Genomic DNA, 72,089 nt, shown 5'->3' on the forward strand with positions numbered 1-72,089 from the left:
TAATTTTGAATGCTTTAATGGCAATTACAACATATTATGGCATTCAAAATAAGATATTATCTATTGTTTTTGATAATGCATCTAATAATACTACTGCTATTTCTTTACTGAAACAATCATTAAATCCAATTTTAGATTGTGGGTGTTTACATATTAGATGTGCATGCCATATATTTAACTTGTGTGTGCAAGATGGATTAGGTATTTTAAATCGCTTGATTACTCGAATTAGGAATGCCATCCGATTTATCAAGCATTCTTCTTCAAAAAAATAAGATTTCAAACAACTGTGTAACTCCCACGGTAAGACATATAAAAAATTTAAACTTGATGTTATGTATAGGTGTAATTCCACATATCTTATGTTAAGTAGTGCATTTGAATATTCTGAGTTGATAAATGCTTTTGTAAATTCTTGATTATCTTTTGAGAAACCTTTAACTTTTGAGGCTTGGCGTGTTATCAAAATTTTACAAGATTTTTTAAAAATATTTTTTAATGCAACAAATTTTTTATATATTATTCCACTTTCTATGAATTTTTGATATATATTATTCAAATTGTTGAAAATTTTTCTTTATATAGAAATGGTGAAACTTTGACCCCTCGAGTTCATGCAATGGAAGCCAAGTGGAGAGAATATTAGCCTAGGTTAAGTATTATACACTCTATTGCTACTATTTTTTATCTTAGAATTAAATTAAATGGTGTTCTTTATTTACTTGATGAATATCATGAGTATACGCTGACCGATTCAACTGGTGCTAAAGAAACAGTCAAACATTATTTGTATGCCATGTATAGTTTGTATGATGCCAGGTTTGGAGGCAGTAGAGTTGGTATAATCACATCTAGATAAGTAAGTATAAATAGCAGCAGGAAGCACAACATATTACAGCGGATAGTCCAACAGCAATGGCAATCAGATGGTAGTTCATCTTCATTGTCCCTATCATCGGAATTAAACTTCTACCTCATCAATGACATCACCGCTGCCCTCAATCCCAATCAGCTGGATAATTTTGATGTGCTGCAATGGTGAAAATCGCAGCAAAATACTTTTCTAGTGCTTGCTGCTATGGCATAAGACATCTTGACCTACCAATATCTACTATCATTTTAAAGTCTGCATTTAGCGTCAGTGGATGAGTCTTGGATAAGAAGAGAAGCAAAATGAACAAAAAATCTATAGAGATGTATGTCTGCTTTAAGGATTGGCTAGATGCGGAGAGCCGACTCCAAGATATTAGCAGATATCTAATAAGTTCCAAAGATGATGTGAATACAACCACCACCAATGAATCCACAATCTCTGTTGTCGAGACAGGATGTCAACAATTGTAATTTGTAAGCATATCAAATTTTATTTTTTAATATAAATAAAAATTATGATTTATTTTTTTAATTATTCTTTTTTGAATCTTTGCATTCTCTGTAATTTGAACAACAAGCAATTCAATTATCAATAAAAATTTTGAAGTATTTTTTCATAATCTTTTCTATATGTATATTTCAATAATATTTTTTTTTTCAATTTTTTTTAAAATCAAAGGCTAAAAAATTAAACATTAACCTTAAAAGTTAAAAATCTTATCTTTTAAAAATTTAATATTAAATAAAAAATAAAAACGGGCCTGACGAGCTTAGCATGGGCCTAGACGGACCCAGGCCGAGCTAGGTCCGGCCTTTATAAATTTGGACCTTGAGTTGGGCCTGGAAGGATATTTTACTAAACGGGCCGGTCAGGCCCGGCCCGTTTATTTCTGGCCCTCCTCATGCCTAAGCCGGGCCAGGCCGGTGGCCATGTCTATCTCTCCCTGTCAAATTACTGCTAAATAAATTGCTTTAAATGGTGGTGGGCACTCTATGATCTTCTAGAAACAATTCTGATGCTATGCCAGTCATCTACAGATGAGTGTGATGCAATCAATCCAAATACAGAAATTTGGTGCCTACGTGAACGAATGCTTCTTAAAGTTCCCACATTTCTCCCCCCTTCTAATTTTCGAGGAACAGAAAACCGGCCACATAGGGTGGTTAAAGCAGTATCTTGTTTTCCTGTCTCATTGTTTGGTTATTAGGTTTAAATTATTATGCAGCTTCTGTGTGCAACAAGAGGGAATCGATCAATGCTAATTTCTCATGATGGTTCTTGAATAACCATCAACAAAAAGTTATTCTCAGGAAAAGACTCTTTAGATGGTTGTGGAGAGTGGAAAAGGCAACTGGTGTTGCCGGTGCCTTCTTGTCCAGGTGTTGGCAGGCATCCACTAGCCCAAGCCACAAAGTATGCCTGATTGCTCCATTTATATCATCTTCTTGCACTCTCCCAACATTGCCCGGATCAAACACAAAGCAAAATCATTGCATCAACTGCAACACAAAGGTGTCTAAAATGCACTTTATAGGGAATCAAACATATGACTCTCCATAAGTGGTTCATACAAAACATTCTTGTATAACTTAATTTTATTCTAATATAAGTAAAAAGGTGACAACCCCACCTAGTTTCATTCAGAAGAAAATGGTTGTGCTATAATTTGCTGCAGCATGAATCTATCATTTACTACAATAACTGAAGAAAATCAACATTAACAAGAACAACAAAACCATGAAACCAGTTAGTCATAGCAAATATTAGAGACAAAACCAGCAATTACGGCAGGTCTAACCTTTAATTGCCAACTCTTTAGTTTGTGCTTTGAAAGAGGAAGGGGTAATGAAAAGGACGGGCAAATGAAATTGGACCAATAGGTATGGGACCACGTAAAGTCCCTTCAGTCCATTTGTGTAGCGAGATTCCTTGGCAAGATGGAGCAAAGTTTAAAGCCACGAGGGCCCTCCTTGTTTCTAAGTTGTGGGACAGCCCATGACCTCTAAAGCGAAGCCCTCTCCTTCTTGTCTCTCTAAACGGCCAATCCCCACTCGATTATTGACCCTGGACCAACAAGCCTTCTCGCTTTTGCTTTTTGAGCGTACCAAGGCAAACGAGGGAGGGCCATCCACCACTGGTCCACGAGAGCTGCCCTGCTCCAGAGTCTTAATTAAATGCTGTCGAAATATAATAACATTTGTAAAACGTTTCACTGCCTCTAATCTATACAATCTTTGTATCCCTACATGTACAAGTCAATATCACAGCATCCACATCACTGGACCAAGTTGTGCGCCCACATGGAATCCTTAGTGCAGACATAAAGCTCCTTGTTTGGTTCTAGCTTTGTGTTGAGGCTTGACATCATCTGTGATTGACTCGTCTTGGTCAAGAATTAGCTATTGAATTTTGAAGGAGTGAGAACCAGAGAACATTTCACAAAAAATTTCAGCTTTCTAGCTTATGTCAATCTTAAAAAAAAATAAATAAAAAAAAAAAATAAAGCTTTTGGAAACGGGCTTAGTAACCAAGTCATCAACTGTATTTTTCAATTTCATCCCTAAGCAACTTTAAACTCTTGTTCTACCACCTTATGGAAATGGCAAAGAACATAGCTGCTACTCTGGGTTGTATGATTAGTCTGCAAAAATTTCTAATATCTTGAGTTTGTCACATTCTAATTTTACTTATATTTCATTTATTATTTGAGTTTTGTTGCAATAATTCTTCATTTTTTTTGTTTTGGTACAAGTGGACGGTCACACCATTCTGGTGCGAAAGCAGCCCAAATAATCAAGATACAAAATATCCCATATGACTGACGGGCAGACATCCTTTGACCTCCAAACCCAATCCTCCGAATGCTCCACTACAAAGACAGCAATCAGATCTGCTATACTATTCACGTCTCGATAGATATACCGAATAGACGACATAGCAGATTGACGAAGAGAAGTCCAAATGTCACGGATCAGCGGATGGGCCTCTTGCTGCTTCGAGCCACCCTAGATTCAGGCAATCACGGTAGTAGAGTTACCCTCGATGAAGATCTTCTCCGAACAAAGCTCCCGCACAGTAGAGGTGATGCCAGCCCAAGTAGTGTGAAGCTCCACTCTTGAGACTGAGGGCTCATAAAGATAGAAATCTCTAGCTGCTAGCAGCCGAGCGTCAAGCCGCGGATGACGAAACCAGCTCCGTCTCTGCTCCCCCGATATTACCATCAAAGTTCACCTTGATACATTCCGAGGGAGAGAGCTCTCAGAAGATAAATAAGGTCCGTCGGGATGCTGCAGGAGCAGTATGGGAGTCCCAGTGGTCAGAGGTATCAAGGGGACCAATGGTAGCATTGAACAGAATGTATTTCCACAACGAGGCAATCCGCTCTCTCCAGCACCCTATGCGTAAAAACCACTTCACCATCAAAGACAAGGCAATTTCTAGAAAATCAGGTCTGATAAGCTATATAAGTTATCTGATCATCATAGAAGTGCTTCCCCTCAGCTACACTATAATGCATCATGCGCAACAATTCTTCGCTAGTGGAATGATGATGACAAGAGATGAATGAACTAAATTTACAATTTGATCTACGATAAAGGTGGAGACATTGAGAGATCTTGAGAAAAAATATTGCACGAAGATACCATACCTAATACTTGCAAATTTTTAAATTCGATCGATCTGTACCTAATCTATTATATTATATATATATATATATATATATTATATATATATATATATATATATATATATATATATATATATATATATATAGAGAGAGAGAGAGAGAGAGAGAGAGAGAGAGAGCATGTGCGCTAATAATAAGATCATCATATTAAAACATAATTCTTTCTTCCATGAATACTTGGGGACAAAAAAATTCCGCAATAAGAAATTGGTCCAGCACACGCCTTTTCGTAATGTTTGTAAATGAAAATATGTAGGACCCATTTGGCTCATTGAAAGAGGAGGAAGAAAAGTACGGCCAATAAAAAAAAAAGAAATATCTTATGTTTAATTAGAGTTTTCAAAAGAAAAAAAAAAGCTTTTTCATGAGAACAAGGATCCCACATTTCATTGAAAGGAAAAGCCCAAATGAGTTATTGGAAAATGATTTTTCCGCAAGCTAAAAAATTATTATTTTTTTTTTCAAAATGACCTTAGGTTTTTAGATAGAATAAATTAAGACCTTTCTCTTCATTAAAGATATAACAAGTATTTTATTTAATTTTTTTTAAAAAATAAAAATTTAACTAAATATAAGCTAATATGAAATGTGCTCCTTTTCTATCATCAACTAAATATGCAAAAATTACTTTTCTAGACATTATATACCTAAGCATCATCTTCCTAAAAAAAATATTCTCATGAGAAAAAATTTTTCAGTGAACCAAACAAGCCATGGGAAACACCAAATATGTTTTTTTTTTTTGGTAAAACACCAAACACATATTTACCTATAGGCAAACAAGAAGTGCGAGTAATCAAGCTAATAGCTCAAAAAATTGGCTTCCTGAGTACAAACGGAGCATGAGTGCCTTTTGGAATCTATAGCCTTATGATTCGTTTGATTGATGGGAAGTAGAGGTAGAAAGAGGCACTTATTGAAAAGTAAATAGGAGACTTTTTGTTTGGTTGGAGTTTTAAAAAAAGGGAGAGTAAAAAAAGTTCTTTCTATAAAAAATTATTTTTTATATTTCATGAGAAATAAAAATTCATAGAGGAGATAAGTTTTGACACGTCCCATAGAATGGAAAGTCATGCTATTTTTTTGTTTCTCAAAATATCCTTTAGATCTATGACTAAGATTTTATAAAATATCAATAGATGATTAAGATAAAATACTGAATAGCGATATAATATTATATTAATATTATCTTAATATTTATATGAATATAATAATACTATTATAATATTTATTATATTTTAATATTATTTTAATATTTATACTAATATAATATTTTTATTAATATTAATATAATATTATATTAATATATATTAGTATTATATTAACATAATAAATTATTATATTCTAATGTTATATTATAATATATTCATATTATATTTATTATATTAATATTATTTTTATATTTATATGAATATAATATTACTATTATAATATTTATTATATTATAATATTATTTTAATATTTATACTAGTATAATATTTTTATTAACATTAATATTATATTAGATTAATATTATATTATATTTATATCTATATTAATAAATTTATTATATTAAAATATTAATATTATATTATATAATAAATTATTATAGTCTAATGTTATATTATAATATATTAATATTATATTAATATTAATATTAATATAATATTTATATTTATATTTATATAAAATTTAGGAGCAAAAAGATATGTCTTTATATTTACTAAGAATGTAATAGATATTTTATATAATTTTTTTAAAAAAATAAATATTCAACTAAAAATAAGCTGTTCTTCATTTTTTTTTCATGATTAATTAAATATATTATAATTTTATTTTAAAAAAATAATTTTTAAAAATTTATTTTTTTTGAAAAAAAATTATAAATTAAACAAGCTTTTAGACGTAGCGTCCATGTCAAGCCTAAAGCTAGAGATATTTAAGTTCCTCGTTTCACGGGCAAAAATCTGGACATCGGAAGCAAGAAAAAGCCGACATAGGGAGCTGTCTTTCCTAACAGTGGATCCAATTGTCCGATGCCAAAGCCAGAATATAGGCGAGACTCCCGAGAAAAGGCCAGAAAAATGGCATCGACATAATTTATAGCCAACATATATCCCTTGTTTATCAAAAAAAAAAAAAAAAAGGCTTTGTTGATGATATAGTACAGTCTAATCTATCACCCAAACAACCTTTAGAATATCTTAGGAAAAGAACAATTCATAAAAATATGCTTTCTGTGATTTCACTCAAATCAGGAGAACAAAATATATTCTCAGTTGCACTTATTTTGATACTAGACCTAAGACATACAGTACAATAATGATACTGTCAGCCTTTTTTTTTTTTTTTTTTACGAAATAAACAAGATTAGCATCGGAGGACCCATGCATGTTTTCATGGGAAAGATATAAGCATCTACTCTTATTATCCAAGTTTACATGAATATACATTGCCAGTATGACTCACTCTAGAATAAAAGTGGACAAAATAATTGAGGTTACTGTTCAAAAAACTTTTGGGTACATAAATGCTGGGCACTTGGGCTCATGTCATGGTTAATTCACTAATTCCGCAGCTAAATTAAGTGTTAATCCTGTTCAGATTGTCACTTTAGCATAATCTATTAATACCTTTACTATTTTTTATTAAATATTTACTTTTAATCAATGCTTTATATAAGGCATCATCTTATTCTCACTATAAATAATGACAGAACAACACATAATTTCACAGACAATTCTTAGGTCACCTACCCTATCATCCAGCTATTTACTGGTGGAAGTCAGTGATTGGTTAAGAAATACCAAGGGCACATCACCTATCTTTTGTGTACCGCACCAATCTCGGACCAAGGAATGACTAAATATGTAATTGGTGGCAGTACTCACAAAATAAACTTAATTATAAACAATTGCAGCTTGGAGTAAAGGGCGGTGTTTGCATTCTTCGGGTTCTGAAACTTAGACATGAGAATCTCGAGGAGCACAATTGTTTAGACCTCCACAAAAAGCCCAAAAAAAGACACTCATTCAGCGGGAAGTAAAATCAATTTTAAATTGAGCCTCTCCTGCACTGGTCTAAAGCATATGTGCGTTACGATATCTTGGTCAACAGTCAAAGATTATTGTACCAAAAAAAAGAAATAAATAGTCATCATAGATTACCGAGATCTGGGGATATCTCCAGCCTGGGTAACGGCCACAGACCGTGGTTGAACTATTGGAGCGATTACATTTGGCAATACGCCATTAAACCGTCCTTATTAGACAAAAAAAACAAAAAATTCTTCTGTCTGATGAGAGTCAAATAACATACTCATGGCATCAAGCACTAGAATTCTGATCTCTACTGTTCATTCCTTCCTTTTTGCATTAAAAGGGAGCTTTAGAAAACCCTCTCAATTGGTAAAAAGTTTTTGAGAAAGATTTAGTTAATTCTTTAATAGGGAAAAATGAGAGAGAGAGAGAGAGAGAGGAGGGAACGTCATGTCAGTTGCAGCAGGCCCCAATGGTGTACTGCAGCGCTGCCGCTCCACCCATGACCCAACTACTACTAATGGATGAAACGAGACTCCTGTGATGCTGCTGCAAAAAGGACTGAAGGCCTGGGTGCCACTCCTCTTTCTGGCTTCCGGTCTCCTTCAACACATCCCCATTCCTCTCTTCTCCCTCCCCTGTGTGTGCCTGCCTTGCAAAGCTTGCCCAGCCTTTTTTTCTAGTTTTAAAAGGAGCTTAAAGGAAAGGACTAGGATTTCTTTCTAGCGATCCTTCACCCGCCCACCCAGCCCAAGCTGCTGTCATTTTGTGGTTGATGTAAAGCTCTCTCTTATATGCTTTGGATTTGAGGGGGAAAAACTATGGATTCTCAAAGGGAATTTAAATCACCTCTTCCTCGAAGGTGTGGGCTTATTAGATGAGAAATGGGTCTCCACCAGAACATTTTATCTGGGGCCTTCTAAATGTATGGCTTGAAGCAGAAAGTGGAAAGAGGTTGTTTCTCTGAAGAAAGGGGGATATAGGACATCACTATATAGCAGAGAAGAGGAAGAGGAAAGGGGTACTTGCCTCTGCCAATGGCTTGTTTTTGCTGCTGCTGTTTTGGTCTTCTGATGGTTAGTCTTCTAGTTGGAAGCCAGCCAGCCACTGCCCAGCTCCAGGATCAGCCCACTATGGTGGCTCTCCAGAGAGGCTCATGGTGGCGGACTGGGAGCCCAACAGCCCAAGCTACTGCCTCTGGCGCGGCGTCACCTGCGGCGGTCCAAACCAAACGGTGGAGGCGCTCGACCTCCCCCACCGCAACCTCCGAGGTAATATCTCGCTCATCTCCGACCTCATCTCATTAAAGCGGTTGGATCTTTCCGGCAATTCTTTTCATGGATCAATTCCTTCTTCTTTTGGAAATTTACCCATGCTCGAGTTCCTCGATTTGTCGACGAACAAATTTGAGGATAGGATTCCATCATCTTTAGGCAAAATCAGAAACCTCAAATCGTTAAATCTTTCAAACAACTTACTCTCGGGGGAAATACCTGATGAGTTGAAAAAATTAGAGAGGCTGCAGGAGCTTCAGATTTCTGGGAACAATCTTAGTGGCTCCATTCCTGATTGGGTTGGCGACCTCACTGATCTGAGAGTCTTTTCGGCATATGAGAATAGTTTGGTTGGTGTAATTCCTAGAAATCTGGGCTCGGTTTCTCAGATTGAGGTGGTGAACCTCCACTCCAACATGCTCCAAGGAGTGATACCAGAGAGCATTTTCAGGTCGGGGAAGCTGCAAGTTTTGGTGCTGACTCTAAACAGATTGGATGGTAGCCTTCCCGAGTCGCTCGGGAACTGCAAAGGACTGTCGAGTCTTCGAATTGGAAACAATAGGCTCATTGGGAGCATTCCTGTGTCAATTGGCAACGTTAGTAGCCTTACATACTTTGAGGCAGACAACAACAACCTCTCCGGAGAGATCATTCCAGAGTTTGCGCAGTGCTTGAACCTCACACTATTGAACTTAGCCTTTAATGGCTTCACAGGGACCATACCTGAGAGGCTCGGGGAGCTGAAGAACCTCCAAGAGTTCATTGTGTCAGATAATAATCTCACAGGCGAGTTCCCAAAGTCTATCCTCAGATGCAGGAACCTTAGCAAGCTGGACCTGAGCTATAATCAATTCAATGGAAGCCTACCTGAAGACCTCTGCAACATGTCTAGACTGCAATACCTACTTCTGGATCACAACTCTATTAGTGGAGAGATACCTGGGGGAATTGGGAACTGTGGAAGGCTGCTCGAGCTGCAGATGGGCAGTAACTACCTGACTGGTAACATTCCACCTGAGATCGGCAAGATTAAGAATTTGCAGATAGCTCTAAATCTTAGCTTCAATCATCTCAGAGGACAATTGCCTCGGGAACTAGGAAGGCTTGACAAGCTGGTCTCCTTGGATGTCTCCAACAACCAGCTTTCTGGAGACATTCCATCGGAACTCAAAGGCATGCTGAGTTTGATAGAAGTTAATTTCTCAAACAATCAGCTCAGTGGCCAAATACCGATCTTTAGTCCATTTCAGAAGAGCCCTCGTTCAAGTTTTTCAGGAAATAAAAAACTATGTGGGGATCCATTGGAATCTAACTGTGGGGATTATTTTGGATCAGTCAATGGTACAGACCACCACAAGGTGTCCTACAAGATTGTATTAGCTGTTGTTGGTTCTGGTTTGACTGTTTTTGTGATGGTATCGGTTATTGTTGGCCTGTTTATTCTGAGAGAGAGACAAGAGATGGATGCCAAGGCTACCATGGTTGCAGGGGAAGTAGTTGCGACGACGCCTCCTCAAATAGCTGCTGGGAATGTCTTTATTGAGAGCTTGAAGCAAGCCATCGACTTCGACAGTGCTGTCAAAGCAACCTTAAAGGATTCAAATAAACTGAGCAATGGGACTTTTAGCACCATCTATAAGGCATCTATGCCATCTGGACTTGTTCTTTCTGTAAAGAAGCTGAAATCTGTGGATAGGTCAGTTGCTCACCACCAGAATAAAATGATAAGGGAGCTTGAAAGGCTTGGAAATCTTTGCCATGCCAATCTGATGAGGCCTATTGGTTATGTGATCTATGAGGATGTTGCGCTTTTGATTCACCATCACATGCCTAATGGAACACTGGCGCAACTCCTTCACAACACCACTGGCACTGCATTTGAGCCTGATTGGCCAAGAAGGCTGTCCATTGCTATTGGAGCTGCTGAAGGATTAGCTTTCCTGCACCACATTGCCATTATCCATTTGGATATATCATCTGGTAACATTTTTCTTGATGCCAATTTCAATGCTCTGATTGGGGAGATAGAGATATCCAAGCTCTTGGATCCATCAAAAGGAACTGCAAGTATCAGTGCAGTGGCTGGCTCCTTTGGTTATATTCCTCCGGGTAAACTTTTTTTCTCCTTTTTCTTTCCTCTCTTTCCATATAGCGAGCGTAAAAGAAGTGTAGTACTAACATCTTGTTCATTGTCCATCTCTTTCAACAGAATATGCATACACAATGCAAGTAACTGTGCCAGGGAATGTTTATAGCTTTGGAGTGGTGTTACTTGAGATCCTAACAACTCGATTACCGGTTGATGAGGTCTTTGGAGAAGGGATAGATCTGGTGAAATGGGTCCATAGTGCATCAGGAAGGGGTGAGACTCCAGAACAGATAATGGATGCAAGGTTAAGTACTGTTTCATTTGCTTGGAGAAAGCAAATGTTAGCAGTTTTGAAGATTGCGATGCTCTGCACTGATAACACACCAGCAAAGCGCCCTAAGATGAAGAAAGTAGTGGAGATGCTTCTTGAAGTAAGAGAAAATTAATTGTAAGATTCCTAGGAAATTCTCCAACCCTTCATTTGAGATTTATGTGATAGGTAAAAGGCTCAAAACACCTATTGTTTGGAGCTTCTGCTGTGCTTCCACTACTTGTATGTGAGGCCTTAAAATTCGGGAGGGAGAAGGGTGGGAAAAAATGCTACAACTTGTACTGTGTTTCAGTGAAAGCCGAATCAAGATTTCTGTAATTATGGTTTATGTGGGAGATTTGATGGTGGATTTGTTGTAACAAGAACATCTTGCGATGCAGTGATGCCTGTTTTCGAAGTCGTTGGATGTCAAACAAAAAATTTTGTTCCACTTAAGTTGTTTGGTGATCAATCTGAAGAGAGGATCTAGTTCCTCTACTGCATAACCATATCTATAATGAACATGACATGCTTTGAACACTGAAAAAGAAGCTAATAATCCTGTTCTGTTCTGCGTTCTGAGTTATATGGTGATCTCGTTTTCTAATTGGTAGTCACATTGAATATTTGCATCTTACTTGAACTGATTGTTTGCCAAATGTTCAAACAACAAATTTATCTTTTTTCATTGCTGTCAAAGTAACAGTCAATAGGAAGGTCCACACCGACTCGGCCTATCACTCAAACCAAATTGCTTCCTTTCTCTTGTTGGGGTGTCTGACATATATTCCTACTTGGAGAGCTGTGCCCCTAGGTACTGGTACCACAGTCAGTGGTGAGTCCTTCAGTCACCAGTCAAACGCATATTCCTGGCTTCTCCCAAAAAAAAAAAAAAAAACGCGTATTCCTGGTTCAACATGTTCATTGGATCTTCTGATTTTTCTGTTATTTATATGCCATTAAAGTTGTTAAACAAATAAGCAATGAAAAATTATACTCTTTTTATTTGTTTATGGATTTGTGAAAGATGGGCTCGGAAGCGAAGTCTTCGAATGGCTCCAGACCTCAAATACCTACCCAAAGGGTAAAGCGACAGCAAGTTGATTGGGCGCCTAAGTTTGCTGCGGATAACAGTAGCTATCGCCTGTCGTCCTCATCTCCTCAGGTTCCTGCAGCTCCTTGTGATACTTGCTCGCTGATAGCAATAGCTGTCTCCATGGTTGAGTGATATGAGCTAAAGATTTAATTTTTTTATTTTAAGAAAAGCACTTTATTATGTAAGGATTTCACGGCATACCAAAACTGCACATAAGCTACGTGATCAATCAGCTTTGAAAGTTTTAAGAATTGGATGTAAATTGACTTCCTGCTGCATATTACCCATTTTGCTTATTGCCAAGAAATCAGTGCTGACCACAATTAGATTGCATTTGATACATCACCGGATTGTGAAAAGTGGATTACCTAATAATCTAGATTATCTATAATTTGAATAGATTGTCAGTAACGTTGATTACTATATTTATACTGATAGTAATATTATATAAAATTATTAAAAATCTTGATTGATATGTTTGACATGACAATCAGATTATTGGTAATTAACATCAAATTTTTAAAATATTTTTAAATCAAATTTATTAAAAATCTCATCCAATGCATCAAATTTTTAAATTTTTAAAATAAAAAATAAAAATAAAAATATATTATAATATATAATATATTATATTATATATATAATATAATATAATATATTTATATTTTTTTTTTGGCCTTCCTTCTCCTTCCTCCGCACTCCACACCCCCGAACCCCGGCTGATCCACCCTCGGCTCCCCGATAGTCGCATCTCCGACATCGCCTTCGACCCTCCGGCTGTCCGCGCTACCCCCTGCACCATCTCCTGACCCCCCAGCGAATCTGCACCCCATACCCTTCGCAGCTGCCTCCATCATCGCCTTCACCCACCCGCACTGCCACCCGCACTCCACCACCGATCCCCCACCCCCCCCACGGCCATCCAGCACGGTGCCATCAGCGGTGACTACCGTCGCTTGATTCCCATCGAGCTCGATCATTTTCTTCCTCATATCAGATAGAAAAATAAAAAAAAAAAGAAAATGACCGCCGGCCCCTCTACGTCATGTTCTCCTTCTCTGTGCAGTGACTGAAACCATCGTTCAAAAAGATGATGGCGACTCCGACGTCAACATCTGAGCAACCGACGATGCCGGATGCAGCTCGCCGATGGCTCGATTAACCAAACAAACAAAAAAAAAAGATGGAGAGATCGTTAGATCTCGTCTTGACTGATGTTTTCCTCTTACTTCTCGATAGCCACCGACGACTGACGGTTGAAAAACGACGATGGCCAACCAATTCGCCAATTTTAAGATTGCTATCTGTCGGATTTTGTGAAAGAGGATGCTGGTTTTGACCCCCACTCTTCCCACTTCTCATTGTAAAAAAAAATCATCATATTTTTAAAAATATTTTTATTCAAAAAAAATTATAAAATTATCAAATACATGATAATCTAGATAATTATTTTTTTAATAATTTAAATTATTTTATAAAAAATAATTTAATTATTTGATAATTTAAATTATCAATCAAAAAATATATCAAACATGATAATTTGATGGATAACGGAGCACTTTTAAATTACTCTGGATAGATTGTTGGCTACTAAATGCAACTTTATAAAAGCACTCAGATAATAATTTAAAAATCATAAATATTGATATGCGTGATATCGGCTTTTGTGTCCACAAAGAGACTGACAATTCCTGCATTGCCCTTCCATGCTCAATCATCAACGCCAGAGAATGCTAGCATGCTCTATAGCATAATACATATGGTAGATCAAAGCCTCCACTGCGTGAACCAAGATGGCACCAATCAGCTAAAACCCATTAAAAAGAGCCATGATACACAGCCACATGGTTTATAAGGTATAGCATATAATTTCTCGAATATAAAGTTAGAACTTCAAAGGATTTACCACTCGCTGCAACAATTAACTTTATCACTTCTTCAAGTGCTTCAAATATAACTATAGAAGTTCTTAGGTTCCCAATAAAGGCAGCCCGACCAACACTCCGATCACACATAAAAGCCAACTAGTAGTTTACCCTTGCTGCAAATTGCACACGCCGGCGTTACCTAGCAACCACTCTAATAACCTAATGATGCACACCAGCGAGAGGATAGACCCTAACTTGATCCAAGACCGGCCCACAAAGAGACCCAGGTTCATCACGTCTAGTGTGGTAGTGGAAGCTATAGAATGTGATCCTGGTCCTGCTTGAAATCGCCATAAACTTCAAGCTTGCAGCTTTAAATCCACCCTTTCCATGGGATAGGAATGCTATTGATACTGTGCTATTGCCGGCGAACGCTTCAACCTGCATCGCACCATGGCAGCCATTCTTTGCATCACCAACCACAAAAGTGAGATTGTAGTACTTGTATTGGATGGTTCGAATGACTTGAGCTATTGCACTCTCTCTCCCAGCCACAAGCTCCACAGCAAATTGGCCGACGGGGACAGAAAAATGAGCCGAGTCTACAAATCTGACTGCCTTCAGGGATTCAATGATCCAACCAGGAAGCGGAGACGTAACATCCTCCTGCTTGGGAGGGAGGAGGACGCCAGCTGTGGAGTTCTTGAAGACATGCGGACCTTCTTCAAAGCCTCCATTCTTTACAAGGTTATCTGCAGTTCAGAGAAAACACAGCAAGTGATGACTCAAGGAGCTTAATGACGACTATATTAAATTTCTTACATGTTATTTATTGAGAGCAACCCAAGTTCTCCAGTGGAGAGAAGTAAGCGATTTCATAAAAATCCTCTTATAAACCAAAAGGAGATGGATGCCTCATTTATTGTGGATCAGGTTCTCACCAAAGAAACTGATGTCCAAACAACTCAAGCCACCAGAAGAGAGGTAGCATAATGTAGATAAAGTATGAATATGTAGATATAATATGAACATTTAGTCCAGTCTTAGCATACTCCTAACAAATTAATTCCTTGACGTGGCAGACTGCTGACTTCTTGGCCAATGCTTAGATGGCAATAGAACAACATAAACCTAAAAGAAGCCTAAGAATGAATTGTCTATAATCACGATCTACTGGCAGAATGACATACCAAGTTACATTGGAGTGTCACTGAACCAGCGGTAGCAGCAAACAGCCATGTAAAGAATTCAAAGAAAAATAATAAAAACCAAGTGGTGGTCAACAATTTTTAATATCCTGCACATATAACAATTGTTACCACCTCCTCCATTACAGAATTCAACCTTCCTTCCCTGCGCAAGTCTTAAACATCAACTGACAACAAAAACCACAAATCTATCCACTAGTTATTGAAGAAAGCTGAGCAATGGCGCCCTTGCAGAAATTCATGCAAGTATACATGAGAAAAGTCATGCATGTATATGGATTAAATTCACAAGCTAAATAATTGAGATTACAAAGTGTTACTTCATGATATTACCTCTTGTAGGCATTGGAGGTAGGAGCTCCTTAATGGCCACAGCATCCAGGAGAGGTCCGCATGCTGGGTCCTCCTGGACCCCAATGTTGTGGAAGATCACCTGCACTGTTGAATTGGTAGGCCTGAAAGCCCAAGCATAGGTATCACCGCCGGTGGAGCTGTATAGTGTCTGAATTGGGAGATCACCATAGAAAGGAGGCACTGAGACCCTCAGCACCTCATCTTGGGCACAAGTCCTCGTGGCACTGAATGTAAGGGCATAGAGGGAACTGGGCTTGACGGTAATGTTCTGAGAGATGGAGGCCTCGTTGCCAAGGCGTATGGCATGGACACCATGGGCTACGGCAAAGAACATGCCGCCAGGCTGTGGCCCACCAGACACATACTCGACGAGGCCATGGATGGTCCAGTTGGGAAGGGAATGCTTGCCAACGATGACAGTTTTGTTCAGTTTGTGCGGCTTGGGGCTCACCTCAAAGTTACCATTGGGAAGGAGCCCTAACACCAAACAGAAAGAGACAGATGTAGAGAAGAATGTGTAGACTTGATGAAGCTGAAGAGAAAAAGAAATCCAAGTATACGTAGAGAAAAGAGAGAGAAAATTGATTTAACAATCTTCCTGCTTGATGTTCCTTTATACATAAATAAATCCATATTACATGAATTTATTGCAAAACTTTTCTAAGATAGCATAGTCATGCTAAGAATCATTCATAAATAAGGAAAAAAGATCTAGAAACCACAATAATGAAGAAATTTGGGGAAAGATCAAAATGAAAATAGACCCCAGCGTGGACCCTATTATGGACATATATTTAGTCCTACATCTGTTATGCATTGAATAGATCTTGGGTAGTTATACAGGACCAAGGAAATCAAATAATTCCATCCACCTAGCCTTTTTGGATGATGGTATTACAAATGGTATCAAATTGGATCAAGCTTATAGCCGATGCAAACAAGGGCACACCGCAGCACAAGCCTATTGGGGCTGACCATGAGCTAATCATGGTGCTTGTGATTAGATTTGAATGGATTGGACCCTTAGCCTCGCAAGGATGCAAGACTAATCGGATAGAGTATGTGAGGACCAAGAAACTCAAATAATACGTTCCATCTAGCCTTTTTAGTGAGGTCCTAGGTTGTTACAATAATAATGTGATCTAGTTTCTACTGGACCCTTTGATGAGACCATGCCAAGTATCTTCAGCAAATAGATAGAAAAGCATTTTTCTACTGTTATGCAAGGAAGACTCAAGAAGAGGGACTACCAACCTAATTAAAGGGAGAACACATGTTTAATGAGTCAGAGATGAAACGTTCCCAGTGACACAGCTATATTAGACCTGGGTAACCCAGAAGCCTAGACCTTATGTCCTTTGGAAGATACCTCATTACTTCTTTTTATTTTTTTTTTGGATACTCCACCCATTTTGATGGCTAAACCACCCATTTTTCCTTTGGAACAATCGATCAAAAAATTTTCAGGGAGCAAACAAAAAAATGAAAAAGGCCGCATACATCAAAATGCATGTAGAAGCAAATCTGAGAAATACAAGTAAACCTCCCTGGAACAGATCAATGAACCCAAGCTAATGGTGCAAATGTGGGACTTGCAAAGCATTTTTGAAAAAAATAAATTACAGCTTTTCTACCTAAACACTTGTACCCTCTATGGAAACAGGGGAAACTAATGACAAGAAATAGAAGCTTCTCCCAAAAAATTAGACACAAAAGCTACATAACAATAAACAAACAAGTATCACCTAAAAGAGTAAAACATAAAACCAAATGCAAAAGAATACAATACAAAGACCTCTTTCTCTTTCAAGTTTATTCTTTGGAGTCATGTAGAACTTATAAAAGCACGGAATGAAGGAAGCCCACATAGTGGACTCCGCGCATTACTCGCAGAAAAACAAAAAAAAGGGAACCTATTTAGTTCAATACCATCAAGATCTTGTTGAGCTCCAAGGCCATGGACGCAGAAGGGGAGGCAGAGTAGCAGCAGAGGTATCACACCCATTTTCTACTGCGAGAGCAAAGGAAGCCGATGCTGAGATCCTGAGTCAAAAAAGAGCAGGGAGCTACATTTATTTCAAAGCTGAAGTTAAGATGTTCCTCCAGAACCTACAGCTCCAGGATATGGTTTTCTTTGTTCCTTCCGGAATTTGGAAATTGGACTCCAGTTTCGACACTTAGATGGTTGATCCTGAGGTACATGTGAACCGGACTCTTGCTCCACTCCGTGGGAAAAATAAAAAAGGTTGCAGCAATCACGTTCGTTCCGGCGGTGGGGCTGTCGGGATGCTGCAGACTGCAGTGCTCATCGAGAACCGTTTCCACGCTTTGCACCCAAAAAAAAAAAAAGATGCCATAAATGATGGCAGCGTATTCACGGGTCCCATGGATGACCACAAAATGTGACCATCCAAGTCGTGGCATCTCACCCCCTCCAAAGGTCCAAGGTTATTGGTGAGGCTCGCAGCACAAGACTGGGGCCCGGGATTCGGAGTGACCATAAGATGGCTTCTTGGCTGTTCCAGAATGAGTTTTAGAAAAATAATCTGAAGGGGAAAAAATATTCCGGAAGACAAGATCACCGTCCATGATAGATTGAGAACTGAGATTGTGCATCCGCTGATTCCGCTTCCTTTCCTTCCATGCCGGAGTTGATAGTGTGTGGCCTGGGCTGGTAGTTCGAGCTCGGTCGTTCTGGTCTTCAATTAAGCTTTGCTTGCATGTGGGGCCAGATCTGAGCCTTGACGATAATCTGTGATTAATGCAGACGTTCTTATGCGTGCAACTTCCCGCTGCTATTTGCCAACAAAAATGGGGTATCATCACGTTTTCTACGATTCATTTTAGCTATGTGATTCATGCGTGGTGATATGATAAAACCCATGTCAATAAATTCTCAAACTCATTCTCACGTCCTCACCAGAACCTGGGAGGTTAGGGATCTTGGTTCAGGGCTGTCTACGGGCCTTTTTGATCATTTTTTTTTTCTTAAAAATGACGCCGTCGGTCATATATAATTCAAGATAGTGTCAATACGATTTCAAGATGGCTAAATTAAACCATTTGATGTGATCTTACCCAAAAAAAATTGATGCGATGCCTTTTTTTTTTTGGATGTGGTGCGCTTAATGGCTCCAATAGGTGGCAGATATTCTGCTGCTCCAAATAATCTTATGGAAAAATCATGTTAACATATCACGTGCTTTACGATGAGAGTCCTCGTGAGGTAAGCTAGTGTTTTGATGCACGAAATGTGCAATGCGAGGAAGTTTAGGCGATTAGATTTTTCCAGCAGGTTAGGTAAGATTACGGTATATTTGGTGCCGTCCACACAAAAGAATTCTGGATCGGAATCTCTCTTACAAAGGGATGCTGGGTAGATGAAGCATGTGAGTTAGTGCCGTACTGATGCTTTTCCCGATATCTTCCACGGACTGATGCTATACATAAAAGACTCCAAGAGAGTTGGGTGAGACCCTGCACTGGAAATGGTATCTCTGCGCTGCATGAGCAGGGTTCTCGTACAATATGCCTGCAGTGCTTGTTTGGCCATTACCCATTTGTCTGATTTTAAGAGAATTTGATTTTGAATTTGGTGTACATTGGACTCGCTCTAACACACACATTCTCTCTCTCGTGCAGCAACAAAAAGGTTTCATTACCACAACAGTTCACATAAAAAGTTGCACTACATTGCAAGAGGTATTAAAATCTGACCTTGGTTAGCATGTTGATTAATGAAGCCTAGCATTATGATAATTAGAGATTTGTGATCCAGTTGAGTTGAGGACCTTGAGGTCTTATGCCGTGTACTGCACATCCAATCATCAACTTCTACCTAGGACTGGTGGAATAGTCTAAAAGCAGGGAATAAAATGGAGTTGTAAGTTGTAAAACTTTTTCCCACACTCTAATTGGCCTGGTTGAAGGTTGGCCTTGTTGGATCTATATATAGTCAATCAAAATACCTAAGATGAAACTGGTAGGCGTAAAAGTCATCCACCGACGAAATCTTAATTGGCTCCACCTCCATTCCCAATTCAAGAGACACCAACAAGTCCACATGGTTGTGGGTCACGTTATCAACAACAGCCATGAACCGGATGGTAGAGATATATTTCTAAAGTTATGGCTATGTTAAATGGGTGGCCAATGAACGCTATGTAGGCGGTACGTAAACCCATGTATCCACGCTGAAAGAGGAAAAGCATCGTAAGCCAAGAGCAGCGGGAGTAAGGGTCTTTGGGCAGCGGATAAGGCACCGCTCATCTCTCCCAAATGGAACCGGTGCACGTAAAAATGGGCCACCATCTTGACCACCGAAATGATCGAAAAATTATTGGTTGGATTAGATCCACCACTGTGTGGATGAATCAATCCAGAAGCAACACACTTGAACATGTATGGTGTTGCAGGAGCTGCTCCATCTTTTTCCTTTTAATTGCCTCCCGAAGAAATTATATTCTGCTATATCAACTCAGTGCTATATCGAATCAATAATATACCATCATGTGAATATATTGGCAATCTCAGTATTGGAAAAAAGGGAAATAGACGAGCTCATTTCCTTGAGTCGAAATCTTGCATCATCCTCATCAAGCTCTACTAGAGTTACAATCTACAGCATTACATCCTCGATTGTCATTCCCCAGCCTTTGTTAACGTTGTTGATCTCTCATTCACCATCGAGACAAATCCATTCTTCTTTTTTTTTTTTGAAGGAAAAGCTAGCGGCAATCATATCCACTCATTGCCGAGATGGATTCCTGATCATCATGTTCGAGAGGGGAGGTCGAGGGTAATTTGCTCCATTACTTCTTCTTTTCGATCCTAAATATGTGGGGAACCAGCAGCTCATCCACCGCACGAACGTGAACTGTGAGAGGGAGAGCATCAATGGACACCGGAGAACAATGGCTGAGGGTGCGGTGCCTAGATCATCAATAGTTTTTCTTCTTGTCCTACTCTACTGGGAGAGAAACATATGGCAGGAAAGAATGAGCCTAGTATGAAGGATATAATTTCTCCCCCATGGGTAAGAGAAGTTCCTAGATGGATAAGATCTGTTGACCGGACCAATAGTCACTCACCACCCCATCCCCGCTAGTATTTAATGAGAATTCATTTTCCTATCCACCGTGCACGTACGTGTCCCGGGCACTGTTCCGCCTTAGTCTTTAAACTTTTCAAGGGTAGATTTCCCTACAAAAAAAAAAAAAAAAAAAAAAAAAACAAGGGTAGAATTTATCCTCTTATCCTCCGTACACGCGTGGCGGGATTTGGCGCGATCTATGGGTCCGGGTCCATCTAATAATTTCCCCCATGAGTAATGTCCCACCGGGCCCAGAACTGAGATCAAAATAAAAGCACTGCACGCTGGCACGCCAGTTGGGACACGGCTTTTCAACATCTGGTTGGCGACTGGGCTCCCAAGCATTTTAATCTTCTTTTTATTTAAAAAAAAGGAAATAACTGGGGAAAAAAGATAGCCGCTTAATTTTCCAGCTTAGGCAGCAACTTATTTTATACTCTGTCCTTTTTTTCTTAAAGAAAAGACTATTTTTTGAGATGACCCAAGCTATAATTCAGACAACTTTAAAAAAAATGGCCCGGATGGTTGATTCTTATAACGGCTCTGATGTCATCGTTGAGTTAGATAATATAGTGTGTGTCTACACATATATACATATATATATATATATATATATATATAGACACACACGTACATATGTGTCTATATATATATATATATATATATATATATATATATATATATATATATATATATATATATATATATATGTATGTATGTATATATATGTATACATTGTTGGGAAGGTAAGATAGATAATTTTTTTTGATGTAAATAAGGAAGGCAATTTGAAAGGTTTCCTGGAATCTTTCCGGTTCAGTTGTGAGCGGAAGAGGTTCCAAATCATGCTCTTGTCAACTAGCAAAATGTTACAAAACATGCGCAATGAATACGATTGATCTAGGGGATCTAATTAGCTATTAGAGATTCTAAAATGGCACAAAATTGTTAGAGTGCTCTATCCGGCATCTATCTTATCACGTAAGAATAATTTCTAGATTACAGCTAGGGTAACAAATTTTTTTATGGTATCAAAAAATAATTCCATGACATGTAGCATAGGAAGATTAACATGATTCATGGGATAAGTGGTGCTTGGGAATTTAGGATGATGCACCTCTCCGCTTGTTGAACATGACGGTATTTTATCTCCTTTAGTAGTATATACTATAGAAAAAATGGTCATTAACGACGCTATTAATGGTCATTAACGATGCTTTAAAGCGTCGCTATTTCGCTTTACGACGCTTCGAAAAGCGTCGGCAAAGCGTCGCCTATGTAAGAGTGGAGACGAATAGTACCGACGCTTTTTAAAAGCGTCGTTATTTTTTAACGACGCTTTAAAGCGTCGTAAAGATTAACATTAACGACGCTTTAAAGCGTCGTTAAACTTGTCTTAACGACGTTTATAAGCGTCGTTAAATATATTTTTAACAACGCTTTAAAGCGTCGCAAAAGGTAATTTTAACGGCGCTTTTTAGCGTCGTTAATGACTCCACGTCATAAACTCTCCCAAGACGCTTTTGGAAGCGTCGGCTTTTTGTCTTTAACGATGCTTATAAGCGTCGTTAAAATAATTTTAACGACGCTTATAAGCGTCGTTAAAGGTTTTAAGAGAAAAAAAAAATACAGGTATTATCTACAAAAAAAAAAAAGAATATATATATTCCTGTACGAAATTATATCAATTATTCGAACATAATTAACCTGTACAATCACCACATTCATATTCACACCTGTACAATCATCACCACCATTCACATCAAAAGCAAACTTAAATAGAAAATTTAACCAAACCAAAAGATAATATTTTATATAAATAAAAATAAAGTACTAATCGTCCATTACAATCAAGAGTAATATAAATAAATATAAAAATATAATAAAAATAAAATAATATCAATCTGCAGGCGGATGGTCGTCGTTGTCTCCACGTGACATGCCGCTATCTCGACGGGTGCCTGATGTGCCAGGAGCCTACAAGAAATATCAAAAGCATGATTTGCATATCTATAAATAAAAATATATAAATCATTAAATTAATACAAAAATATATATTTAATATTATGTGTTTACCTGAGATGAACCATACATCTCTAATAAAGATGTAAGGCGATCAATCTGTCCCCTCATGGCCTGCATCTCGGCACGGCTCTGTCGCATCTCCTCCATCTCAGCGGCACGACTCTGTCTAATCTCTTGTATTTCCGCCTCGAGTCTGCGAACGCGTGAATCCTGAGCATCTGCTGCAGCATGCTGCGTATATCTACTAACCTCAGATAACTGAGTGGGGGTGACTCCTACTCCATAACCCCTCACTCGGCCGTAGCGCTCTGGTCCCATCAACTCTGTGAACACCTCGGCCTCGATACGGCTCTGCTGCGTAGATGCTGCAGACTCGTCGTCACGCTCCGCAATGAGAGATGTAGCCCTCTCCTGTATTTTTTTTGAAAACAAGAGTTATACATTAATAGCTAACAAAATTAAATTTAAATCATTGCAAAAAATATAATATTAATAATGCCGTACATATAAATCTCTCGACTCATCTCGAACAAAAGTACCATCCTGATGAGTATGAGTCATCCGGTAAAACTCCACTTGTCCGGGTTCCCTCCCATGCTCATCCTCCTACACAAATAATTTCAATTTTAAGCAAACAATTATAATAATTTAAAAAAATATATGAGTATCATGATACAGACATGGTCCACGATACATAATGATATTAGTTATATAAATATTTTAACATAAAAATTAAAAGTTAATTATGAAAGTTTAAGGAACATACAAACTCCTGTCGGAGTCGTGCATAACTCTTCGACCCCGATGTATGAGGAACAGACTGAGCTGCTCGTGCAGCTCTACCAATAGCAGAATAAGTCTGTAAAATAAAGTAAAGAACTTGTTATATATATAATATATAATAAAAATCAATATTTTTATAAAATATTTAAGAAAAAAAGATAATAAACAGATAATATACCTGTGCCCTCTCGGAGAACCAATAATGAACCAACTCCATCCACTGATGAGGGGGTACATCAGGAGGACAATTCCTAGCAACCTCCTCCTCTGTCATACCCTGTCTCATATAGTCCTTCTTCAATTGTGATCTATATTCTTTCCATTTGCGGTTGAGAGACTTCATTACAAAATCATGAGTGGATGGAGGGAGAACAAACTTGCTCTATAAAAAAAAAAGTTAAATGAAATAAATTATATAAATGATTAACAATTAATATACAGTATGAACATCAATTCATTACCTCTATAACTCGGAGGAGCTCAACTTTGTATGTTGGAAGCATGTCATTCCATTTTGCATAGCCCAACGGACATAGCTGAGGCCTCCGAGCAACAGTCCCCAAAAATGAAGTCAATAAGCAGGCAGCTTTCTTAATTGGCTGACCTAGCTGATTGCACTCCATAACAATCCTCTCGCCCTCACGCATCTGCCACACATCTCGTACTACTGTGGGTCCGCGTTTGGGGCGTACTCTCCCGGATCCGTCTGCAAAAAATACATAAAAGTAACTATATCATAAATATACATAAAATGAAATAAAAAAAAATTACATGAAAGACAATATATACCCTGCACGTGTATCTCATCATCTGGCTGATGAACAGGAGGATCGTGTTGTGCTGATGATGAAGGACAGGGCTCAGAATGCTGTGCAGCTGAACTGGCCTCAGGCTGCTATACTGAAGAAGACGTACCGGTCTCTGTCTGTGAAAACTGGAACTGCACACCAGCATATCGTCCCCTGCGACGCATGATGTCACCTAGCATTTATATAAATAAAAGGTAGAATCAATTAATATATGGAGTAAAATAACACAATAATTAATGCAAAATATATACATCATAAATAATTATTACCAGTAACAATCAAGCAGTAGTGTTTTCTTCGAATTCTGTTCTAACCAACGTCGTCGTAGCATTTAAATCATCAGCTGGCACAAAATTGTAGGGCATACATTGTGTATAAGTGTCATCGTCATCATCCTCCACTTGGTTTCCCATATCATATAAGTCTCTAGGTTTTGTTTTGATGACAGTAAACCAATCTTTATCTTTTGCGTCTTGTACATAAAATACTTGACGAGCTTGAGATGAAAAAATGAATGGATCATCCTTCAATAACACACCAGTGTGTATCAACCTTAAAAAATTTACAAGTGTAAATCCATTTGCATCTTGTTTCAAACCCCTTGGTGAGTTTATGTCTATCCAATCACATCTAAACAGTACTACTTTAAATTTTCCATAATAATCCAACTCATAGATATCTTTAAGTGCACCATAATAGGATTTTCCATCCGCTTCCACCATAACACCGCTATTCTGTGTTTTTCTAAATTTCTCCCGTTCTCTAGTATGAAATTTAAAGCCATTAATTATGAAACCTTTATATCTATTCACAATCTTGTTAGGTCCTCGAGCAAGAGCTATTAGTTCATCTGAATTATTTGTCTCCATCATCTTTGATACCTTACAAAAAATGATATGACGAAGTGCAGTTGAGTTATCTGATATTAAATATGTATCAAAAATTAATATATCCCATAATTAAATATAAATCACACCTGATTCGAAAGCCACATAGGGAATAACTCGACCAACCATCGCTGTTCAATCCTTGCATTAGGACGAATGTTATGATTGGCTCGTCTCTGATAAATTAAAAATTCACTGCATAAAATATAAATATATCATTTAGAACATTATATCTAATATAAAATTTAAATTTTGATGTCATTCCTTAAATATACTAACCTGCGATGGTCAGATATTATGTCACTATGAAGTAACACATAACGATGTGCTTGTGCTAAGAATTTTTGATCAAGTACAATACTTTCACCTCTTCCCAAGAATTTTCCAGCAGTTAAGAACTTATACAGTTCTGCATTCTCCACAAAGTCATTATGCCGTTGAGGTCGACTAAAAATAGTCTCTACACCTTGAAGATATCTTGAACAAAATGTCAAACATTCATCCGCAATATATGCTTCAGCAATTGAGCCTTCGGGATAGGCTCTATTTCGCACATAATCTTTAAGACGCACAAGATACCTTTCAGAATTAAATATTTATTAAAATATCAGTATGTTGTTGTTTCTAATAAAATTATCAAAAGATTTAAGGTTTGTAATAATACCTCTCAATAGGATACATCCATCTATAATGTACCGGTCCACCAACTTTAACTTCTGAAGCTAGGTGAATGAGCAGATGTACCATAATAGTAAAAAATTCAGGAGGAAAAATCTTTTCCATCTGGCAAAGTGTAATTGCAATATCGGATTCTAACTGATCAAGTTCCCGAGGATCAATAACTTTGGAACATAACGCCTTAAAGAATGACGATAATCGAAGTACAATTGTAACAACTTGTTTCGACAATGACGATCTTAAAGCTATTGGAAAAATATCTTGCATCAATATGTGACCATCATGACTTTTAAGATTTGAAAGTTTTCGATCCTTTAGATGCACACATCGTGAAATATTTGATGCATATCCATCGGATACTTTGATACTTTTCAAAACTCCCAAAAAATTATCTTTTTCTCGAGCAGACATTGTGTAACATGCAGGAGGCACATAAATTCTATCATTAGCAAGCATTTTAGGATGAAGTTCCTGTCGGATACCCATTTCTTTTAAATCAAGACGTGCCTTCATGTTATCTTTGCTCTTTCCATCAAGGTTTAAAAATGTTCCAAGTAAATTATCGCAAACATTCTTCTCTATATGCATGACATCAAGATTGTGCCGAATAAGATTATGTTTTCAATAAGGTAAGTCAAAAAAGATACTTCATTTTTTCCATAAATGTTTACTTGGCTGTTGTGTAGATGCTATCTGTGTGTCTTCCTCATTTTCATCCTCGAAATAATTGTCTGGATCTTGAAACACCTCTGCATCTATAGTACTGATACTGACTTCCTCTGGTAACCCTTCGTGCACTGAGCTTTCAACATCATCCCTTCCTCTTTTTTTAGAGGACTTTGAGTGCTTACCATAGCTGTAATTCATGCCATCCATTTGTCTATGAACATCAGTTCCAGAAGGTGGAATAGGGGCACATCCCAATTCTATAGTACCATCAAACAAATCTTTCTGAAATCGAAATGGATGATTTGCTTCCAACCATCGACGATGTCCCATGTAACAAAATTTACCTCCATGTTTTAACCAAATTGAATGTGTTGAATCTCCACAACAAGGACATGCGACCCGTCCCTTTGTACTCCAGCCAGATAAATTGGCATATGCTGGAAAATCATTAATAGTCCATAACAAAGCTGCCCATAGTTTAAATGTTTGGCCGTTGGAAGCATCAAATGCATCAACACCCTCCCACAACTGTTTCAATTCCTCTATCAAAGGCTGTAGAAAAATATCAATATCATTGCCTGGACCCTTATCTCTTGGAATAACCATTGACAAGATAAGTGATGATTGTTTCATGCACATCCATGGTGGCAAATTGTAAGATATCAAAATGACTGACCAAGTGCTGTAGGTAGAACTCAGGGTCCGAAATGGATTGAAGCCATCAGAAGCTAAGCCAAACCTAACACTGCGAACATCAGAGGCAAAATCAGGATGCCTATCATCAAATGCTTTCCATTGAAGACTATCTGCTGGATGTCTCAACATTCCATCCTTTGTACGTCCTTCATGATGCCATCTCATTGATGAAGCTGTTTTTGATGATGCATAAATCCTTTTCAATCTAGGTATAAGAGGAAAGTAACGCAATACCTTGACCGGTTTCTTTTTACTCCACGTTGCATCCAATTCATTCAGTACATCATCTCGATCTTCTTTTTGTGTTATCCATCTTGAAGATCCACATACATTGCATGACTCTTGATTAGCGTTTTCACCCCGATATAACATACAATCTTTCGGACAACTATGAATCTTTTCGTATCCAAGATCCAATTCTTTTACTACTTTCTTGGCTTCATAATACGATGGTGGTAAACGAGTGCTTTCTGGAAATGCATCCTTTAATAACTTGAGCAGCATGGTAAAACTCTTTCCAGACCATCCATTCAAATATTTTATATGAAATAAATGTACAAGAAAGAAATCTTAGAAAATTTTGTACAACCCGGATATAATTCTTCGTCTGCATCTTTCATTAAGGTGTGATAACGAGCTGTCTCATCATTAGATGTATGTATGGGCTCCTCAACATGCATACGTTCCGTATACGTACATCCATCAAACATCCCAACTGTTTCTTGTATACTACTGGATTCTCCTAAATTTTGAACATCAAATCCAAAAGCATCTGTGATCAAACCCCTTATATCATCATCTCTTGCAGAATTATCTTCTAGGCTAGTGGATCCAAAATGAGTGAGGGTTGGTTACATGATGATGGCAACATAGATTCTCCATGAAAAATTCAGTCGGTATAACCTCTTAAAAAACCATTCCATACCAAATGTTCTTCAACATTTTGTGGATCTAAAGAAGAACTATTTACACATTTCCGACATGGACATAAAATCTTTCCATTCAAACTACTTTTCTCCATACCAAATTTAATGAAGTCATGAACTCCATCTAAATATTCTTTACTATTCCTTGGTTTATTTATCCAACTTTTGTCCATTGTAGGATAAAACTGACCGAACTTGCAATTTATCTAAAAATAAAAAAAAATTATACAATCTATATTAATGCAATGAGTAAAAAATATCAGTCATTTCATAAAATCCAAAAAAATAACAGCTAGATAAAGTTTACATAGTAAATGCTTGCTATCTTCAACTAATAGATAAAGAAGGTCCTATCCCATTCAGAAAATGCATTAATTCTATAGGTCAATTACAAAAATCAAATGATATGCAACAAGAGCCGAAAAAAATTTCGACAGCATTTCCTCTTAGTTCTTCCGTATAGAAAGAACAAAAGGAAAATACCATCCGAAATTTATTCCGAACTCTCAGCATACCATACTGGACAATCAATTGATCAATGTACATAATTCTTTTATCCGTACAAAAATAAATAAATATACGGATACAATAGAATATGTACATTAATCAAAAGACGGGTCTACATTTCTATGGAATGCAATTTTTTTTAAAATTAATTCATAATTAACATTGCCTGGCATTAAATTCACAACCATCACAAAAACACCCATGAAAATCTACTTAGCATGCATTTAAAAATTATTGCTAGCCATTTCTGTGATAAAAAGTTGCAACTAATACTACAATTTAATGAGAGATTATCAACCAACTTGAATATTTCACAATGATATAGAAAACTATGCACCATGTGCTCATAATCTCCATATAACAGAAAAGATATTTAACTTTTCAATCACAACAAAATGAAGTCTAATCTGATAAATGGAAAGCTTGATATCTCGCTAGCATTAGGCTAAGAGCCACAAGGAAAAAAAAACAAGTGTCATTTGATTGGACTGATCAGTAGTATGTGAACATTAGACCATACAAATCAAACAAAGCCACTTTCAACCATAAATACATGTCAAATAAGGACATACAAACTAGATTTGGGTAGTCACATCCTTTGTAGTTTACCTTAGATATTATTAGTATTTTTTGGTACAAACCTTGAATACCGTTTGATCACTCATATTTTATTGTATTATGATATTCCTTGCATAACCTAATAGAAACTACTATTTATACTTTTCACAAAAGGGAACCTAGTGTTGGAAGTGAAAAGGAAAGTAGTTTAAATTACTTTATTGTGCTAGGTAGTTATCTGTAATTTTTAGTTTCATCATGAGTGCATGACATGTATAAGGCTTGTGGTTTTGTTTTCTTCTCCTGTTACTCTATTCTTTTTAATTTGTTAAAATTGTCACCCTTAATGACTAGACTTACCATTTTCTATTAGATATGCTTACTGTTTTTATGTGTTGTTACAATCAATGTCTGGTGATCGAACCAAATGATACTTGAGCTTGCACAGGTCTGTCTTGATTTGTGTATTGCAGTTTTAGTAATCAAGCTTATGTTGTGTCTGTCATTTTCTTGTGTCTCCATATTTGGCTATTCCACTGAGACTTTGCCATGGTCAATTTGCTTCTCCTTATCTTCATCAATATGTCTGCCATGATAATTTTGAATCTTTTATATTTTTTAGGTGAAGATCGGTCTTCGTGTTCTTACAAGACCCCTAGCGGACCAGCTACCAACAATCTATCGAACTCTGGGAGAGAACTATAATGAGAGGGTTCTGCCTTCAATTATTCATGAAACTTTGAAGGCTGTGGTAGCACAGTACAATGCCAGCCAGCTGATAACACAAAGAGAGGTGTTCTCCAGCAAAAATCTTTGAGATATTATTGCCCATATTCTTATGTCTTGCATTGTACTTCAGAAAATAAGCATGAAACTCATGGATAGAAATTGATGTATGTGATTGTGTTGCAGAGTGTAAGTAGGGAGATACGGAAGATATTGACAGAGAGGCCCGAAACTTCAATATTGCGCTGGATGATGTGTCCATTACGAGCCTGAGTTTCGGGAAGGAATTTACTCATGTAATTGAAGCTAAACATGTGGCTGCACAAGAAGCTGAGCGTGCCAAGTTCGTTGTTGAAAAAGCAGAGCAAGACAAAAGAAGTGCTATTATCAGAGCACAGGTCAGTAAAATTACACATTTATTCAAATGGTTCCTTAAGAGTTCTTATAAGAATGAACCATGGTCATGCTGGCATGTTTACCTCGCGTGCACATGATTGCATCAAGATGGTCATCCATGCAATACAAAGCTCTCTGCCCTGCCCCACAACCCATCAATAGGTCACTTATGGTTTGGTCAAAAGGTCCTATTTATCGTGTCCCATGATGGGCGTGCATGGTCATTTTAGACAATTTGCCCTATTTATCGTGTCCCTATTTACTAGTTTGCCCTTCTCTAACTGTTGTGGCAAATTTGGATGGCTTGCTGTTTTGCAGGCAACCATTGCAGCCCGTTAGAGACCTTTCTCAATGCATGTAAATGGGCAAACTTTGAGCCTCCAATTCTTCTAAACTTGACACTTCTGTTTTCTGTTGTTTTTTCAGTACTGTCATTATCTTTTTCTCTTTTTGGTTCTCTTCAGGTTTATGCTTCTAACCATTCCTATTCATCCTCTCTTATACTCTGTTCTCCTTGACCGTGCAGGACTAGTAATATGTTACATTATTTCCTTGCAAGACTAGATTTTTCGTGCATTTTTATGTTATTTTAGTTTTAGTTTTTAAATTCAGAGTCCCGGTTAAGAATATTTTGTGCTTTTTCTTTTTATTTTTTTGCTCCCTTGGCCCCCGTTGTGCATAGCTTGAGGTGCATCCAAGAAACAGTCCCTGAACATGCATGGTTCATCCAGGATCTTCCTTGTCTCTATCAATGTGGTTGTGGAGTAGGGTTTTTGAAAATGGCTGCGGCTTCTCCGAGCCACCGCCCACCTACCCTCCGACAACCCACCTCCTCCTATGGCCCGCGATTTCTCCACGGCACCAACCCCCCACCTACTCGCCCCCCCCTCACATTACCAAGAACTCAAAAGCTTAAATGACGAAGAGAAAAAGGGAGGAGAAGGACCAACCTCGGAGGACGGCGGCGGAGAGGTACTCGAGGACGGCGGCGAGGAAGACCGGAGTGCCGGCGCTCACGCGGTCCGCGCACTTGCCCTTCTTGAGGAAGCGGGAGATCCTCCCGACGGAGAAAATAAGCCCCGCCTTGCTGCTCCTCGACTTCTCCTTCTTTGAAGGCAACGAGAACGGCGGACGGCGGCTGCGCTACCGGTGGCAGAGATGGGGTCGGCCGTCGGCGGAGGAAAGGATCGATGGAAAGCAGAGGCGGCGGGAGATAGATTAGGGCACGGGAGATCGGGGGTATTAAACGAACCTAACGACGCTTTTTAGCGTCGTTAAATTACTGTACAAAAGCGTCGGCATTTTCTTTATTTAACGACGCTTTTGCTAAAAGCGTCGGCGTTGACCTTGAATAGTTTTACGACGCTTTTAAGCGTCGTTAAACGACGACGCTTTTTAAAAGCGTCGGCAGGTCAGCGCAACTTGCCGACGCTTTCCAAAAGCGTCGGCAAAAAAATGTCGCTATTTCCCCTTTTTGTTGTAGCGATAGTTGCACTTAAAAGGGCTACAAGAATGATACGCATGCATAACGTAAAGAAAGATATTAAAAATATAAATATAATTTTGTACAATAAAATAATAAATAATTATTTTTATATAGAATAAAAAATAAACTATATCTGACATGTCTTTAATAACCAATAATCATTGCATGATATTAATTGATGTTTTAATCCTTCCAATTATTTCAATCACCATAGTACCAATCGAAAAAAAAAAATCACATGTCAAATTTAAATAGAGATCGGCAAAAAATAATTAAAAAAAGTTCCTATCTTATAAAATAATTAATATGAATTTTTATGTTCTCTAAAATGATTAAAAATTTTTTGTCTGACTAATATATATTTTTTGAGCATTCTCTCGCATGTTAATTGGACTTGATAAAAAATAATGAAGAAGAGTTTTTGTGTTTCATAAAATAATTTATAAGAGATTTGGCATTTTTTAAAATAATTAAAAAAATTATATTGGGAAAAATATTTTTTAAAATAATTAAGAAGTAGGCTTTCTAAAATAATTCATTTACTCTAAGAAATTTCTGGATAAAGGCTTCAAATATTATTTCACATAATTTTTTCTTAAGATAATAAGAAGATTGTGGTGCATGGTCACATTTCAAATGGCTTGAGAATCTGTGCAGAGACTTTAAATGAATATCTCCAAATATTTCTTAATATATCAATGCTTTCATGCCCAAATTAATTTTTTTCTAAAATAATTTCTACATGAGGATTATAAATGGATGCCTTGCTATTAATGAATTTTTCTAAAATAATGTTAGATATCTCTAAATATATTCTAATATGTTTAGATAACTTTAATATGCAGTGCATAGTGATATTCTAATGGTTTCTAATACGTAGGGTTCCAAATAGATGGATTCAAATATTATCTAAAGTTTCTATATCTTTAAAATAATTTATTTGTTACCTAAATAGGGATCAACAAAAATTAAAGGATAAATTACAAAAATCCTCCTAAAAATAGGTTAAAATTGCAGGAACATCTAGTATTTTTCAAAACTTATGATTACACCCTTAAAATTTTAGTCAATCCTACGGTCTAACCCATACCATTAGACAATCCGTTAATATTAATTTGGATCCATTTACTAAGTCATTATAATTTTTTGAAATGACCAAAATAGCTTCAAATAAAAGATTAAAAAATAATAGGCTGGAGGTGTGATGGAGTCGCTGGCCTTTTTACCGATCCGAGAGGCGGGAAGGAGGTGGGCATCGATGACGAGCTCTTCGTTATTAACATCAGTGTTGGCGAGGACCATTTCGACTCCACTGGCATCACACACCAAAACCTTCTTTCCGCCTTCTTTATCATATTGAACACTCTAACCATTGAGAACAAAGACCCTTGCCGCCTTTGCCACCCCCTCATCGCCTTCACTGACCGTTGTGAGGCCCCGCTCAGTACCACTGTCTTCAACGTCCTTGTCGCTGCCTTCTTTCACCCACACCGCCACAACTTGTACAAAATTGATTGAAGAAAAAAAATCTAATCGGAACCTAAGAAACCCCTCTGATGTCTCTCAAGTGCTCTTCTTCAATGGAAAGAAGAAGCGAAAAGGAAGAAAAAAATAAATTGAAAAAAAAAAAAAGAATCTATGTGGAACAAGATCTTACCTTTTATTTTTTTTGATATTTCTTCTGTTTTGATTGATTTTTTTGATTCTTTCTCTGGCTTTTCTTCAGTTTTTTCTCAAGATTTTATTTTTTTTCCACAGCATCCCCACCTCCCAGATCGAAGACCCCTGCCATGAGCCTCCCGACCTACCCCACCGTCGGCATTGTTGTTGCCCCTACTGTTGCTCCAGCTCCTTCCTCTCCGCCTCTTCCCTCTCCATCTCCTCCTCCACAATTGGACAGTCATGGAAGAGGAGCGAAGCGGAGAGGAAGCGGGAGAGGGCGGTGGCAGAGGCAGAAATGGAGGGCAGCGACAGAGAGGATGATGTTTTTTTTAAGATTTAAGAGAAAAGCATGCAGGACCGCTGCCTCTATTGCTATCCGGCTCTCTATTACAAAATGATTGTATCCAGACCACTGTCTACGGCAACTTGCTCGGCCTCTTTGCCGCACACTTCATGGCCCTACTCATCTCCCTCTACCACCTCGACGTCGTCAAGCCCCTCTTCCCCATCGCTCCTCCCATGCAGCCGCCTCCACCGCATCTTTGATAGCCCTGTTCGCCTTGACTCCATAGCCATCTTCCAACAATCCATCGGCTACGAAGTCGGCTACTTTTGGACCATGTCCATCTCTCAGGGCTTTGCGGTCCAGCTAGTGGGGGTTCGAGGGGAGCATGGCAAATGAGCCACCATAAAGATAGTTATGGAGCCCATCGTCGAGGAGGAGGATGTATCGGAGTCACGGTCGTAGAGGATGGAGCGGGCATTTAGCGAGGATCTCCACTAACGAACAAACCCTATTCTTGGATTTGGTAAGGACAAATCCTGAGAGAATCAAATAGAAACATAAGTGGGAAAAGAGAGAAGAAGATGGTGAAGAGGTATTCAGATTTATTTTTTTTTAATTTATTAGGGATAACAATTTGATCATTTCATATTTCTAAGATAGTTTGATAACACCATTATATTTCAGGGGGATAAGTATGGGTTTTGAAAATTAATGGATGTAATTGTAATAAACCTAAAATTTAGGAGGATTTTTGTTATTTACTCAAAATAAAATAAGAAGAATTTATATATTTGCTAAAATAATCAATAAGAGATTTTTATATTTTCTAAAATAATTAAAAATTTTTTGTATGGGAGAAAATATTTACTAAAATAATTAAGAAGCAGGCTTTCTAAAATAATTCTTTTTTTCTAAATAGATGGCTTCAAATAATATTTTCTCATATTTTTTAAATAATTAAACAGATTTTAGTATTCAGTGATATTTCTAATAGCTTCAGATATTCAAAGACTTTGCATCGGGAATCTAAATGGACGGCTCCAAATATTCACTTAAATTTCATATTTATCTAAAATAATTTTATGCAAAGGGATAAATAATGTTTCTTAAATAATTTCTAAGTGAAGATTATAAATGGACTTCTTTTTATCATTGCGCCTTCCTAAAATAATTTTTAATTAGCAAACTTAGTTAATTTTAATGGGCGGCCATGGTATATAATAACATGTTAATTATAACTCCTGATAAGCTCCGAGTAGTTTGCCAAAAACAGGAAACCAAATATCACAAAATCCGAAAATGGTGCACTCCATCTACAAAGGCCCGCTTATCACAGGGCTCCTACTGGGGACTGACTCAGGCACTAAACCTTGAGGCTTTGGTTTGTGGGCACCATGGATGCTAAGAAGAAACAAGCTTTTTCTCTGGTAATGCTGCTGCTGCTGCTAATCATGATCTCTGGTATGACACTCAGAAGTTCTTCTAAAGTTTGTAAATAATCCTCTCTCTTTTTTTGTGATTTTTTTTTCTTTCTTTTAGAACATTGTGGTTGTTATAGAGCAATACCCGGAATTGAACTAGAAAGTAAAGTTTTCGGTCGCCAACTAGATTAGCTAACAACTATTGGCAACGTATATGCAAAATAGATCACTAACTACAAGTACACAAGGGACCCAATAATGTTTGCGAAAACCTTACAAGCTACATAATTTCATATTTTACAAGGAATTCATTTTCATTTTGTTTTGATGTGCCGTTATATTTGTGTAAAAAATTCATCTATTCTTTACATATTTTGTAGGCTTCCAAGTGGGATGTGAAGATGATGTGATGATAACGGCCAATATAAACGAGTAGAATAGGAAAGAGTGATGTAAAGTACAAGAGTGACCGGACATCCAACAATAAAGACCCCAAGTATTAGTTTGTAATGGCTTCTGATGCAAGGATCTATTTGATTGGAGATAATTTAATATAAAAAAAATAAATTTAATATTTATAATATTTAATATTAAAAAATAAATAAAAAATGATAAAATAAATAATAACTCTTATGTTTATTTTTTTCTAAAAAAATAAAATAAATACTACTAGAAAGATGATATTTATTTTTTATGCTATATTATGAGTGAAGATAATATAAAAATATAATTTTTTGATGCAAATATCCTCACATATATTATACTAATTTTATGATATAATTAATATTAATTATATTAATATACATTATATTGATGTTTTATATATATATATATATATATATATATATTAATTACATTAATACATTGATCAATAATAATATTATTAATAATATATTTATTAATAAATACTAATGATCAACAAAAAAATTAATAAATATTTATTGATCAGTGTGGACAGGATCCAGATTTTGAGGCACAACCAAAAGGTAAAGGAATGTATTACCACCTTTATTTTTCAAATTATCAAGATATTTTTTTTGTAAAGAAAAGGTTCCTATAATCAAGAGTTCTTACGGTCCACCACAGAGAGCCAAAAGGCAAAAATAGACAAAACATGGAACATGGACAAATATAAATATAGCTTTGAGGACCAGATGCATGGCATTTGAAAAGAAAAGTTTGCTGAACGGTCTTATTCAAAGTGAAAAAAGCAAGCCGTTATCATTTTGGAGCACCTCTTTAGTCAGAAACGTTATGTTTGAAAATCCTAAATACAAAGATTTTCGTTGTTGGGGCTAAACTTTGAGCATTGGCCAACTTAGATTGTCATTTTTGCTTGTAGATTTTTTTTCTAATTGACAAGAAGTTTGGTCTGCTGTTGAAGAATTCTTTCTATTCATAAAAAATGTAGAGGCTTTCTACGTCTCTGTGGCCAAAATGCGGTTCATGTGCCAAGGAAAGAAAGAGGCGACATGGCAAAGCAAATCACATGGACTCTACGGTAATTTTTTATTCCTGAGAGACTTTGTATCAATAATATAAGGCATACAGACCTGTGTATCACTGACTATTTTATCAATGCAATCTTGTCTCATACGTACAAAACCGCTTATTTATAAGCATATATTAAGATGTAGAAATATTTAAGGATTTGTTTGGATGAATGGGCTAAAAATTTCATTTGATTTATGGATTGAGCTGGTACAACTAATTAGATAATAGAATAACATATTGGATTAGTTTTATATAAGCATATAGGAATGGTTTTTTGGATGGCTGATTTGTATCATGGCTCTAACGTCAACATTAAGTTAGATAGCAAGGAAGATAATATGAATGACAAATTCTACTTCCAATTTATTTTGTTTTATCCGGTTCCCATTCCTATGAAAACCGAAGAATTCTTTTTTTTAGTTTTTTTTTTTTTGATAATCATTTTCAGGGATTGTATAATGTCAGGGCTGAGCAACTACCCCTCTTTTATTTTACCTTAGGTTCCATGTACTAAAATGCAATGTGGAGCATATAATTGGGAAAGTAACATCTGAACCCTACACACCATAGTATGGTAAAAGCAACATCTGGCCAGATATATTAGACCTGAAAAGCACCCTACACACCATGGTATGGTAAAAGTAAAGCGAGTGGCTAGTAAACAAAATAATATCAGTCAAGTTAAAGTTAAAACTGCTACATGATTTGTAAGGCATCTAAAAATATTAAATCTATAAATCGAAAAAGATATACATGCCCATGCACAGGAAGCAACATATGTACTACACTCCACGCATGACTAAGACAAAAGTAAAGAGCCAAAGCTTTATTGAAGTCAATGCCATCAGGACACTGAGCTACAAGACAATTAGCTCAAGAAGAAAGCAGAGAAGCAGCGAAGATACTGTAGCCAAAGTAGAAGAATCCTATGCTGAAAGCCTGGGCCCGGGGAGGATACGAAGCTCCATTTATCCTAAGCGAAATTCTTTATGTACCGCTGACGGTTTAGAAAATTTAATATGAAACGCATCATCTTATCTTACATAATTATTAATTTTTAATATATATTTAATATTTATAAATATATATATTTTTTAAAAATTTTATATAATAAAAATATTTTTATTTTTTAAAAAAATTATAATATTTTATATCTATATTATGATATCCTGTATCTAAAAAATTATAATTTTTATTCACTGAATATCATAATTTTTTTCGAAAAATATGAACATTTTCAACGTTCAAAATTTTCAAATGAAAAAATAAAATTGCAGGTATTAAATGCGCATTGAAAAGTAGTTAGACAAAAATATTTTTTTTATATTATGCTATCTTAGACCATATTATGGTATCCTGACCATATTATGTCATAGGATATTATAATTTTTTTTAAAAAAATAAAAATATTTTCATCATATAAAATTTTTAAACGAAAAAATCAATCTGCAGATATTAAATATGCGTTGAAAAATGATGACTACGTAGGTTAATCAGACAAGATGGTGTGCTCTATATAAAAATTTTTACACCACCTGCGATGCACAAAAAATTTCTCTTTATCTTAGTTACGATGTTCCTTTTTTTTTTTTTTTTCTCGTTATAAAAATACTGGTAACCTTGAAGCCCGGTAAGAAAGAGGAGGATATCTCTCCACTCTGATGGATATATAAAATAATAAAATAAAAAGAAAAGGTGACAGCAATAACCGACTAGTTAATAATTTTTAGTATTTTGAAAAAAAAATTAATTTTCTTGAAGGATGTGCTGCACATTATTAGATGGTTCAAGGTACCCGTGATAAAATCATTTTAATCAATAATTTTTTTAAATTAAGCCATAGTTTCAGAAAAAAATTTTAAAATAATAAATGAAGGTTTGAAGTAATAAAGATATAATCTGGAGAATAAGATGACCGACTAATGCAATTTAAGAGGATCCACTAATTTTGTTTTAGTCCCTAACCTGAGATCAACATGCTATGATGGATTATTACTCATTATATTAGGCTTGGCTTGAAGTGAGGATAAATACACACTAGCATTTTAATTAGTTGGGCTTTGTAGCATAATTTGATCACAAGTTTCCAGGCTATGCCATTATGATAATATGTAATTACCCAAACTATGTTTTATGAAATGGAATGAACATCACATGGCTGGTTATTTATTCTATCATTTGCATTGAATATTATCATGCAGTCAGTGATCACATATTTGCGATCATTATTTGAGGTATGCAACAAAACAGGGTTTTGTAAATTCTTGTTGTCACTGCACTCACATCTCAACAAATTTTATATGACAAAAGACCTACCTCTTAATGTGGTTTACCTAGGCCTAATATGGTCTTATGAAAGAAATTTATCGAATTATCTTTTTTTTGGTTAAAATTGGATTTTATTTATGCGACTCTAGAGAAAATACATCCGTGCGAATCTCAAAATAAAATATGAGAAGGAATGTCCACTAATGTAGTCCATAAGACAGTCCGATGAGTTAATTCTGATACCATCAAAACCATCACGGCTTAAACGTTTGGCTTCTTAACTAACCCTTGACGGGTGCTTCAAATATTCTTTAGGAATGCTATTTATAAGATTCATAGGGAGTTATTTTAAGACATCACGTGATTCGATGACAAGAATCCTGAAACAGAGGGAGGGCGGGCAAAAGCAGACATTGATGGCGCCCACATTGATAAGTTGGCCCGCTAGACCTTGTTACGAAAAACCACGGATCTGGATGCAGATGATTCGTACAAGAGCTGTCCAACTCTTGCACCTCACAAATACAAAGAAAGTCTTGGGCCATGCTTTAATTAATAAACAATTGCTTGATCCCAACTCAAGTTCAGGCTATAGTTTATTATCTGAACTAAAATGAAATACATATTGAAAATTGGTGGAGCAAATAGCTATGTGCAAAGCAATTAATGAAAGCGTTGTGTTAAGAACAATAATAATCTCCCGTACTAGAGAAATTGTGAGCCATTGGAAGTCCTTTCCTCAAGATTCAATGTCCCAAATGACAGGTCTACGTGGACTTTCCACTAGATATTTGGTTTATAAAACCGGTCATGCTCGCAGACAAGGATACGACTCCAAGATACCTGGACAAGTGGTGGTCAACGAGTATTTGCTCGGTAAAAAGTCTTCATCAACCTCCCGATGGTCAACAAGTATTTGCTCAGGATCCTTTCCTCAGTATTTGCTATTGCAAATCCTTTTCTCAAAATACAATATCCGAAATGGTAAGTCTGCTTGGACAAGTGAAGGATTCCGATTGTATTTTGGAACGGTCAATAAGTACTTGTGCAGGAGATTTGAAAAAAAATTTCATCAATTTTCTCTACGATCGTACTTACAAGCACAGAATTTCGATTATATAATATTTTCAAATATTTTTTGTATGAGAGATGGAAATACATCTCAAGACACTGCCGCATATGCTTCTGAATTTTCAATTTTGATTTACTATCTTCTACAAGTCAAATTTCTTCACGACGGTCCACAATTAATCCTTCTACACGAGTAATGAAGTCCAATCTTCACCAGACTATCGTGGAAATTTATGCTTAAAATCATGGGACTATTGCTCTTGGTTCAATTATTGGAAGCCTCATCCTTGTTTTATTATTTGGAGCAAAATTTGTGCTGCTGCTCCTCTTATTTAGCATCAATTTCAGTGGCAAATTGGATCTGGCCAATCCATTAATATTCTATCGGATCCTTAGCTATCTAATATTGCTATCAATGCTTGGCCAACTTTCATAAACATTGATAAGCTGGGCTCTTTTTAGAGGATTTCAGATTTTCTTGCACGGGTTGTACTTGGAACAAAGCTCTTTTAGCAGAATTGTTTCCTGCTGAAATGATGAACCAGATTACATGCATTTCTAGTGTATGGCCTTTGGTCTGATCAACTTACTTGGTTCCATAGCAACTCTGCATCTCCCTCTTTGCAGGATTTTTTATCCCCTGATTCATCCCCCACATTCTGACAATTCCACTTTTGATTGTACCTGGGTCTAGAGGCTTTAAGTACCTGCAAGGGTGAGAACATTCTGGCGAAAACTTGTCTAGGAGAGATTACCTTGCAGAAGAGAATTGGTAAGCAGAGGGGTTCAATCTACTACTGAATTGCATTGTGATTTACGTCAAATAGAGGAGGATTGTGCTCATGCTATTCTTAACTACCCCATTGCTAAGGCTTGTTGGAGATTGATGAGTAGTAGATGTGGTCTTGGTTTTTACCCTGATACTTTACATGGATTATTTGATTTTATGGTAAAAGCTAAAGCTGATGAGGGTCTGAAAACCTTGATAGCTTATGTTCCTTGGCTTCTTTGGAATGCGCACAATCAAAGAGTTTTTCAAAGCAATACGAGTTCATCTTTCCAAATTATCATAATTGCATGTGCCATGTTCTCTTTTGTAGCTGAAACCATGCAGCAACCCTCCTTTGATGCTCAGTTAAGGCACTGGAGCAGCTCTTCATACCCTCTTTATAATTACCCTAAGAGTGTCTTGGTGGCTTGGCTGTCCCCACCCTTGGGAGCTTTGAAGGTTAACTTTGATGCCTCTGTTACTTCAGAAAAGTGTGCTGCTGGTTTTATAATAAGAGATCATTATGGTAGACTGATTAATGTAGGTGGAAAAAGTTTCTAGCTCTCTTCAGTCCCTTATGCTGAGCTAGTGGCTGCTTGGCTAGGCCTCTATACTGCTGTTATTGAACTACAAAATGTATTTGGTTGGAAGGGGATTCTTCTGTGGTCATTAAATGGATCTCAAACTCTAAAATAATTGGGCATACCCTATCCCCTCTCCTACAGGAGATTATGCAGTGGAAGAAATCCATTAGGCTCTTTTCTTCTCACACTTTCAAGAAGGCTAATCAGGCTGCAGATTATTTGGCAAATTGTGCTCTCAAAGGGGATATTCAAAGTGAGCAGCAGCTTAATTCTAGTCCCCAGCTTGCCAGTATTCTGCAGGCTGACTGTAGATCAGCTGCTTTCATGAGAAAAAATAATGGAGCAAATACTTAAGCATATAAATTTCTCTCTGAGTATTTTATGCTGAGCCAATTTATTCGTCTGTTCGGAATTATGTGCAGTGGCTATTGTCTTGAATCTCAGGTACTCAGATTATGAATTTTATTCTCAGGCACAGTTTTTGGGAGAATATAGCATCGGTAATGCTTTGGCTATGGTCATCACTCTTAAATCTTAATTGGTTACAGAGCATAATGGGTTTATCCTTGTGAGCCTGTTCTCTGCCCAGAGCTGGACTTCTAGATTACACTGCCTCCTAACAATTATTACTCTACTCTTGTAACCAATATTTTCAGGCTAATGCTTACAAATATACTAAGCTATCACCATGTATCTTCCATGAGAAGTTATGTTTCAGGCCAGTTGGACGGATCTTGAAGAATATGATGCATTTTCACCTGCACTACGGAACTTGCTACTTTCTTCTCTTAACGCTTCCGTCAGGCAATCTTTTCCAAGGCTCCGCTTTCAACATGGTGGTTAGCCTACTTTTGGCAACTATTAATGCATCTCATGGTCTATCCCTTGCTCTATCTGTTAAGAGTTGTATCTATGTTATGGTTTGGGATGTAATCATAACTCCTCCCTTAATCCTTTCGTGTATCCTATTCCAAATTTTGTAAACAGTTTTGAGTATCTATTAATGAATAGCCTTTGGCTCCTCTGTTTTACCCAAAAAAAAAGCGTGGGACTATTTTGAAATAGTTAACCTCATTAGTTGGGCCATCCTCACTATTCCAAAAATGCTAGTGCATTGGGAAATATAACTTATTATTTAGTATTTCTCTTGAAAAATATTTCTTTATTTTGGTAAAAATATAACATTTCTTTCTTTGAACGTCAACTATTGCATTTTCTAGCTCATAGAATACTAAATTCGAATAACTAGTGAGTACCATCATGAAGTAGAATTTTAACCAAGTCCGCCTTATTTCAACATGTAGAAATCCTATCTTCCTTGATCTATAATATACTTTCTCCTTTGCAGTGCCTTGATAAGAGGTCAACAAGTTTTTGCTCAGTAAATGGATATTCTAGCACTATTTTACCTTTTTCGTACAAATCTCCTAACATGAACATGTAATAACATTGATACTTTCTAGAAATCATCTTCTACATATACATATTTAAAAAAAGGTAATACACAATATTATAAAACCTATCTTACTATTTTAATATAGTAAGTTATTGACATACTCATAACTATAAAATCAAACTTATATAATTTCCTCCTTTTTGTGGTGATATACTAATCATCAACATGAATTGCAATTGTAGTGCTAAACCACAATAAATATGATAATTTCTAAATATAAAGTTGATTGAAAATATCAATGTAGCAAAAAGAAAGCTAAGTTAATAATTAAACATTTTTATAAATAACTAGAGTTCACATTTCTAATAATAAAAAATAATTTTATAAATTTATGTCTCAAATTTCTTAATGATTAAATTAAAATAAACCAAGCCAAGGCTTGTCCCCGGAAAATTCATATCAAGAGAAATTCTCTTAATAAAAGTATTGAATTTTCTCACTCGTATCTAAAGAAAAGTTGGATCGGTTTTTCTGCATGACTATTCTCTTTTAGGAATATCTTTTCACAAAGCATTGCACAAAGAAACTAAACATGAACGGTCATCAACAAATCAAAATCAAAATAAATAAATAAATAAAGTATATTACATAAAATTATAATCTCTACATAAACAAATAATATTATCTCTTAAGAAAATGCATGGTATTTATGTATGCAAAAATGAAATATAAATATTTCTACTCAATAATTGCTGGAAGATCCATGTTCACTGTAAAACAAAAGAATTGGTATAAATTACACTTGTCTAAAGTTATCAATAAAAAATATGTTAGAAAAACATCATCATCTCTGATAGATACATGCGATGAAGAATATACAACACATCCAATATAATCAATTGGGAGAACACTAACATTTTCCACCTCTCATAATTGTAGCCATAAAGTCAATCTAACCTTTCTATTTCAATAATAAGATTTTTTATCAGAGCTGAGTCAATAAAAAATATTTATTATTTTTAAAATGTTGGAAAATTAGCCGAAGAAGTAGCGTAGAAATAGAGATAAATATAAAAGGGAATGAGAGGAGTTTTTTTTTGTTTTTGGGTAACTTGAATGAGAGAAGTTTAAAAAAAAAAGGTTATAGACAATTTTGATGCCAACGAAATCGCTGTCTCGAAGACATTAACTTTCCCTAAATAAAAGGCCGCAAGCACGTGCTCGCTTCCAAATGGGTTCTCCAAAAAAAAAAAAAAAAAAAAATCAAAAGCTGTGGCTATCTATAAATAATTATTTTTATTATCTATAAATTTTTTATATTTTTTTTAAATTTATCAAAATTAATTTAGATGGCAGTGTGAGAATGATGGAGATGATATGAATTATATTATCTGGAGTTCGGATGTCATATTATTGGCTGTGGAGGGGCTCATCTTTTTTTGAATCTTCCACCTCAGGAGTGAAGTTTCATGTCGCTTGAATTTATATTATCTGTATCCGACAAAAATTACAAATAGAGTAAATTTTTATTGAGGATGACTTCATCATAATTATCAATTAGATCCGGGATGAAACGAGATGGTTGGAAGCTCATTTACTTCTTCACGATATCTAGAGTTTTTTTGTTCATCCCAATATTTATTTGATATATTTTTTGAAAGATAAATAATATGATAAATTGAATTACATTTTTTGTTATTGAATATATTAAAGATTGGACTTAACATTATGACGGTATTTACTCATTTTATAAAATATTTTAATTTTTCAATTTTTTTAGATTGTATAAATATTAAAATGATATGGCTGTTCATTCATATTAAAAAATTAAAAAATAATTATTTTAAAAAATAAAAATAAATTTAAAGATAAAAATTATTTAAATTAAAATAAAAAAAACAAGAAAATGGCATCCACCCAAGCCGATCTTTGGGAACTTCCAAACGGACGGAAACTCTGCAGCCATTTAATCATGAAGTTTTTTTTTTTTTTTGGTAAAGGAATCACGAAGTACTTCAACAACGAGAGCAAAGCAAGAGCCAGGTGGCAAACAGCGACCACAATAAATAAAACGGAGCACTGCCGTACATATTTGTAAAGATTCGATTCCCTTTGATGTGCCGCTGCGCCAGTTTTCCGTACCCAGATTATTAAAGCAGATTGGAAGAGGGGAAGAAAAGGCCATAAGCAGAGCTGGAAAAGAACGAACGAACGAACGAACGAAAGGCATCCCTACAGGGGTGGAATTGGAGCCATTTGCACGTGATAGTGGGCTACCACTCGGTTGATATCGAGAACCATTTAAGTTTGGAGAAATTCTTCATGCACCGCGGGCGAGGCAGAAAATCGGACGTCAAACGTATTTTTTTATGTGATTCATCCGTATAATTATTATTTTAAATATATTTAATATTTATAATTTAAATTTTTTATTTAAAATTTTATATAATAAAAATATTATTATTATTAAAAAAATTATGATATCCTGTGACATATTATAACTTTCTACACGTAAGATATCATAATTCAGAAAATTATGACACCATACGATATATTATGATATCTTACGTTAGATTATGGCCTCTTCATATGGGATGCTCATGATGTTATAATATGATCAAAGATATCATAATATATTAAAATTATTTTTGTCCAACTATTTTTCAATACGTATTTACTGTCTGTAGTTTCACTTTTTTGTTTGAAAATATTGAATGATGAAAATATCTCTATTCTTTGAAAAAAATTATGACATCCTGTGGTATATTATGACATTCTGCATAAAAATTATGACTTATTACATGCAAAAAATCATGATATAGACATGAGGTGTCATAATTTTTTTCAAAGAGCGAAGATATTTTCATTATTCAAAATTTTTAAATAAAAAAATAGACCTTCATGTATTAAATATATGTTGAAAAATAATAATTATGTGGATTAATTACATAAAGTGATGCATTCCATGTCAAATTTTTTTACACCACTTGCGGTGCACAAAGAATTTTTCTTAAGTTATAACCAATTAAATCAACAAATTTAAGGTTGAAACGTTGCAACCTCATTGCTCATCAAAAGATCACTTTAAAAATGGAAGTAATCAACGGACATTTTGAGTGTTTTTTTTCAAAATTACATATTTTTAGATGTTATTTTTTTGGTCAAGTTTGTGGCATGATAAATCAAAGTAAACGCCACATGATATCGGAGTGAATTTTTTTTCCGAGTCAGAAATTTTTTTAGAATTACTGTAGCATTAGTTGCCCTCGAACCACTAGCTAAGCTTGGAATGGGTTGATCGTGTGAGGATTGACGGGGACAAATTGGGGCTAAGCCCAACAGCAAGACCATCTTTAATGAGGCTAAACCATCAAGGTATATCTTAAATCACGAGTGATTATTAGTTGGATCAGACCCATTGCTCAGCTAATGGATCCATCCAACCACGAAGTAATATGTAGAAATATGGATTAAAAAAAAAAAAAGAAAGCGACGTGATACATATGCGTTTGTGCGCGTTAGTTCAAAGTTGGACTTGCCCATCAGCTAATCTAGTCCAACTAAAAATTATACCTAAAATCATATTTTTGATAATCTGCCTACGTGCCAACCCCCTATTGGCGGCAATCTGGACCTAACCGCGAGCATCCCAGCAGGGGCGCTAGCTTGCCCCGTAGCTGGACTTGTCATGTGAATTGAGTTGCGCCTCGCCAAACAGCCCGTATGATCTATAATCTGTAGAGCCACCGGGCAACCAGCTGAGCTTAGGATGGGATTTGATTGTGTGAGAGTGGACCGGCCCAAGATGGGCCAGGCCTGGTCTACGCACAAGTTGCATACTATTTCAAATTATAAAATTATTTTTATGCCAGTGCAAGAATTCTAATCTTCCATCTTCACGCACGCTAACCGATGCGGGGTTCGGACACACCAATCGCAAGTAAGAATAGGAAATCTACGATTACAGAATGCGAAAGATTCTGAAATCGACCGGTCTCCAAGCCTAAAGTGGCGTGCATCATGCAAAAAGCATTCTTTTTTCTTTTTGCCGAGTAAAAAGAAAAGCATGGCTTTCAACCTACCCAACGCAGCAAAAAGCATTCCACTCCTCTCTCTCTTATCCATCTCAATCCCACTGCGGAAAGACGTTCTTTTTGAAATTCTATGGAGAAAAGTTTTCTCTTTTTTTTTCTTCTTTAATTAGAGTTCTCACCTTGTCAAAATGCTTTTTAATTAAAATTAATATTTATAACTACAGATAGCGCACGAGCATCCCATAACCACAACTTCAGTAATATTAATCACGACAACATGAAGAAACATGAGCTTTGGTGCATTATATAATAGAACTAGAGTATAACGTATAAAATGCACGTACGAACACACACACACATATATAATTTTGATAATAAAAAAAATATTTGAATGAATAAGTAATAAAATTAGAGCAAGGATTCCAACCGTTTTATGTCTTATGGATGGTACATAGGATGAGGAAATAACTATCGATGTTCTAAAGGCCTTTGGTGGAAAAATAAACGATCTTATCACTCAAAGATAGCGAAATTGAAAATATATTATTGTGAGAGCCTTGGAGGCCAGAGCTGTTGAGAGGAGGACTGCTACTGGCAAAAGGCCTCAACGGGCTAAAGCACTTGGTACTGTTAAAATAGCCACAAAAGCTCCTTCCCACGAGAAGGAAGAAGCGAGAGTCGGGGACGAAGAAAGACCAACTAGACTCTTCTCTTCCTTTGCATTCTGTTGCTTATCACCTGCTTATTGATTGGGGAAAAGCTTGTGGGTTCTCATTTCCGGATGATAAAGCTAGGGAGGTGGTGGAGTCTATCCTCTCCCTATAGCAAGCTAAGGCTGCTGATGCTGTGGCCTGGCTAAGAGGGTGTATTTGGTGTTTGCAGATGGACTATTGCTGGTGTGATTTTGTGATGATGTGTCTGTTAGTGTTCCATCTGGTAGAGCTTAGCTATTTTTGTTTCGCTTTGGCCCTGTTGCGGTCAATCCCCTCGTCGCCTGATCGTCGGAAACGAGCGCCTGTAAAAGAAGTCCGCACCGACCGGAGGTGACTCCGACGGGGACCCTCCGATGGTCAAATCAGAGAGGAGACCAGGCAACAGTAGAAAAGAATCAAGGAGCTCAACAAGAGAGAGAGAGAGCGAGAGCTAGAGAGGAAGAGCTCAAGGGTTTTCCAAAAAAGACCTGCTCAGTACTGTTGCCTTCCCCGATTTATAGTGGAGCGCGGCATGGCGCCGTCATCAATGGTGCAGACAATGGAAGAATTGTCAAATCACCGAGGATTGTCAGCGTCACCGTGAGGTTGTCAAATCGCCGTGAGACTGTCAAATCGTTAGGGTTGACCCATGCCTTAAGTGGGATAACGCCCCAAGGTGGCTGTGCCGCATGCCGTTGTCAGGATCGACAGTCTCCAGCGGTCGTACGGCGTTTGAAGGAGCCGACCGACTGTATGTCGGTGCCTGGTTGAGGAATGCCGGGCGAACCCCCAGGGATCCTCCGATGGTTAGTCGGGCGCCTTACAAGAGTCGGATATTGGGCTCTTCAGTCCGGCTAGTCGGGGGGAGAGAGAGTCGGTCCGACCGACATAGGTTCGGTCGGGCGACGTCGGCAGTCGTCGGTCGACAGAGTTGGACGCTGGTCGGGCGGGCCCGACAGTTAGTCGGCATGCGAGGACCGGTCGGTATATCCCAACAGTTGCCCCCCTCCACTCCTGAGTCGGATGGTGTGCCGGCCAGCGTCCTTGCATGGACGGCATCGTCAGGTGAGAGGAGTGGATATCCATCGTATTAAATTCTCACTCTGACGATCGTACAATTGGTCGGCCCGGTGTCAGGCGTCTTGTGAGTGCCAGATGCCTTGTCCCGTCGGGATCGGACGTTCCGTCCCATCGGCGTCAGACGTCCCGTCCCATCGGTGTCAAACGTCCCGTCCCGTTGGAAATGAAAACCGTCGTTCCCGTCGTCTCTTCGGGGATGCGAAACGTCACGGCCTTTCCGCCACGTAGCAGGTGGCCATTGGGCCGGGTCTATTCGAGCGGATGGGGGTGACGTGGCTCGATCTAAGGACGGGTGCGTCGAACCGTCGGGCTGAAGGATGGCCCGAATGTCGCCACGTGTCGCGATCGGGGAGATCCTCGTCGGTCGTGCTTTCATCTCGGCCGTCGGGAGGGCACTATATATACAGGGTGGCCTGCATCCGGATTTCCACTTTCTCCATTTGCTGTCGAAACCCTGCCCGTGTGGTCCCCTGCCCCAGGTAATTGTCTCCATTTTCTCTCTTCTCAGGAGTATCTCTTTCCCTCCAGGAGCCTTCTCCGTTGGCCGTCTCCCTCCTTGCCTCCTCACCATTCTCTTCCCTCTTCTCCTTATCTTCTGTCTCCTGTTCTGGTTCATGGTTAGAACATCTCCAAGAGGAGGTCGGTCGGGGAACCCGACTGACGACCCTCGATCGACTCCAGAGGTGGAGGTCTCTTCATTTTCGGGGTCGAACGTCGATCGGCTTCGGGAGCAGTATTGCATCCGAGAGCAATTTCGGCTGTTCGCCCCTGGGACCAACGGTCGGGTCAACGACCCGCCTGAGGGTCAGGTGGCTTTTTACGTCGAGGACCTCCGGGCCAGTTTTTGATTCTCGGTACTGGAGTTCGTCCGGAATGTGTTAGACTATTACGGGCTATGTCCGACGCAACTTGCACCAAACTCGGTTTGGCTAATAGTCAGTTTTTCCCTGTTGTGTCGGCTTTTGCCGACTATCCCTCGGATTTCACTCTTCCGAGCCTTTTTTGTCCTCCGACCCCATCTTAAAGTCCGAGGGTGGTGGTACTTCAATCCTCGGAAGGGGCTCTCTTTCATCACCGGTCTTCCATCGTCGATTCATGGATGGAAGAATCAGTTCTTTTTTGCCTCTTCCTCTATTCCTTGGGGGTTCCCTGCCCGTTGGGGGAACCCCCGAACCCAATCGAATGAGAACAGTCGGGTGGAAGTCGGGGATCGGGAAGACTTCCACCGTCTGAAAGATTTCTCGGTGCCGAAGCAGAGGGAGCTCGTCACCGAGCAGGCCCTGTACGACGCCGATCTCAGCCCAGTCCCTCGCTTAGGTTCGTTTTCCATCTTCCCCCTTCTTTCTTCTTTCCCTTCTTTTTTGGTGCTGATCATCTGTCGCCATTTGCAGATATGCCACCGAGGGCGAGATTGACGACGGCCGACGTCCGACAGTACGCTGTGCGGAAGAGGCCGGCACAAGGGGCTGGACCATCGCGGCCTCCCAAGAGGCCTCAAGTAGCTCCACCGAGCGAGCTGGCCGGGGCGGAGGCGGAGCCTATCATCGCACTATCGGCACCAACGGTGCCTGTCGAAGTCCCATCCGAGGGACCATCGGCCGAGGGAGCAGCCTCGTCTGAGGGACGGACGGTCGAGGAATCGATCGAGGACATGCCGGCTGCTCAGCCGGCAGAGGAGGTTCGGGAGGAGGCGCGCGAGCTCGAGCAACCCGCGTCTGCCGCTGCCGCACCTTCAGGAGGGACTCGGTCGGGCTCAAGCGTGCCCTCCTTCTCTGACATCAGGGCCTGGGTATCCGCACGGGGGAAGGCCCCGATGGCATCCGACGATGAAGGAAGGTCGGCCGGTGGTGGGGCATCGACTGACTCTCCACTGCCCGATGGAGCGTCGGCCCTGGCCAACCATGACTTGGCCAGGAGGCTGTGCCAGGCACTCCTTCTCCCAGCCGACGTCGAGGCCATGAAGAATCAGCGTGTCTCCAACATGCTGTCTTCATTCTACCCGACTATGATCCGGGTAAGTCTTCTTTCTTTCCGTTCTCACCATCATTTTTATAGGTCCGGTCTTCTGACGGTCGGCTTCATTTTGTGGAGCTGATTTATAACATATTCAAGCTGGAGGTCGGGTATCGAAGATTCAGCGATATGCGCGCGGCCTAGAAGGATAAGGCCGTGGCCGTCGAAGCCGATAAGGTCATACTGGTCGACCAGTTGCAGCAGTCGATCGACCGGGAGGCCCGGCTTGAGGGGGAGATCTCTCGTCTTACTGACGAGGTCTCCCGACACACAGGCACCCTGGCCACTTCGGGGACCGAGCTGCAGTCGGCCCGGGATGATGCCAAGTGGAAGTCCCGCACCGTCCGTCGGCTGCACCACGAGAGGGACAGCTTCGCCAAGGAGCTCAAGGCCGAACGCGAGCAGCTCCGAGTAAGCCTCGGGAACCTCGCTAAGGTCGAAGAAAGTCTGTCCATCACTCAGGCCGACGCAGACATTGCGAGGGCGGAAGCGGAGTCGGTGAAGGAAGCCATGGGTCGGGCTATAGAAGACTTCCGCGACTCTGAAGAGTATCGGGAGGAACTTCTGGAGAGCGGCTTCCTCTCGTACCAAGTGGGGTACGAGGATGCTCGGGAAGCCGTCCGGAGCTTGTACCCGGAGCTCGACCTCGACAGCATCATTCGCCAGAGTCAAAGGCCCCAGCTGCGGAGGAGATGGCTGACCCATCGCCGGGAGGTCGCACCACCACAGTGGAAGCCGAAGCAGACGCGGACCAGGGCACCGAAGGTCAAGCGGCTTCGACTCCCGAAGCCCGAGTAGATTCGCTGACCGTCCCCAATCTTCGCCCGGTGGAAGAAGCCAATTTTGAGGACTAGTCGATCTTTTATTTTTTTTACTTCTGTTTATCATACTTGTATTCGGGCTTCGGCCTAGTTTTGTAACATGGCCCGAATCTTTAATGAAATCGAAGTCAAAGTCTTTTCAACTTGAACTCTTTTTTTTTGTATGTCGTGGGATGTGTTTTGTGTGATTTGTCGAGGCACTTTTTGAACGCGTAGGTCGTAGACCCAGTGCACTAGTTAGGACGTTCGGTAGGATCCCAGATAATGACCCGAGGTAGTCGGTAACACGTGCCGCTGCAAAGCAGAGCGAATTTTGACTTTGGATCAGCCTCCCGATTGTCGTGCGATGCGACAGTCGAGAGCTTAAGTCGAACATCGATCGTCCGGACGTGGGTCGGGCATGTCCATCGAGTCGAAAGTCGATCGACCTCCAGGCATAACTCGATGGCTGGATCATCTCATAGGGTCTAATAGTCAAATGTCGTTCGATGCGTCCAGTCGAATGGCGTCCGACAAGTTCAGTCGGAGAAACGATGACAAGTCGAATTCCCATTACCCAGACCTAGGTTGGGTACTTACATCGCGCCGTGTGATAAACGGTGGTAAGCCGAATATCCTTCGACCGGTCGTGACTTGGTCGGTAAGTCGTGAACGCGACATTGGTCGCGTCGGCATTTTGCCTTTCTTGGTCGGGGCTAAGTCGACGAGTCAGCCGATCATTTTGCCCGGAGTTTGACTGTAGAAGGAGTGTAACTCCCGTCGTCGTGGATATATCGGCCCATGTAAGCGTCCGATGCATTGTCGGCGATCGGGCCGTTGGTCCCCAGTGGAACGTTAGGTTCAAGTCGGGACGTCGGGGCTCGCACTTCTTGGCGAGCGCCGACCCACAGTCGAAGAGTCAGATTCCAGACTCCGAAGTTTGAAACCAAATTCGTATTCCGAGTGAGGGGATACAGAGTTCATTGGTAGTACAACTTTAGGTTGTCGGCATTCCAGGTCCGGGGAATGGCATTTCCCCCTAGAGTCTCCAGTCGGTAAGCTCTCGGCCCGTAGGTGTCCGCTACCTTGTAAGGTCCTTCCCAGTTCAGAGCCAACTTCTCCTGGTCTAGAGGCTTCGAGACTTCTGTCTTTCTTAGGACTAGGTCCCCAGGCCTGAAAAGCTTTAGTTTGACCTTGGCGTTGTAATATCGGGCTACTTTTTGTCGGTAAGAAGCCATGCGGAGCTGGACCTCGCTCTGAAGCTCGGGGAGGAGGTCTAGGTCGGCCCTCCGACACTCAGAGTTGTCCGGCTCTCGATACTGCTTGACTCTAGTCGACGGTAGCCCGATCTCGAGCGGTATCATCGCTTCCGTCCCATAGGCCAAACTGAAAGGTGACTCCCTGGTCGGGACACGGGGTGTCATCCGGTACGTCCACAGGATGGAGTTCAACTCCTCGACCCAGAGGCCTTTGGCTTCATTCAGTCGGTTTTTAGTCCATGCAGAATGGTCCGGTTGGTCACCTCGACCTCACCGTTGGATTGTGGATGCCTGACCGAGGTCAGTCGGTGCGTGATGTGAAACCTCGCACAGAAGTCTCTGAAGTCTTGGTTGTCGAATTATCATCCGTTGTCGGTGATAATGGCATGCGGCATCCGAACCTGAAGATGATGGACTTCTGGACGAAGTCTTCCATCTTTCGCTCGATAATTTGTGCTAGGGGTTCGGCTTCCACCCACTTAGTGAAGTAGTCGATGGCGATGACTATGAACTTCCTTTGGCCAGACGTCGAAGGGAAGAGACCGAGTATGTCGACCCCCCACTGGACGAAGGGCCACGGGGCGACAATAGGGGTGATTTGGCTGGCTGGTCGGTGTTGTATGTTGGCATACCTTTGACATGGCTCACAGTTCCGAACCAACTCAGCTGCATCCTTCCTCATAGTGGGCCAGTAGTAACCCTGCCGTAGGACTTTGTAGGCCAAGGATTTGCCCCCCAGGTGATTTTCGCAGATCCCTTCGTGTACTTCTCTGAGCGCGTAGTCCGCATCGATCGGTCCCAAGCATCTGAGCAAGGGAAGGGAGAACGACCTTTTGTAGAGTCGGCCATCCATTATCACGTACTGGGAGGCTGACCACCGGAGCCGTCTGGCCTCCGCGGGATCTTCAAGACTAATCCCGTCGGTCAGGTATCGAACAATCGGATCCATCTAGCTTGGTTCGGCCGCCAGTTGTAGCACCTCCTCAGCCTTGTCGATGCTCGGCTGCTCGAGATTCTCCATGAACGTCCGGTCCAAAGCGTCGTAAGCTGAAGTCGCTAACCTGGAGAGTGCATCGGCCCGAGCGTTCTCCGACCTAGGGATATGGGAGATCTCGAAATATCCGAGGCGTGCCACAAGATCTTTCACCTTCTGGAGATATTTTGCCATAACCGGGTCTCGCGCCTTGAATTCGTCCTTGACCTGGCCCACGATCAGCTGAGAATCGAAGAAGACCCAGAGGCTGTCGATCCCAAGCTCCTTCGCCATCCTCAAGCCGGCGAGGAGCGCTTCGTACTCGGCTTGATTGTTGGAAGCTTTAAAGTCGAATCGGAGGGCGTACTCAGTGACCATTCCCTCCAAGTTGGTGAGCAAGAGTTCGGCCCCGCTCCCCTGAGCATTTGAAGCTCCGTCGATGTGCAGTACCCAGGTGGACCCCGGGTCAGGCTCGGAGATCGCAGCTCCTCCGGGGTTCCCGCCTTCCGACCCTTGGCCGGTTGTCGGGCATTCCGCAATAAAGTCGGCCAAGACCTGGGCCTTCAGGGCGGGTCGTGGTCGGTACTGTATGTCGAACTCGCTGAGCTTCATCGCCCATTTCGCCAGTCATCCCGATGTGTCAGATCGGTGCAATATCGCCCTCAGGGGTTGGTTGGTGAGGACACAATGGCATGCGCTTGAAAGTATGGACGGAGTCGTTGTGCGGACACGGTCAGGGCGAATATCATCTTCTCCGTCTCCGTGTACCGAGCTTCAGCCCGCGGAGCACTTTGCTGGTGTAGTATATAGGTTGATGAATTCGGCTCTCATTCTCTCGGACGAGCATCGAGCTGACCACCTCGGGGGAAGTGGCCAAATAGAGGTACAGCGTCTCTCCGACTTCCGGCTTCACAAGCAGCGGTGGGGAAGCTAGGTACTTTTTCAGGTCCTCGAAGGTCCGTTGGCACTCATCCGACCAAGAGAAGCCCCTCACTGCCTTAGGGTTTTGAAGAACGGGAGGCATCTTTCAGCCGACCGAGAGATGAATCGGCTGAGGGCGATGATTTTTCTGTTCAGCTGCTGGACCTCCTTCTTGGTGTCTGGGTGCCGTATGTCGATGATTGCCTTTATTTTCTCAGGGTTGGCCTCGATTCCACATTGAGAAATAAGGAACCCGAGAACTTCTCCGAGTCACTCTGAAGGCGCACTTAGTCGGATTCAGCTTCATCCGGTGTTGTCGTAGAGTGTGAAAAGCTTCCTCATATCTTGAACATGATCTGTAGTCTGCGCGCTCTTTACCAGCATGTCGTCCACATACACTTTCATATTGCGCCCAATCTGGTCTTTGAAGATCTTATTGACAAGTCGCTGGTAGGTGGCTCCGGCATTCTTCAGTCCAAAGGGCATTACTCTGTAGCAGTAGAGGCTTTTTGCGGTCACGAAGGCGGTGTGCTCCCATCCTTGGGCACCATTTGGATCTGATTATATCCGGCAAAAGCATCCATGAAGCTGAGCAGTCGGTGGCCGGACGTCGCGTCTACCAGTTGATCGATTTTTGAGAGTGGAAAGCTGTCCTTCGGGCAGGCGCGGTTTAGGTCGGTATAGTCAATGCAAATCCTCCAACTTCCGTTGGCCTTTTTCATCATGACGACATTGGCGAGCCAATCGGGATATGTAGTTTCTCTGATGAAGCCTGCCTCGAGTAGCTTGTCCACTTCTTCGTCGATGGCCTTCTGTCTTTCAGGAGCAAAAGACCGTTTCTTCTGCCTCACCGGCCTCCTCACCGGGTCGATGTTGAGTCGGTGTGTTATTATCTCCGGGGGATGCCCGACATATCCGCTGCTGACCAAGCGAATACGTCGATATTGGCCTTCAGTAGCTCCACCAACTGTCGTCGCTCGGGGTCGGGTAATTAAGACCTGACCCACACCATTCGTTCTGGATTCTCCATTATCAGGATGGGAACAAGCTGTTCGGCCGGTTCGCCTCGTTCTTCCTCCTTCCGTTGGTCCAACTTGTCGACCGCTAGGGAGCCCTTCAACTCGTTGCTTTGAGCGAAGATCTGAAAGCATCGTCGAGCGAGCTGTTGATCCCCGCGCATCTCTCCGACTCCGTTTTTGGTCGGGAACCGAATCAGGAGATGATACGTCAAAATTATCGCCCTGAGGGCGTTCAGTCGGGTCTTCCAAGTATGGCATTGTAGGCCGAAGGCACTTGGACGACCGCGAAGGTCAAGTGGACTGTGCTCTGTCGGGGTTCGGTTCCAGCCGTTACGGGCAAAGTAACTTCCCTTCCACCGTGACAGCATCTCCAGCAAAGCCTATTAGGGGTGTAGAGACTATCTTGAGCCGATCGGCCGACAGTCACATCCGGGAGAAAGTCGAGTAAAACAAAATGTTAGTTGAACTTTCATTATCTACAAAGATTTTTTTTACATCATAATTTGCTATTATTGCCGAGACAACAACAGCGTCATCATGGAGAGTTTGTATACCCCGTACATCTTCATCTGTAAAGGTAATTTCGTCATCTGGGCGCAGCTTCTTCGTCGGCTCCCCTCCAGCAGACGTCCCCTGGCCCAGTCGTTTAGAGATCATATTGATGACCCCAGTCGTAGGTTGGTTAGTCGTTGCTTCTTCAGTCGGCTGGGGTCGTCGGTCGGTGATGGACTGGGTCGGCGGGTTCCTTCAAAATTTGTCGAGATATCCCCGACGTATAAGGGCCTCGATCTCATCCTTGAGTTGGATGCACTGCTCGATGTTATGGCCATGGCCCTGATGAAATCGGCAGTACTTTCGCCGGTCGAGGCCCTTTGCCTTCAGAGGTGGAGGCCGTCGCAGATATTCTTCCCCTTCGATCTCCATCAAAATCTGCACACGGAGAGCAGAGAGAGGAGTATAGGAGTCATACCTGGGGCGCGTCGGCCTCGGGCTCCACCGTCGAGGCGACCTCTGGTTCCATCGTGGGGGTGAGGCCCGACTGTCAATCGGGGGCCTACTAGGCTCGGCAGGGGCCCGACCCTTCCTTTGCTTTTCCTTCGGGCCCTTGAACTCAGCCAGGCATCGGTCGGAAGCTCCTTCGTCTGCACGCATGTACTTGTACGCGTGCTCCAGTAGTTCGGTGTACGTTCGGGGGAGGGTCTTGTCCAAGGAGTATGTGAATCGGGATGCCCTCAATCCCCGCTTCATGGCGGAGATGGCCTTGTCTTCATTAAGGTCCCGGACCTCAAGCGTGGCCGTGTTAAATCATGCCACGAAGTGTCGGAGCATCTCATTTTCTCCCTGTTTGAGGGAGAAGAGGCTGTCCGAGGTTCGTGGTGGCTTCCGGCTGGTGCTGAAGTGGACCACGAAAGAATGCTCGAGCTGCCCAAAGGAGTGGATACTTTCTGATCGAAGATCGGAGTACCAGGCCCTGGCAGCTTTGCGAAGCATAGTGGGGAAACCGATGCAGAGAAGAGCATCGATCACCCCTTGGATCGTCATGAGAGCCTTGTAGCTCTCCAAGTGGTCGACTGGGTCGGTGGAGCCGTCGTAAGGCTCCACATGTGGCATCTTGAACCGACTGGGGATCGGTTCGTCGAGGATGAGTCGGAAGAAAGGTTGGGCGGTCTGAAAGTCAATGTCGTTCGAGGACTTCTGTCCGTCCACCTACAGCTGGACAAGCCGACGGTCGATTTTTTCGAACCTGCGTTCGTAGTCGTCGATCCGTCGGTGCTGAGAGATCCCGGAGGTGGAGTCTCCTGATGAATATGAGAGGGAGGTGGACGGTGTTCGCGGCCGCTTCTCCTTCCTTGCTCGTTCCAGCTGGGAAGGAGACGATCGTCGGGACTGACGGGCATCATGCCGTGGCCGCCTCTCCTCCTCTCGGTGGGAGCGCTATGACAGGTGCTCCCGAGGAGGTGACGGAGACCGACGCGGGCGCCGGTGGTTGCTCCTGGAGGGCATCGGGTGTACCGTCAGTTGCCCCGCCGGCGAGGGCGGCAATCGGATCGGTTGTTGTTGAAGGCCCTTGACCGCGTCCGTCAACACGATCATCTGCCGCACGATCGTCGCGATCTGTGCCTCCATGGTCACCGCGGGATGCGGAGAGCTAGGTTCCGCCATGGAGGGTGGAGGAGAGGCCTCTTCCCGACGGGAAGAGTGCCTCGCCGATCCGGTGACCCTCGACCGCTGAGCTCTTGTTCTTGTCATCTCGACAGATGTTTCGAGTTCCGTGGGGGTTGTAATCCCTGGTGCTGTCCCCCCCTTCCTGGCGCACCAAAACCTGTTGCGGCCAATCCCCTCGTCGTCTGGTTGCCGGAAACAAGCGCCTGCAAAAGAAGTCCGCACTGACCGGAGGTGACTCCGGCGGGGACCCTCCGACGGTCAAGTCAGAGAGGAGACTAGGCAACAGTAGAAAAAAATTAAGGAGCTCAACGAGAGAGGGTGAGAGCGAGAGCTAGAGAGGAAGAGCTTAAGGGTTTCCCAAAAAAGACCTGCTCAGCACTGTTGCCTTCCCCGATTTATAGTAGAGCGCGGCATGGCGCCGTCATCAATGGTGCAGACAATGGAAGAATTGTCAAATCATCGAGGATTGTCAGAGTCACCATGAGGTTGTCAAATCGTCGTGGGGCTGTCAAATCGCTAGGGTTGACCCATGCCTTAAGTGGGATAATGCCCCAAGGTGGCTGTGCCGCATGCCGTTGCCAGGATCGACAGTCTCCAGCGGTCGTACGGCGTTTGAAGGAGCCGACCGACTGTATGTCGGTGCCTGATTGAGGAATGTCGGGCGAACCCCCAGGGACCCTCCGATGGTCAGTCGAGCGCCTTACAAGAGTCGGATATTGGGCTCCCCAGTCCGGTTAGTCGGGGGGAGAGAGAGTCGGCCCGACCGATATAGGTTCGGTCGGACGGCGTTGGCAGTCGTCGGTCGGCAGAGTTGGGCGCTGGTCGGACGGGCCCGACAGTTAGTCAGCGTGGGAGGACTGGTCGGTATATCCCAACAGGCCCATGTGCTTTGGTCTTGGTTTTTGCTGTTTGGTTTGCAATCCTTGCTGTACATGTGTTTATATTAGGGGATGGGATCTTCTGCGGTATTCAAAAAATACCACATAATATTGTGCATAAATCGAGATATCCATAAAAAGACGGTTATGTGATGTTTATCTAAACTATTCAAATATTTTTAGGATTTATCTAATTTTTTTTAGTATTTTAATGTGCACATGTAAACGTGCACAATCATTCATTTTTTGATGGATATTTTTGAAACATGCACAGCATCTTATGATATTTTTAAAGTACAGCGGAGGATCCATTTTCTTATATTAGTGCCGGATTGGCTCTTGTTGACTTCCCTATCGTCTGGTTTTGCTTCGTTGGCTGATGTTCTGACTGGGTGTTCAGATTCACGCTTATGTGTCCCTTATTGTGGGTGTCTGATTGGTGGGAGGGGTACTCTTTCAACTTTTGGCTCTAGACGTTTTTTTGGTGATCAATGAAGGTCTTGACTTGGAATGTTAGAGGATCTGAGGTGCCGGTAAAAAGGCGTGCCATTAAGGATTGTTTAATCCTAAATTCTTGTGACATTGTATTATTGCAAGAGACCAAAGTAGCCTCCCCTCCCTTAAATTTTCTGCATTCTTTAGGGGCCCAAAAAATTGATCAATGGGTATCTTTGGACTCTGTTGGATCGTCGGGAGGGATGTTGTTAGGCTGGGGCTCTTCCATCTTCTCCTTACAGCGGTCTAAAGCATTAGCTCATTCCCTCACGGTTGAACTTTTGATCAAAGCATTGAAAACTAAGTTGGTGGTGACTTCTGTCCATGGGCCTCATGATAACTCTGAAAGAAAACTTTTTTATCAAGAAGTTGAAGCTGTGAGGAGAGAATTTCCTGGGCCTACGCTACTAGCAGGGGACTTTAATGTTGTGAAATCCATTTTTTTGAGAGAAAAGAAAAAAACCAGCCGGTCAGTGGCATTCTCTCTTTCCACCAGTCCATTTCTGATCTGAATCTCACTGACTTAGAGCCAAGAGTCTGTTCTTTTGTGTATAAATATCATAAAAAATTGATCAATTTTTTCATTGACCAACTTACTCATGTTCTCATGATTTTTAAGATAGATAAGTTATTTTTTTTATGGATAACATTTATTCATAAAATAGAAAAAAATTTTACCCATCTGGAGAGTAGCTAAATCATTTTTTCATTAATCAAAAAAATAACTCATTTAATTTATTCCTAATATACCCTTAACCATAAAATAATATAATATATTAATATTTTATATTATAATATAATAATATAACAATATAATATAATATGTTATAATAAGTAAAATAATATATAATAATAAAATATATTATGTTACATATTTATATAATACTATAATAATATAATAATAGAGTATAATATATTATAATATATAATAAATAATATAATATATATTACATTATAATAATATATAACAATAAAATAATATAATATATTAATATTTTATTATATAGTATTATAAATAATAATATAATATATGATAATATATTATAATGATATAATATATAATAATAAAATATAATAATTATACAATATATTATAATAATATAATATATTCTTATATATTATATATTAATATAATGTAATATAATATAATATATTATATATTAATATATAATAATATAATAATATATTATATTATAATATTATAATATATTAATAATATAATATAATATATTAATAATATAATATAATATATAATAATATTTATATAATAAAAGATATTATGAAAAATATAGATAGATCATAGTAACTTATTCAGAAAAATAATAATATAAAAGAACATGGATAACAGACTCTCAAATATTTTTCAATGTATAAAAGAATATGAATAAATTATTTTTTTATTTAAATAATATTAAAAAATATTTATCTAAAAAATATTATTTTTTAGATAATTTTTTACCTGCAGACAGGTCCTAAAGGGTAGAATATGTACTTGGTCGAATGGGAGAGAGATGCCGGCGTTTGCTAGGCTGGACCGGTTTCTTATGTCACCTGAGTGGGAAGGATTATTTCCAACCGCTGAACAAACTTCTTTGGTCTCCCATTCTTCTGATCATGGTCCCATCCTTTTGGACTGTCATTCTCCCTTCAAGCATCCAAGGATTTTTAGATTCAAGAATTGGTGGCTTAATGAAATGGATCTGGATGACCTTGTTAGAAGTAATTGGGTGAGCATTCGAAATCATTCTAATTTTGCATCAAGGTGGGTGGATAACTTAAGGAGACTTAGATTTACTCTCAAAAAATGGGCATGGTCAAGCAAAATCTCAAATAAGGAGCTGAAGTTGAAGGTATTACATGATTTGGAGATTTTCAATTTGAAGGAGGAAGGTTTTGGTCTCTCTGCTGCTGAATTTGAGGTCAGACAGATTCTGAAAACCAATTTGGATGAAATCTATACAAAAGAAGAGATTCTTTGGCACCAGCGCTCCAAAGTTCAACGGTCAAAGGAAGGAGATCAAAATACAGAATATTTTTATAGAATTGTGTCTTGTCGGAAGAGAAGAAACGCTACAATAAAAATGATTTTTAGTAACAAATTATTTATAATATTTTTTATTATATACCACTAAATTTTTTTTACTGTATTTTGATAAAAATATCACTATCTTTTAATAAATATTTTTTTATTAATGATATTTTTCATAAATACTACTATAAATTTATATTTTATAATATTTTATTATAAATATCGCTGTAAATTTATATTTTATAGTATTTAACAAATATATTCATAAATGATATCATAATTTATAGGATTTTAAAAAATTATCATTAAATTTTAAACTATTAATTTTATATAGAACTTCATTTAGTTATATCGATCTCACAAAATATATTATTATATATATATATATATATATTCTTAATATTACTTATTTAATGACGTAAATGTATGTTAATAAGTTAAATAAACTATATTTTATATTAATAATATAAGTTATAGACAGGTAGTTAAGAGTTTGCTATTTAAATAAAAAATTATTGATTTGAATCTTATTCTTATTTTAATTCTAATTTACTTTTTGATAATTTTTATTGACATATAAAAAATACTGACATTAAAATTTTAAAAACACTTATATTTACCGCTAAAACAAAAATTTTTATCGATATTTTTTAAAAATATCGATAATTAATTATCGATATTATCTTAAAATAATATATAAAAAAATATTATTAAAAATATTTATGATATTTTTTTTGATCCGTAATGTCACTTAAAAATACTGTTAATGATTATTTTTGTGGTAATGAAATCTGATTTTCAGTATCATGGAGAATGGAGTGGAGCTCTTGGAACTGGGGGATATTTCTAAAGCTTTTCATTGCTTCTTCAAATAGTTATTTGGCATTTCTTCTTATTCTCCCTTTGCGATTAATTGGCATTGAATCTTTGATGGGGATCGTCAATGTGAGCTGAACTCTCTGGTTGGAGACTTTACTATGGAGGAAATTAAAAGTGCCCGCTTCTCCTTCCCTGGGTCAAAAACTTCTGGACCTGATGGATTCTCATTTGCATTCTTTCAGAGATTTTGGGAGGTAATTAAATATGATTTGCTGATTCTTCTCCGTGATTTTCATAGTGAAAAGCTTGATCTTGATAGATTAAACTATGCTTTCATTGCATTGATATCGAAAAAAGAAGGTTCCCTCTCTGTAAGAGATTTTAAGCCCATCAATTTGTAAAGCGAAGATTCTAGCAACGCGTTTGGCTCCTATACTATCAGATCTTATTGCTGACACATACTCAGCATTTATCAAAGGGCGATCCATTTTTGAGAACTTTCTCACCGCTCATGATGGAGAAATTTGGGTACAAAAAGATTCTCTACAAGCCAGATTTCGAAAAGGCATTTGATAAGGTGAACTGGCAATTTCTTTTTGCAATCTTGAATGCTAGAGGTTTTCCCCCAAAATGGGTGATTTGGGTCTTCCGTATGCTTTCTTCATCTTCTATTGCTGTGTTAGTCAATGGATCGCTTAGCAATTGAATGCAATGCAAGCAGGGTCCAAGGCAAGGTGACCCACTCTCTCCCACTTTGTTTATTTTGGTAACAGATGTGCTCTCTGGGATACTTAAACAAGCAAGTTGTGTGGGCCTCATCGAAGGTATTGGTAGTAAACCTTGTTTTACTGGCATAATAAGCCTCTATTTTGCCGATGACACTTTACTATTTTTGTTCTGGGCATTCTAATAGTCTTTTGGTAGTTAAAGCTTCTCTGCTTGCTTTTGAGTTGGCTTCAGGGCTGAAAGTAAATTTTTACAAAAGTGTGATCCTCTACCTAAACATGAACAATGAGGAGGCCGATAATTGTGTAAGGTTGATGAACTATAGGTTGGGATCCCTTCTAATTACCTATCTAGGCCTTCCGCTTTCTGACAGAAAGTTGCCTAAGCACTGTTGGATGTCGCTTCTGGAGAAAATGAGTGCAAGGCTTGCTTCTTGGAAAGGAAAGTTTTTATCTTCCGCGGGCCGAATTATACTCATCAATGCTGCTCTTTCAGCATTACCAACTTTTATCATGTCAATTTTCAAACTTCCCAGATGGGTGATAATTAGAATTGAGCAAATGAGGCGGGCTTTTTTTTATGGAAAGGAAGGGATAGTGTCAGTAGATCCCATTGTCTTGTTCATTGGGATTGCGTATGCAGATCAAAGGAGGAAGTTGGCCTTGGAATTAAGAACATTGACGAGATCAACAAGGCCCTTTTGGCAAAGTGGGTGTGGAAATTACTGAATGAGTCGAATTCGACCTGGTGTAAGCTCATCAATGGCTCCTACCATTCAAGAAGAAAGTTTGGCATTCACATGAGAAGTTGCCTGGCTTCTCTTTCTCCGATTTGGAAGGGTATTTGTAACAATCTATCGGCTTTTTGGAATTGCACTAAATTCAGCCTTGATAATGGTCATGGTATTAGATTTTGGAAGGATACTTGTCTGGGTTATTTCCGGATCTATTCTCTGTTGTTGCAAAGTCGAATGTTTCTGTAGCTTCCCAATGGAGTTGGAGGTCAGCAAGTTGGTCCCCTAAGGTTTGTGGCCCTCTCTCAATTTTACGATTTTCCCAATTGCAAAAATTGATGGAGATCTTTCATTGGTGCGGCATTCTTGAGTTGTTGATACTCTAGTTTGGAAATTGACTCAGCAAGGCAACTTTACTGTTGCTTCATTCTACAAGTTTCTCAATGATAGAGGTATGAAATATTCCTTCCATAATGTTATTTGGCGATCGGCGGTACCTGAAAAGGTCAAAGTCTTTCTTTAGCTTGTCTTGAAAGATAGGTTACACGAAAAAGAGTTGTTGAGCAAGAAAGGTTTGTTTGTTAATGAGGGCTGCTGTCTTTGTGGTGGCAGTGAGGAAAATGTTCCACATCTCTTCCAGAGCTGCCCGTTCGTGCATGGTTTATGGTCGACCTTGATGAATGGTTTTCAATTAAGGGTGCGGCCTTCTTCATTCACAAAGCTTTGGACGTCTTGGAAGAGAGAGTTTGTGGGCAAATCATGGCGTAGAGCTTGGGATCAATTGGCTATTGCGCTATTTTGGAATGTATGGTTAGAAAGAAATAAGATAATTTTTCAAAAAAAAGTGCTCCGCTTCTCCGGTCTTTCAAAATTTTCTTCTCCTTTAAACTTTGGAAGCATTTGTGCTCTAAGAAAACATTGGAAGGGCACAACGCACTATGGCTGCAGTCGAGACCTTTGGATATCTGGGATGATTGAGGCATTGCATTTTGAGAAGTGTTGCGGCCAATTCCTTATCGCCTATCGTCGGTGAAGAGTACTTGCAAGATAAAGTCCTCACAGATCAAAGTTATATTCAATGAGAACCCTTCGATTCTGAAGTCAGAGAGGGATTGGTAAATAATAAATGAGAATGTAAAATGTAGCAGAGTCTTGGTCCAAAATTGTTTTATCCGTGCTGTTCGCTTACCTCTCCTTTTATAAATGATTCTGATGTAACCGTCGAACACATGGTCTCATTTTTTATACCGCTAAATTATCAGATCATAATTATGGAGTTAATAGATCGTTTATTCTCACTAATAATCATGACACATAGTTGATAACCATTCATAATGATTAGGATGCTTGGAGAAGATAGATCAATTATATGTCGGTAATAATGACAAGTCGGTAGTCTCAGAGATTCAAATGAATATCGGTCGGTAACTCGGATACGCCGATGGTCTTCGGTTGGATGTTGATCAAGTCGTTTGTTGTTGGTCGATAGTAACCGACTGTCGGTCGGTCAGTCGATTATGAGTCAGAGTAATATGTTCATTCGATCGATGTAGAGTCGGAGTCGAAAGTCGGTTGAACTGCCTCAACAGTTACCTCCCACTTTTAAGTTCAAAGTGGTCTGACATGTATATCATCACGTAGTTTGTCACATTGGACAAAGAGAGTCGTCATATAATATCTCGAGCCCCGACTCAGTTGTTGTCCTTTATGGATTTTTTGAAATACGAAAGTTTTTCTGTTGTTTTGTCGTTTCGGTGGCTGCAAAATTATTATTGAGCTATAATGTCGATAGGATAATTCGATATCGGACGTCTGTATCGGACGTCATTCTAGGAAGATAATTCGACGTCGGATGACATAATTCTGACTAGTAGATTTTGGCCACGTGTCCGAATGACATTGGATCGGAGCTGTTCACGCGGATAACGGTGAGGTGGCACGATCAGGAGCAGGTGTGTTGAACCGTTCGATCAATGGTCAGTTTGGATGTTGCTACGTATCGTCATCTGATGAGACTCTGATTTGATCGCTTTCATCCTGGCCATTGAGAGATCCTATATATATAATGTCGCTTTCTGCCAGACTTTTAATTTACATTTCGTCTTCATCTTCTGCTGTAGAAACTCTGTCGGAAGGTTGCCCCAGCACCAGAAACTAGGGTTCCTTCTCTGCCTTTTTGTTTTTATCTTTCAAATTAAGTATTTTTATCTTTCCTTCTTGGGTCTATCTCCTTTTTGTTCTCTTTAGTCTTCTTCTCCCATGGCTAGGGCTTCTTCTTCTCGAGATAGTCGATCGGAGAATCCAACTGACGCTCCCTATCAGGTCCAAAAGTGGAGGCCTCTTCACTATCCGAACCCAATGTTGAACGACTCCAGAAATAATATCATATCCCGAAGCAATATCAACTCTTTGCACTTGATACTGACGGTCGGGTGAACTCCCCTCCTTCGGACCATGTGGCCTTCTATGTCGAAGACCTTTAGATGGGTCTTCAATTTTTGATTCCAAAGTTCGTCCGAATTTTACTCGATTATTATGATCTTTATCCCGCTCAGCTGGCACTGAACTCGGTTCGGCTTATAATTAGCTTTGCTTTGTTGTGTCGGTTAATACCGACCGAACCTCATCCTTCTTTTTTTCATATCTTCTTTGTTCTCCATCCCCATCCTAAAGTCAAAGGTTGGTGGCTTTTCAACCTAAAAAAAGGTCTTTCCTTCATCACTGGTCTTCCATCGTCTATTCACGGATGAAAAAATTAATTCTTTTTTGTTGCTTCTTCTCTTCCCTAGGACTTTCCTTTGCGCTGGGGTGATCCGAGAATCGATTGCAATGAGAACAGTCGGATGGAAGTCGACGATCGGAAAGACTTCTACCGATTGAAGGACATGGTGATCCCGCCGTAGAGAGAGCTGATGATCGAACAAGCTCTTTATGATGTCGGCCTTAGTTCGATCATCACCTTAGGTATAGCCTAGTCTATCACTTTCATTTTTATTTTGTTTGTTTCTGAACTGTACTAACTTTTTATTTTGATAGCAACTATGCAACTGAGGGTGTGAGTATTGGCCTTCAATATTCGTCAGCATGCTGTCAAGAAGAGGACAGCATCCGAGGCTGGATCTTTCCGACCACCGAAGAAGGGTCAGATTCCTATTCCATTGGTAAGGGAATTTGACGTACCGTCGGCATCGGTTCTTGAGTCGGTTTTGGTGCTGTCGGCCCTGACAGTGCTCCCTGAAGTGCCGTCTGTTGAGGGTGGGGTGGCAGAAGAAGACGGAGCTGTCGTAGCACCATCGACAGTTCTACCGACTGAGGTTCGAGCCGAGGCGAAAGTCACGATCAAGTCGGACTAATCGATGGCTGCGCTGGTGGTTCCTCCAGTGGAACCTTTTCGGGTACAGTCGAGCTCTGATTTTCTTGCATTTTCAAATGCGGGGCTGTCGATAGGAGACTGGGGAAAAGAGCCGGCGACTTCGACAGACGACGGATCATCGGCGGGTTACACTGTTCATCTAGACATCAAAGTTTCTAAGGATGAGTCGGCCTTGGCCAATCCGACATTGGCCAAGCGGCTCATTGAAGCTGCTCTTCTCCTGACTGATCAGGAGAAAAGAAAGAACAGAACCATCGCCGAGATGTTCTCCTCTTTCTATCCGTTGATGCTCAGGGTAAGTTGTTCTTTGCATCTTCCTTCTTTTTTTTTTTTAATATGATCTGACTTATCTTTTGCTTGCAGTTGGCACACGACATGTTCGACTTGGAGGTCGGCTGTCGGAAGGTTGCTGACTTCTATCGGATATGGATGGATAAAGTGGTGACCGTCTATATCAAAAAAGCAGCTGCCCTTGAACAACTTCGGACAGCGACTGAGCAAGAGGCGAAACTTCAAGAGAAAATCTCCCATCTAATCGCTGACTTTGAATCTTCTAGAGCCAAACTTGAGTCGGCTCATCAAGACATCTTGTCTCTTAAGATAAGGATCAAGAGCAAGGAGCATTCTATTCATGGGCTTTGAAGGGAGAGGGATGGATGTATCAACGAACTTGAAGCCGAACATGCAAGACATTGGGCCACCCTGAAAAAGTGGGCACTGACCGATGATGAATCGACTTTCGCAAGAGCTGATGCAGAACTGGCGAGAGCGGAAGCAGAGTCGGCAAGGGAGGCTCTGAATCATGCCATCGAGAATTTCAAGAATTCTGAAGAGTTTAAGGAAGAGGTCCTCAAAGGCGGATTCGCTTATTACTGTGTTGGGTACGAAGACGGTCGAGATGCGATCAAAAAATTATACCCAGATCTTGACTTGAGCAACATCATTCCTCCCGTCCTAGAAGATGGAGCTACTGAAGAAGCTGTGCCGATCGAAGATGGAGCACCGACAGCACCAAAAGTTGTTCAAGTCTCAGATGCTACATTGGAGCAAAGCGATGGAGATGGCAACTGATGATCGATGCAATTTTTATTTTTTTTTGTAATCAAAATATTTTGTAATCAAACTTCGATCTAATTTTGTAATCTTCTTTTCAATGAATGAAAGAAAATTTTATCTAAGTGTAGACTTTTTTCTTATGTATGTTTTCATTATTGTAGAATTGTAATTGTATAACCGAATATCGATCGGTAAATCGAATATCCGATAGTAATTATAGGATTCATTCGTTAGTCGAATATCTATTGATATACTTAGGTATTATGATACATGATAATAAGCCGAATATCCTTTGTCTGACCTTAGTTGGGTTAGTACGTCAGGTTATTTAAAATCGATGGCAAACCGAATATCCTTCGACCGACCATAGTCGAGTCGGTATAATTTCAATTCGATCTGGATCGTATTGGCATAGCATTCCACTTAGTTAAGACTAAGTCAGCATAATAGTCGTTCGACTAGGATCAGCTTTTACAGTAGAAAGTCGAGATATGTTCGGTATCGACATACAGTCGATATTTTAATTTTTATAGTAAAAATCGAGATATAGTCAATACGTCGATTTTTTTAATAAAAAATCAAAATATAGTCGATAGAAATTGATCGTCCATCTATCAATCTATTATCACTTTGTAGTTTACTGAAACATATGATTCTAAAATTCACTGTTTCATTTCGAATAATGTATACATAGATAACTTTATTGATAATACATTTTGAAGTTGTCAGCATTTTATATTTGGGGGATGGCTGATCTCTCAAGAGTTTTCAATCGATACGCATCCGGTCTAAGTGTTTCGATTATCCTGCAAGGTTCTTTCCAATTTGGAGATAGTTTTTCTTGATCGAGAGATCTTGCGACTTCTACTTTCCTTAGGATCAAATCTCTAGGATGGAAGATCTTTGATTTAACTTTTACATTATAATATCAGACTACCCTTTGCCGATAGGCTGCCATCCAAACTTGAGCTTGCTGTCGGACTTCTGAAAGTAGATCTAAATCGGCTCTCCGACATTCTGAGTTGCTCGGTTCAATGTATTGCTCTATCCTTGCTGATGATAATCCGATTTCAAGTGGGATCATCGCTTCTATTCCATATGCTAGATTAAATGGTGATTCTCTCATTGATATGCGAGGAGTCGTTCGGTATGCCCATAAGATCGGATATAGTTCTTTGACCCAGAAGCCTTTAGCTTCATTCAGTCTGATTTTGAGTCCATGCAGAATCATTTGATTGGTTACCTCCATCTCTCTGTTGGATGGTGGATGGCTGACTGATGTAAGTTTGTGCGTAATATAAAATTTACATAAAATTCTTTAAAATTCTGATTGTCGAATTACCGATCATTGTCAGTGATGATGGTGTGTGGTAAACCGAATCTACATATGATTGATTTCTGAATGAAGTCTTTCATTTTACTCTCAGTGATTTGTGTCAGAGGTTCAGCTTCCACCCACTTGGTGAAGTAATCGATGACGATCACTATGAACTTCTTCTGACCAGATGTCGGAGGAAAAGGACTAAATATGTTGATTCTCTATTATGCGAAGGGTTATAGTGCAACAATCGATGTCAACTGACTTGCCGGTTAGTATTGAATATTTGCATATTTCTAACATGATCACACCTTCGGACAAGTTCAGCTGCATCTTTCTTCATGGTGGGCCTACAGTATCCTTGTTGTAGGATCTTATAAGCTAGAGATTTATCCTCAAGTGATTTTCACAAATCCCTTCGTAGATCTCTCTGAGTGCATAGTTGGTATCTGTTGGTCCCAAACACTTCAGTAAGAAAAGAGAGAACAACCTTTTATATAGATGACCATTCATTAAAATAGATTGAGAGGCCATCCATCTGAGTCGTTTGGCTTCTGAGAGATCCATAGGAAGAGTTTCATCAGCTAAATATCGGACGATCGGATCGATCTAGTTTGGTTTATCAGTAATTTATAGCACTTCCTCGACTTTATCAATACTCAGCTGTTTGAGACATTCGACGAATGTCCGATCCAGTGAGTTGAAAGAAGAAGTTGCGAGTCACGAAAGTATGTCGGCTCGAGCATTCTCTGTCTTTGGAATGTGAAAGATTTTAAAATACTTTAATGTTGAAGTTAGATCTTTCACCTTCTGAAAATATTTCATCATAATAGGGTTATGGACTTCAAATTCATCTTTAACCTGTCCAGTAATCAATTGAGTCGATGAAGACCTTCAGATTGTCGATATCGCGCTCTTTGATAATTTTTAAGCCAGTTAAGAGTGCTTCATACTCAACTTGGTTATTTGAAGTTTTAAAATTAAATCGAAAGACATATTCTGTTATAATCTCTTTAGAATTTTTTAAGATAGCCTCATCAAATCAGGACTGCTATCTCGTCCCTGAGCTGGATGCATTGTTCGATATCGTGACGTGATCACAATAAAACCGATCGTACTTCTTCCTGTCTCGGCTCCTCAATGGTGCTTTCATTGGTGGGGGGTGTCGTAAGTACTCTTCTCCTTCAATTTTCATCAGGATCTGTGCATGAAGAGCAGAAAGAGGAGTATAGGAGTCACACCTATCATAGTTCGATTTCGGACTCCGTCTTCGAGATGAAGCTTGCTTATTGACAGTCGACCTACTTGATTCGCTTGGAGCTTTACTTTTCTTTTATTTATTCTTTTGACCTTTTTCATCTGTTAGGCATCAGTCAGAAGCAGCTTCGTCCGTGCAAATATACTTATACGCATGCTCTAGAAGTTCAGCATAGGTCCGGGAGAGAGTTTTATCGAGAGAGTAAGTAAATCTAAATCTCCTCAAATCTTTTTTTATGGTCGATATAGCCATATCTTCATTGAGGTCCCTGACCTTAAGTGTGGCTGTATCGAAACAAGCCACAAAGTCTCTCAATGTCTCTGTCTCACCTTGCTTGATTGAGAAGAGACTGTCGGATGTCCATGACGACGTTCGACTTGTACTAAAGTGGGTCATGAAAGAATACTCGAGCTGCTCGAAAGAGTTAATGCTCTCCGACTGAAGCTTGAAATACCAGACTCGAGCAGCTTTCCGAAAAGTTGTCGAGAAGCCAATGCATAAGAGGGCATTAGTTGCCCCATGAATCATCATGAGAGCCCTATAGGTCTCCAAATGATCGAGCGGGTTGGTAGAGCCATCGTATGACTCTATTTGTGACATTTTGAACCAAAAGGAAATCGATTTATCTAAGATGCACCGAGAGAGAAATTGGACAGTGTGAAAGTCATAGTCATTGGAAGACTTCTGACCTTTCACTTGAAGTCGGATGAGCTGACGATCAATTTCTCAGAACTTACATTCATAGTCATCAAACCGCCATTGCTGGAAAACTCCGAAGGTGGAACCCCCTGAAGAGCTCGAAGAAGGAGAAGCAGAAGGTGTCCGCGGTCGTTTCTCCTTCTTGATACTGTGTGCGCGAGAAGGAGAGGAAGAACGCCGCGAATGGTGGGTGGCACGATGAGAGTATCGAGAGCATTGTTATCCATCTCGATGGGAGTGTCGAGACGGTGGCTCTGGAGGTGAAGAGGGCGAGCACAGTAGAGGACAGTGATTGTCCTAAATGGCACCGACTGAGCCACCGATTGCTCCACCGGTGGTTGCTATTGCTGCTGGGTTTGCTGCTGTTAGAGGCTTTGAACTGCCTCTGTCAAAATCTTCACTTGCTGCATGAGTGCAGCGATCTGTACATCCGTGGTGACCACATGACGTGAGGAACTGGGCTCTACCACTGGAGGTGGGGGAGGAACATCTTCTTGACGGAAAGACGGCCTCGTCGATCTAGTCGAATGTTGAGCTCTGGTTCTCGGCATGGTTGACTGTAGCTTTTTCTCTACCTGGCATGTCAATCTGTTGCGGCCAACTCCCTGTCGCTTGTCATCGATGAAAAATACTTGTAAGACAAAATCCTCATAGATCGGAGTTGTGTCCGACGGGGACCCTCTGATGCTTAAATCAGAGAGAGATTGGTGAACAGCAGATAAGAATATGAAATGTAGCAGAGTCTTGGCCCAGAATTATTTTACCCGTACTGTTCGCTTAC

At 39.6% G+C, this 72,089-nt stretch overlaps 3 protein-coding genes across 4 annotated transcripts; 1 reads left to right on the forward strand and 2 right to left on the reverse strand.

Annotated features, from left to right (window-relative positions):
* Nucleotides 1-7,982: 7,982 nt before the first annotated feature.
* Nucleotides 7,983-11,700, forward strand: LOC105056663 (leucine-rich repeat receptor-like tyrosine-protein kinase PXC3). The gene is given in 3 exon segments (XM_010938952.4): nucleotides 7,983-8,725; nucleotides 8,728-10,962; nucleotides 11,063-11,700. Coding segments are annotated over 3 exon segments (2,670 nt in total). The 5' UTR covers nucleotides 7,983-8,616; the 3' UTR covers nucleotides 11,389-11,700.
* Nucleotides 11,701-14,261: 2,561 nt separating this feature from the next.
* On the reverse strand, nucleotides 14,262-17,854 carry LOC105056672 (protein TEEBE). The gene is made up of 3 exons (XM_010938966.4): nucleotides 17,708-17,854; nucleotides 15,758-16,255; nucleotides 14,262-14,968 (listed from the first exon to the last, which is right to left on the reverse strand). The coding sequence occupies exons 1-3, from the start codon at nucleotides 17,781-17,783 to the stop codon at nucleotides 14,436-14,438; spliced, it is 1,107 nt and encodes a 368-aa protein (XP_010937268.2). The 5' UTR covers nucleotides 17,784-17,854; the 3' UTR covers nucleotides 14,262-14,435.
* A 4,819-nt stretch (nucleotides 17,855-22,673) lies between these two features.
* LOC140855457 (uncharacterized) lies at nucleotides 22,674-24,324 on the reverse strand. Of its 2 annotated transcripts, XM_073251342.1 has the most exons (6): nucleotides 24,140-24,324; nucleotides 23,857-24,060; nucleotides 23,662-23,754; nucleotides 23,400-23,501; nucleotides 22,947-23,306; nucleotides 22,674-22,847 (listed from the first exon to the last, which is right to left on the reverse strand). In XM_073251342.1, the coding sequence occupies exons 1-6, from the start codon at nucleotides 24,299-24,301 to the stop codon at nucleotides 22,770-22,772; spliced, it is 999 nt and encodes a 332-aa protein (XP_073107443.1). In that variant the 5' UTR covers nucleotides 24,302-24,324; the 3' UTR covers nucleotides 22,674-22,769. The 2 variants fall into 2 exon arrangements, with proteins under 2 accessions (XP_073107443.1, XP_073107444.1); XM_073251343.1 differs by lacking the exon at nucleotides 23,857-24,060.
* Between the last annotated feature and the right edge of the window lie 47,765 nt (nucleotides 24,325-72,089).

This window comes from Elaeis guineensis, chromosome 2 (assembly GCF_000442705.2).
Source record: "Elaeis guineensis isolate ETL-2024a chromosome 2, EG11, whole genome shotgun sequence".
NCBI classification, from domain to species: Eukaryota; Viridiplantae; Streptophyta; class Magnoliopsida; order Arecales; family Arecaceae; genus Elaeis; species Elaeis guineensis.

Excerpts from the sequence above, each read along its gene's own strand:
- LOC105056672 (XM_010938966.4), bottom strand. The coding sequence starts at position 17,783 with ATGGGTGTGATACCTCTGCTGCTACTCTGCCTCCCCTTCTGCGTCCAT. Across the intron at positions 16,256-17,707 it reads AGCTCAACAAGATCTTGATG|GGCTCCTTCCCAATGGTAAC; the intron begins GTATTGAACTAA and ends GTTTGGTGTTAG. Across the intron at positions 14,969-15,757 it reads ACCTCCAATGCCTACAAGAG|ATAACCTTGTAAAGAATGGA; the intron begins GTAATATCATGA and ends TCTGAACTGCAG.
- LOC140855457 (XM_073251342.1), bottom strand. The coding sequence starts at position 24,301 with ATGGAGTGCAATCAGCTAGGTCAGCCAATTAAGAAAGCTGCCTGCTTA. Across the intron at positions 23,755-23,856 it reads GGTTCTCCGAGAGGGCACAG|ACTTATTCTGCTATTGGTAG; the intron begins GTATATTATCTG and ends TTTATTTTACAG. Across the intron at positions 22,848-22,946 it reads AGATGTATGGTTCATCTCAG|GCTCCTGGCACATCAGGCAC; the intron begins GTAAACACATAA and ends TATTTCTTGTAG.